A 70,807-nucleotide genomic window follows, 5' to 3' on the forward strand; every position below is an offset into this window, starting at 1 on the left:
GCGATGGGCTGTATACAGAATTGCACACGTGAAACCTATATACTCTCACTAACCAAAATCATCCCAAGAAGTTCAATACATCTTTGTAAACAAAAACGTGAGGAAAAGTCCTTAGTTGTTGCTTCCCTTTTCACTTTTACTAATGGAGTTGACGAGCATGCTCATGTCCGTGGGCCATGTGTTGCTTCTTTTTTTTTTTTTTTTTCATTCATTTTAGAGCGGTGTCAGGGAGAGGGAGAGAGAGAGAGAGAGAGAGAGAAGGGGGAGGAGCAGGAAAAATCAACTCCCATATGTTCCTTGATCAGGACAGCTCAGGGTTTAGAACCGCTGACCTCAGCATTCCAGGTCGATGCTTGATCCACTGTGCCACGTGTTGCCTTTTTTTGTGAAATGCCTTTTGCCGTTTTGCGCCTGTTTCCATCGGTTATTTTCTGTTCTTACCCTCAAGTGGACACGAACGATGTGTTCTGACGCCGAGGCTTGGTCCCTTGTGTATGAATGTCTGAATCTTCTTTTCTCCGGATTGTGGACTCTATTTTTCTTTCTCACCGGGGCCATTTGCTGAACAGTTTTTTGTTTGTTTGATTGTTTTTACTTTTCATGAAGTCAAAATTGTCCAGGGCGTTTCTGGTGGGTAAATTTGGGGTCTTGTTTAAGGAAAGCATTCCCTACCCTAAGCCCAGCGATGTCTTAGATTGTTTTTTGTTTTGTTTTGGTTTGGTTTAATTTCCTTACTATCTTTAGAAAGAGAGGAAGGGAGAGAGTGAACAGCCTCGATCTGTTGTTACACTTTTGTACGCGTTCAACGGTTGGTTCTTGTTATGTGCCCTGACTGGGGATCGAACCTGCAACTTTGAGGTATAGAAGGGATGCTCCCACCAACTGAACTACCCAGCCAGGGCTTGATTGTCTTTTAAAACAGGGTCGGGTTTTGCTTCTCACACAGAAGTCTCCATCCACTTGTCATTGCTTTTTCTCTAAGATGAGATCTGGGTTTTGGGGGGGTGTTTTTTTCAATTTGAATTAAAAAAAAAACGATACTAGCTCTATTTAGTAAAGAGTCCACCTTCCCCGCTGGTAGGCAATCCGTTACCAATTGACTCTGCATTGTCTGGCTTTGTTTCTGGGCTCTGTCTTTTGTTCTGTTGAATTGACTGTCCATTCATGTGCCAATTACCCTGACTCACTTTTAGCCTTTTAGTTAACTCTAAAGTGGGTCCGAGTCAATCAACAATGTTGGTTTATACCAACCCCTTCTGTCTTCCACATATATCTGAAGATTCTCTTTTTAAAGATTTTATTAGTTTTAGAGAGAGGAGAGAGAGAGAGAGAGAGAGAAAGGCAGGGGGAACAGGAAGTATCGGTTCGTAGGAGTTGCTTCTCATATGCACCTTGACCTGGCAAGCTCAGGTTTCAAACTGGTGACCTCAGCATTCCATGACGAGCCTTTTTCCACCACAGGTCAGGCCTATTTGTGGATTGCCAATATTTTGACACAAAAGTTTCTATTGGGATTTAACTAGCATTTCACTAAACACAGAGATCTCTTTGTAGCAGTATAGACATTCTTATAATAATGATAATTCCTATTCAAGAATGGAGCACAATTCTTCATGTCTTGAAGTCGTTATACAAAAGGAACACAAACATTTCTATTCTCTCCAATAAGGCAATCTTTTATTAGCTTTATTTCCGTAGCTACTTTGTATTTCTCTTGTCCCTGCTTAGAAAAACCTTGTAGATTTCAAAGGCTAACTAGCTTTAGTTACAAAAATAGGAAATGAATTTTTACATGATTTTTATAGTTCATCAAAGATGATTTTTGGAGCTTGAGAACATGTATTATTTTTTTTCTGGCTTTATTAAGATATAATTGAAGTACTGAGGTGGGCAACAGTAGGTATACAGTTGTCGGTTCATGAAACACAATTTATTCTTGTATTATTATTTATTATATTAGTGATTTGTATTACAACTGTACACTTACTCTTACCTGCACCTGTATAACATTGTGTAAGTTTGAGGTGCCCCACCTGTTGATTTGATACACTTATATATTGCAACTTAGCTAATACCTCCATTTGGCTACACAGTTACCATTGTCTTTTGTGGTGAGAACTGTTCAAGATCTACTCTCCTAGCAACTTATGAGTAGAGAATACAGTATTGATCCTAACAGTTGTTATTTTTTATTGATTTCAGGGGGAAGACCGTTGGCACAGATACAGCGAATTATCTCAAGATACATGCTCTTTCAGCTTCTGCTCTTTCAGCTTCTTTGTTTCAGAACCATTCTCTCGCTTCCACTGAACCGGCTATGCTTTGAGAATGACATTGAAGTAGGGTTGGTGATCTCTGAGGGCATGACTGTCTTGTCTCTTATCTCAAAAGGTGTCCCTTCATCGTTTTTGCATTAATTATAAGGTTTTGGGTGCGGGTTTTATTAGTTCAGTTTATTCGTTAGATCCCACAGATACGTGAGGTTCTATTCTCTGCCTGGCTTAGTTCACTTCACATAATAATCTCCAGGTCCATCCATGCTTTCTTGAAAGGTAAGATTTCCTTCTTTTTCACAACTGTGTACTATTCCATTGTGTAAATGTACCACAGGGTTTTTTTGTTTGTTTTTTCATCCACTCATCTACTGGTGGGCAGTTGGGCTGTTTTCAGATCTTGGCTATTGTAAATAACATGGCAATAAACATAGGGGTGCATATATTCTCTTGAATCAGTGTTTTGGGTTTCTTTGGATAAATCCCCAAAAGTGAAATTACTGGGTCATTGGGCAGTTCCATTTTCCTTTTTTTTTTGAGGAGACTCCACACTGCTTTTGACAGTGGCTGCCCCATCTGCATTCCCACCATCTATGCACGAGGGTTTGCTTTTCTCAACCTTGATGGCTTTAAGGAAATTCCTTTCCTGCCTGATGTACAAAGACATCCATCTGTAAGAGTGCTGGGTGTGAAGTAGAATGCCTATAGGTGGGCGTGAGGGGCCAGACATCTGTAAAGGTCCCAGGTGACCGCAATCGCAATTGGGCAGTCACAGTTGGCGACCCCTCGGGGTGTGGGCTGGGGAATGCCACCAGGAAGCCCCTCACCTGCCGCATGCCTGCAGCTTCTCACGGCATCTACCACACATTTAAGAAGCTCCCTGTCAGATCCCGGCATAGGCTGAAGAGCATCTTTCTTCCTCTGACGGAGTTTGTGGTACCCATGGCTGTCTGAAGCTCTTCCCCTCTGCCACTCTGCTCCAACTGACTGTTGCCATGGTTCCTGGCCACATGCCCCAAGGGCTCGAGCATTACAGCATGAGTGTAGACCATCCTGTAATCAGCGGCGAGCCTGGGGAAGAAGGAGAAACCAGTAGAGCACCAAGGCCCAGGTGAAGCGGTGTTGCCCTCTCACCAGATCCTGGTCATCAGGGGCCCACTTTAGCCAATTAAAAAAAAAAAAAAAAAACAGAAAGGGTCTTTGAGGGCGTGTAGCTTTTTGCTTCTCCCTCCTGGCTAGCACACCCTCGGGAACTGGCCCCCCCAGGAGACTTGGTGTCAGGGCTGGTGAGTTCCCTTTCCTGCCACGTGGCTTCTTTTGACTTTAAAATCATTTTTTTAACATTGTTATAGAAGTCTTCCAGTTTCCTTTTCTTTCCTTCCTCCCTCCCTTCCTCCCTCCTTTCTTTCCTCCCTTCCTTCCTCCTTTCCTTCTTTCTTTCTTTTCTTCCTTCCATGACTTCTTTTTCTTTATTTCTCTTTCTTCTTTCTTTCCTGTTTTTCTTAACCAAAAAACACTTTCTGGTCAGGCACAACCTCTGACACATCCAGAGGAGCTCACATGAGCTCTGGGGTGCTGGCTCTCGAGTTTTGCCGCTCGTTGACGTTCTGGGGGGATCTAACAACACACTGTATCTTAAGCGGACAAACAAAATAGAAACAGACTCTTAGGTACAGAGAACAGACTGATGGTGGCCAGATGGGGCAGGGGGTTGGGGGCCTGGCTGAAAGGGGAGAAGGGATTGAGAAGTACAGATTGGCAGTCACAGAACAGTCACGGGGATGTAAAGTACAGCACAGGGAATACAGTCAATAATATTGTAATAATTCTGTACGATGCCAGGTAGGTACAAGACTTATCAGGGGCCTCACTTTGTAAGTTAGATGAATGTCCTATCACCACGCTTTGCAACAAAAACTAAGAGAATAGTGAATGTTGACTGTCATTTTTTTAAAAAAAATAAAAATTTGAACAAAAACGCTTTTCTAAGTCCAACTTCCAAAGTTTCTAGTTTAACAGGTGTGGGTAGTTCTGGGCCTTGGGAATGTTAAGCAAATCCTCAAACAGCAATATGTAAACCACCAGATTAGTAACATACTATTTAGTCCGCGTTTATTGGGCATAGAGAAACATGTCACAAGCTGGGAGCTTTCAAATCCCAAACCGATGTGAGACTTGGAGGCCATGGAGTCGCAGGGTGACTGACAGGAAGGAAAAGGTTTCTTTACCCTTTCCGATGACTGATTATTGGCAGTGAAGGCTTCCCGATAGGGGTTTGGTTAAGAGTGATTATCTTCTACCATCTTTAGGAAGATGGCTTCAATTTCTTTTTATGGTTATCAAAGGCATTGTTGAGAAATAACCTGTATTTATGTTCGTGAAATAAGCCAGATTTTGTTTTCCTGATGTGGCTTAAAGGGTTTCATCTGCTCAGGGAGTTTTCCAGTCTGGGCTCCATTTTGCATTTTTTTTTAATTTGATTGATTTAAAAGAGAGAGAGAGAGAGGAAAGCACAGAGAGAGAAAGAGAGAGAGAAAGAGAAGCATTTGTTTGTTGTTCCACTTGGTTGTGCATTCATTGCTTGATTCTCATATGTGCCCTGACCTGGCATTGAACCTATAACCTTCACATGTCCGGACGATTCTCTAAACACGGAACTACCCAACCAGGCCTCTTAACAGGGGTTTTAAGAACTCCTCAGGTGTGGAGAAAGTGGGGCCACAGGTGCTGGGAGTGTCCAGCTGGGGAGGTCAGCAGTGACTCTCACACACCCGACTTAGGACCCTGCAAAGCCACAGGGTCAGCTTTTCCATATGAAACCTTGGGCCAGCATTGGACCGCATCTCTGCTATCAACCTGCGTCTGAGGCGCGATGCAGCTTGGAGATGGTGTTACATTGAGTTGTACACTTGAAACCTGTATGGTTTGGTGAACTATGTCAACCCAATAAATTAAAAAAATAAATAAATTTAGTCGCCTGCCCTGTGGTGGCGCAGTGGATAAAGCGTCGACCTGGAAATGCTGAGGTCGCCTGTTTGAAACCCTGGGCTTGCCTGGTCAAGGCACATATGGGAGTTGATGCTTCCAGCTCCTCCTCCCCTTCTCTCTCTCTCTCTCTCTCTCTCTGTCTCCCCCTCTCCTCTCTAAAATGAATTAAAAAAATTTTTTTAATGAATAAAAAAAGAATAAAATAATAATAATAAATAAATTTAGCCTGACTAGGCAGTGGCACAGTGTATAGAACATCAGACTGGGAAGCAGAGGACCCAGGTTCAAAAGCCCAAGGTCACCGGCTTGAGTGCAGGGTCGCTGGCTTGAGCAAGGGGTCACTCACTCTGCTGGAGTCCCCGGTCAAGGCACATATGAGAAAGCAGTCAATGCACAACTAAGGTGTCACAATGAAGAATTGATGCTTCTCATCTCTCTCCCTTCCTGTCTGTCCCTATCTGTCCCTCTCTCTGTCACAAAAATTAATTAATTAATTAATTTTTAAAAATGAGTGTGAGCCTCATGGAGAAAACTCTCAGACCAAGATGGTGGTGTGAAATAGAAATTGAAGGAGGGCAATAACTCGAGATGGAAGGGAAGGGTGGGTTTCATGAGACTCAACCTTCACCAACTGCCTAAAATGCATGTATGTTTGTTAAAAAATCTGAAAAGGAGCCTGACCAGGTGGTGGCGCAGTGGATAGAGCGTCGGACTGGGATGCGGAAGGACCCAGGTTCGAGACCCCGAGGTCGCCAGCTTGAGCGCGGGCTCATCTGGCTTGAGCAAAGAGCTCACCAGCTTGGACCCAAGGTCGCTGGCTCCAGCAGGGGGTTACTCGGTCTGCTGAAGGCCCACGGTCAAGGCACATGTGAGAAAGCAATCAATGAACAACTAAGAAGTCGCAACGCGCACAACGAGAAACTGATGATTGATGCTTCTCATCTCTCTCCGTTCCTGTCTGTCTGTCCCTGTCTATCTCTGCCTCTGTAAAAAAAAAAAAAAAAAAAAAAATCTGAAAAGGAGAAAACCTTTATCTGTGCTACACAAACATAGCCAGTGTGGAACGGATTTACTTATTCCAGTAATGTCTTGTCTAAGAAACTTGAGAGCTCTTACACAGAGACCCTTAAACAACCAATATGTCCGCAAACATTGCAGTATGAGCTCTTATTCGAAAGCATGACTTTGAGGGACTCTGTCATAACACAACATTGATGCACTAGAAATATTTATCACTGCTGTCAGTCTTCAGGGTCTGACTTGTTACTATTATATAGGACAATTTACAGAATATTGTAACACACCTAGAGTTCTGCTTTATAGGTTCTTTATTTATTTTTTTTTTTTTAATTTAAGTGAGCGGAGGGGAGATAGACTCCTGCATGCTCTCTGACCAGGATCCACCTAGAGACTTCACCTGGGGCCAATGCTCTGCCCATCTGGGGCCCATGCTTACGCAACCAAGCTATTTTTAGCATCTGAGGTGGAAGCTCCACAAAGCCGTCCTCAGCACCTGGGTCCAACAGCCTCTCTATCACTTGTTATTTATTACCTGTCTTGTTGATAACAGCCAATCTAACAGGTGTGAGGTGGTATCTCATGGTGGTTTTGATTTGCATTTCACTAATAGATAATGAAGATGAGCATCTTTTCATATATCTGTTGGCCATTTTAATGGATGTTCACAGTGCCACTGTTATCATGTGCTTCATTGGGGCCACATGTGGACACTCATATCCATTATGCACACACATACAAGTGACCTTTTTTATGGACCATTAAAGATGACACTCAGTTACAAAAGAAACACTATACTAGAGAAATTGTCTGCATTTCTCTGAAGGTTTTATAGGACATTCAATTCTCAAAATCTGAGTGGTGTTTGCTAATGAGATAATTTTTACCCTAAGAATGTTGCCTTTGAACACAAATGAGGTTCTACTTTTATCTCAACTCGGACATTTACCAAAGTCTATTTTAAGGTCATTGTCCCAGAAAGTGTTCAGATCTTTTGCAAATAGACCATCAAAAAACCCAGCTCCTATCAAAGCACAATTCCTGTGTATTTTTTTCCTCACTGTGTCGACTTTGAATGTCTTGGTGTCCTGGTGGACTGATTCTCTGATTTATCTCGGTTTCCTAGATCTCATATTCCTTGGTCCTCACGATCGTGCTGGAGACGCACAAGATGGCGAAATCGGGTTCTTCCGACTTTGACCTGCTGTGGTATCTAGACAAGCTCAACAAAAGGGAGTTTCAGAGTCTGAAGAATCTCCTTGGACAAGAGTGTCTGGCGATGGGACTCCCGCCCATCCCGAGGTCTGACCTAAAGACAGCCAGACCGGACCTGGCACACCTGCTGACCACATCTTATGAGGCCCAGCATGCTTGGAACCTGCTGTCCGGCATCCTCCACCAGATCCAGCGTAAAGACCTCTGTGACAAGATCCACGCCAGACGACACCGTGAGTGGTGGGCAGGGGAGAAATGGGCGCAGGTTTTAGGAAGACCGGTTGTGTTGGTAAGTGGCGTCCGCCCCACCCCATCCACCCAAGAACCCCGTCTTCAGGTCTGGAGGATGTTAGAGGCTCAGTGATGGCTTCTAAGGACATGGGTCTTGTCCGGTCTTGTGGCTTCCTGATTTCTACCCATTTTTTTTCCCCATCATGCAAAGTGACACTTATGAAAGGAGCTTGTTTCCATACTAAAGTCTGTATGTAGCTTGTTGCCACACCCTGTCTCTGCCATGCTGAATAGCTCCTTCATTGTCTTAGGGACTGACTTGCCCTGACACTCCCCACAGCTCTATCCCCAAGAATTCAGGTGTTCTGGATTCTTTGATGTGATGTTATGTCTAAGGCTGTTGTAATACACAAACAACAACTTGACTGGACACACCGCTCATTTTTTTTCCTTTTTATTAAGTCTATAGGGGTGACACTAGTTGATAAAATTATACAGGTTTCAAGTGCACCACTCTACATTTCTGTATACTGCATTGTGTGTTCACCCCGCCCCCAAGTCAAGTAAGTCTCCATCTACCCCCATTCCTCTCCCCTTTCCCCTCTTCACCCTCCCACGACCCTCTCCCTTTGCAATCACCATACTATTGTCCATGTCTGCAAGATTTTTCTTTTTTCTCTTTTTTACTTAATCTCTTCACCTACCCCAGCCCCCCAAACCTCCCCAACACAAGCAGCTGTCAGCCTGCTCTCTATGGATGACTCTGTCTCTGTTTTACTTGTTAGTTCATTTTGTTCAATGAGTGAGATCATGTGGTACCTGTCTTTCTCTGACTGGCTTATTTCACTTAGCGTAATGCTCTCCAGGTCCATCCATGCTGTGTGGCAAAGGGTAGGATTTCCCTCTTGTTTATGGCTGAGTAGTAGTCCGTTGTGTCAATGTACCATAACTTTTTTTTTTCCATCCATTCAGCTACTGATGGGCACTTGGGCTGTTTTCAGATCTTGGCTGTTGTAAATAATACTGTAAATGAAGATAGGGGTGCATATCTTCTTTTAAATCAGTGTTTCAGGCCTGACCAGGTGTTGGTACAGTGGATAGAGCGTTGGACTGGGACTCAGAGGACCCAGGTTTGAAACCCTGGATTGCCGGCTTGAGCGTGGGCTCACCAGCTTGAGTGCAGGGTCACTGCCTTGAGCGTGGGATCATAGACATGACCCCATGGTCACTGGCTTGAGCCCAAGGTTGCTGCCTTGAGTCCAACATCAATGCTTTGAGTCCAAGGTTGCTGACTTGAGCAAGGGGTTACTCAGTCTGCTGTAGCCCCCCGGTCAAGGCACATATGAGAAAGCAATCAGCGAACAACTAAGGTGCCGCATCTATGAACTGATGCTTCTCATCTCTTTCCCTTCCTGTCTGTCCCTGTCTGTCTGTCTCTCTTTCTCCCCTCTCTCTCTCTCACTAAAAAAATAAAGGTAATAAAATTTAGAGATATGTTTTTCTCTGCTCCCTGAGGCCGCTGTAGGACAACTGTCCTCAAAATCATAGATGCCTTACACTGAACAGAGAGGGTTTTAGGCTTAGAGATATAACAAACAAAATCGGCAGGTGTGCCTTGGGGATGCCTAAGACATCGGCAGCTGCTCTCAAGGGCCTGGCAGCCATGATCCTAAGTCTCTCTCACGCTCTAACAAAGGGTTTGACAATCCCAGCCTGGATTTGCTCTCTTCCTGAAGCCCTTTCACGAGCATCCTCTGTGGTCAGAAAAGCCTACTTTCATTCAGAACCTTTATTTTTTCCTCCAAAATCAGCTCCTTAACTGAGCAATTTATTCTTTAGTTCACGTGTCTGTTCTCCCTCTTTATTAGAAGCAGGATAAACCAGGAGAGAGACAGACAGACAGGCAGGCAGACAGGGACAGACAGACAGGAAGGGAGAGAGATGAGAAGCATCAATTCTTCGTTGCGGCTCCTTAGTTTTTCATTGACCATCTTATTTTTCTTTCTTTCTTTAAATTATTTTTATTTTCCAATTACAGTTGACATAAAGAGTACATATTCGTTTCATGTGTACAACAGAGTGGTTAGACATTTACGGAATTTACAATGCGATCCCATCCCTCCCCCCCCCAAATAAGTCCAGTTTCTACCTGACACCATATACAGTTATTACAATGTTATGGACTATATTCCTTGTGACTGGTTTTATAGCCGAAGATTTGTACTTCTTAATTTCTTCTCTTTATCACCCTCCCAAACACACACACACAACCCCCTTCCACTTTGGCAACCATCAGAATGTTCTTGTATCTACGCCTTTCTGTTTTGTTTATTTTGGTTTTCAAATTTCACACATCAGTGAGGTCACATGGGATTTGTCTTTCTCTGACTGGCCTCTTTCACTTAGCGTAACACCCTCGAGGTGTTGTCGGGAACAGTAATTGCCATTCTCTATCGTAGTTGAAGAAGTACTCTGTTGTATGTCTGTACCGCTTTTTCTCTATCCATCCCTGACAGTAAATATCTTACCATTGTGCCCTGGTGATAGACACTGGTACGTAAAGACCCCAGATGGAAAAATAAGTTTTTTGGTTTGTTGTGGGGGGGGGGTGGTATCTTGAACTCTTATCTGTGTTCTGCATTTCTCTGCCCTGTACCCACTCACTTAGGCAACAAGGAAATGCACAGAGTCCTCATAACGGAAAAATTTCTACCCCGATGGGAAAGAGGGCTTTGTAGAAACGTTCATAACACATTCTGTAAAGACGTGCTCCTTGAAGTCCTGGACAAGCTTGATTTTGCATTTAAGCCTGTGAGCGCCGGATCCCCGAAGGTCCTGAATGTGTTCCTGGTGGGACAGAGAGCATCTGGGAAAACAGAGGTCGTCAGCATGGCGGTGTTGGAGTGGCTGAGAGGTAAGATCTGGAAGAACATCTTCTCTTACATCGTTCCGGTCACGGCTCAGGAGATCAACCGGATGGCCGATAGCAGCCTGGCGGAGCTGGTCACCAAGGACTGGCCTGGCGGCCAGGCTCCCGTGGCAGACATCCTGTCTGAGCCCCAGAAGGTCCTCTTCATCCTCGAGGACTTGGACAATGTGGAGGTCGACCTTAACGTAAACAAGTCCGCTTTGTGCGCTGACAGCAGACAGCAGGTGCCCGTGGCCGTGCTGCTGGTCAGCTTGCTGAGGAGGAAGATGGCTCCCGGCTGTGCGGTCCTTATCTCCTCCAGGCTGGAGCCTGGGGCCGCCACGTGGGCCGTCCTGAAGAAGACAGATGTGCTCGTGACCCTGCCATTCTCCAAGGAAATGAGGCACAAATATTTTACCTTGTTCTTTAGGGACAGCCAGAGGGCCAGGGTGGCCTGGAAGCTCGTCCAAGAGAATGACATCCTCACAGATCTGTGCCAAGTGCCCATCCTGTGCTGGGTCATGTGCGTCGCCCTCGGTTGGCAGATGGACAAAGGGGACGACTTGAGAGGCCCGTGCCAAACGCTCACAGGTGTCTACGCCCACTTTCTTGCCGGGGCGCTGACCTCCAAGGCCGCCAGCCAGTGTCCCCGCATCCTCCTGGAACGTCTCTGCTCACTGGCTTCTAAAGGGCTGCTCCATGACACGCTGCACTTCACGAAGGAGGACCTCAGGAGCGTCGGCTTCGCTCCGGCCGACGTCTCCATGTTGCAGACCCTGAAGGTTCTGTCGCGCAGCAGCGACCAGAAAGACTGTTACACGTTCTCCCACTTGAAGATTCAGGAGTTCTGCATGGCGATGGCATACATGATGACCTCGACCGGGCTCCCGCTCCCCTCAGCCAGGGACGGGCGGAAAGAGAAGAGGGAGAGATACCATGATGTCGGTCCCATCGTGGCTTCCATTTTTGGTCTTCTCAACGAGAAGACGAGGAATGTCCTTGAGAGAGCCTTTGGCTGTCACTTCCAGACGGGAGAGATCAGGGAATACTTGCTCCAGAAGATGAAAGGTCTGGGTAACGATCCGAAAGCCATGGGACACCACACACCTTTGTTTCATTGTCTCTTTGAGAATCAGGAGGACGAGTTTGTGGAACAGATCATGGACTCCTTTCTGGAAGCTGCCATTTACATTCAAAGCAACAGGGATCTGATGGCCTCGGCGTACTGTCTGGGGCGCTGCCGCCCTCTACGGAGACTGAAGCTGAGTGTCCAACGCATCTTTGAAAACAAGAAGCCCCCCACGACACTGACTTCTTGGTGAGTCTTAAACGTTGCTGTGATTGCCTGTGTTCCTAAGACCTGCCTGTCGTTCTAGGGCTCGTTGACCATGATGAAACCGAAATTAAAAGATGATACAGGCCAACCTCATCTTTCACCGGACCGGTGATTTTAAAAATCTCTTCGTTTCCGTTTCATTCAGGATTTCTGGGTTAAACATCAGGATAATGGACATTGGGGACCTGGTAATTCTTTGCTGCCCTGTGAACTGTTAGCTGTTTCATAGTATCTTTGACCTCTCCCCACCAGAAACCAGTAAAACTTGCTCCCCCTGCCTGCCCCAGTTGTGACAATTTTTTTTATAATCTTCAGGCTGACCCTGGCCAGTTGGCTCAGTGGTAGAGCATTGGCCTGGTGTGTGGATGTCTCGGGTTCGATTCTCAGTCAGAGCACATAGGAGAAACGACCATCTGTTTCTCCACCCTTCCCCCTCCCCATTCTCTCTCTGTCTTTCTCTTCTTCTCCTGCAGCCATGGCTCAATTGGTTCAAGCAAGTTGGCCTCCGGTGCTGAAGATGGCATCATGGCCTCTGCCTCAGACACTAAGAAGAGCTCGGTTGCTGAGCAATGGAGCAGCAGCCCCAGATGGGCAGAGTATCACCCCCTAGTGAGCTTGCAGGGTGGATCCTGGTAGGGGCACATGTGAGAGTCTGTCTCTCTGCCTCCCCTCCTCTCACACACACACAAAAATAATAATAAATAAATTTAAAATAATAATAAATTTTTAAATAATTAATTAAATAAATAAAATAATCTTTAGGCATTCCCAAATGTCCAAAATCACCTCTCATTGATAACCACTGGTTGAGCCTCAGTTCTTCAGACCTGCTGTGTGAATGAACTGAAGGAATTCTTTTTCTTAAGATTTTACTTATTGATTTTAAAGAGAGAAAGTGAGGAAGGAGCAGGAAGCATCCACTCTTAATAGTTGCTTCTCATGTGTGCCTTAACCAGGCAAACCCAGGGTTTTGAACTGGCGACCTCAACATTCCAAGTAGACACTCTGTCCACTGTGCTACTACAGGTCAGGCCTGAAATAATTCCTAGGAATTGCTTTACCAGTGCTCCTAACAGCACTTATCATCACTATTGGTTTTCTTAAGAGTTAACGTCTCCACGTTCAAAGGAACTGCACGGAAGTCATTGTATCATTCCTGTCTACAGACTCATAGATTTCTTTTGTGGGTCTGAATGTTGTTTTGTACATATGGTCATACTTGATCTCTTCCCGCCGGGCATAGTAGGTCTCAGTTGGTTAACAGTGGCTCCCAAAAGACGTTTTGATAAATACATTGTCTTCCCAATTGCCAGATAATTGCATTCTTCCTCTACACAGTAAAATGAAGAGCCTTGTCTACTGGAGAGATATCTGTAGTTTACTCCACACCAAGGAGAACCTCCGTGAACTAGAAATTTGCCACAGTGACCTGGATGGTACCTCAGAAAGGGTTCTGTGTAAAGCCCTGAGACATCCCAACTGTCAACTTCAGACACTCAAGTAGGTGTTATCCCAATCCCTACCATAGAGATCCTTCTGGGAATGACAGGGCTGTCTTTTTCCTTCCCTGGGGCAGGACACCACTAACCATGGTCATCCCATGGGGTAAAAGTCACTCTGAGAATAGGAACTAAGACAGATGGGCGTACCAAGAGCAGGGGTGTAAGGGAGAGACTGGGGACCACTGAAAGTTCCTGGTAATGTTTTCAGAAAAAACAATTGATGCAGATAATTATTTAGATGAAAAGAAGTTATTTCACTGCATTATGTTTAGCCACACACAGCAGAACTGCTCTCTTCCATCCCTGTCTAAGAGAGACTTAAATATATTATAGAAGGTCTTCCACTCGCCTGAGAGGTCTGGACATAAGAAGTCCATGGGCCTGACCTGTAATGGCGCAGTGGTTCAAGCGACGACCTGGAATGCTGAGGTCACTGGTTTGAAACCCTGGGCTTGCCTGGTCAAGGCACATTTGGGAGTTGATGCTTCCTGCTTCTCCCCCCCCTCTTCTTCCACCCCCCCCTCTCTCTCTCAAAAAAAAAAAGTTTGAGGAGTGAGACAATTATCAGGCATTTTGGAGGTACTTTTTCTACACCACCTTCAGCCATCTTTGATCCACATGACTTTGGGCCACAATGACTGTTGAGCCCAAACCATCATGGCCGCCTTCCAGGCAGGAAACAGAAGGAAAGAGGAGGCCAGGGCAGGGAACATCTCCAAGCTGGAGAAACTTCTTTGGTGGAGCCTCTCCTGAGCTCTTTGCCTGTGTCACTCTACCTATATCTCATTGACTCTTTTGTCTTTTTGCCACATATTGGAGTTTCACCTAATTGCAAAGTCAAAAGCAAGTGGCTTCCAAGATAACTTCAAATAGCTTTGCAGATAATTCGCTTCCATCCCTGGAGATCCCACAGCCACCAGAGGTTCAGTGTGAGTCCCTCACTCTTCTCTCCACATGGCCCTTTAATAGAGGGAATGATTCTTCAACTTTTAAGAAATCATGAAGAACTTTGAGAATGGTCCCTCCACTTCTCCCTCTTCCACAGTCCCCTGGGAAGCCCTAATTTTCATGCTGAATTTAACCACATCTTATCCTCCATCCAGAACTCAACTGACCTGCCTCTTCATCTCTCACCTGGAAATTTGAAAACTCTCACTGTCTGGTCTCACTGTGTGATGACAGTAGGGTTAGTAAGGTGAAGAGTATGAGGAAATAAAGCTAGGGAAAAGATGACGTAGAGTCTGGGAGCTGTGGTAAGGCCATCTGTTGTTAAGTCAACAACAGATGGCTGGGTAGCTCAGTTGGTTAGAGCGTTGTCCCAATATGCCAAGGTTGCTGTGGGTTCAACCCCTGGTCAGGGCACATACAAGAATCAACCAATGAAAGCATGGATAAGTGGAACAACAAGTCAATGGTTCTCTCTCTCTCTCTCTCAAATCAATAAATAAAATTTCTCTAAAAAAAAAAAAAAGAGAGAGAGCAGTATGTGATGAAATGGTCCACACTCTGAGTTGGTTCTAGAATCAAGTAAGGCGGGCAGTAACAATTGCAGAGAAGAGACACACACTCGCTCTATGTAGGACCTTGACTGGAAAATCTTCCACTGTTTTATCTTCGGCAGGTTGACCTACCTCTCAGTTGGCACCACATTCAAAGACGTGCTGAAGGCGATTGTGCATAACCAGAATCTGACGTTCCTGAGCCTGAGTTGTATGCCCATTTCTTTAAAGATGTTTTCCCTTCTGCACGAGGTCTTGGGCAGTCCTGTGTGCAGCATACAGCATCTGAGGTAGGTCATTACCCAGCTGAGCGTCCATTGTGTGTGAGGGGGCAGAGCTGGGTGTTGGTGTGCAGAGGGGATCCTTAGATAATATGATTTGTTACTGCTCCTTGAGGCCGTGTTCCTTGAGGATTTTTAGGGGCCCTGGCTGCATGGGTCAGTTGATTAGAGCCTCATCCTGACATGCCAAGGTTGCAGGTTCTATCAACAGTCAGGGCACACACAAGATGCATAAATGAGTGGGACAACAAATCAATGTTTTTCTCTCTGCCTTCCTCCTGCTCTAAAAGTCAATACAATAAAATAAAAGATTTTTTTTTAGCACATGGCTTATTTCTCTCCCACCGACATTATTCCTATCACTTTGAATGATTTCAATTTCTACAACATGGTTTCTTATCTTATTGGCCTATTTTTTCTCTAGTGACCTAGACCCTCTGCCCGTTCTCAAGCATAGAGCACCCTGGTGAAACCTCAGGGCCTGGCTGATATAAATATTATGCAAGCCACAAAGATAATTTTCAGTCTTTGAGTAGCCCCTTTACAAAAGCAGAAGAGGCAAAAGTCATTTCAATAAAAATTTCTCGAAGCCAATAGATCAAATTATTTAAATACATAATTGATATAAAAGACTATTCATGATTATTTTACCTTCTTCTTGGGGAAGGTATTAAGTCTTTACAATCCAGCATGTGTTTTATATTCACACAAAATCTCCACTCATGCTAAATTCTCATCATAAACACTTTCTTTTGATTTTACAAAATTGACAATTGAAAAACTTGATCCATGTACGTCATTAGGGTGTTTCTTTTTTTTAATTTTAAGGATTTTATTTATTTATTTTAGAGAGGAGAGAGCGAGAGGAGAGAGGAGAGAGAAAGGGGGAGGAGCAAGAAGCATCAACTCCCATATGTGCCTTGACCAGGCAAACCCGGGGTTTCAAACTGACGACCTCAGCGTTCCAGGTCGATGCTTTATCCACTGTGCCACCATGAGTCAGGCCATTAGGGTGTTTCAAAGTCATCCTAAATATGTGCTATGTCCACTCTATGAGTTGTTGTCCAGTTCCATGGTATTATAGCCTCCAGATGAATGCTGACAGGCACTTTTTCTTCTGGTTTCAGATTTGTACCTCACAAAATTCTCAGCATCTCTACTTTGATATCTTATGGGCATTTCAATTACAGATTTTTCTAGTGGTTTGATTCAGACAAATTAGTTGGGTCTACACACAGACTGGATCCGCCTACTTTTTGCTCCCTCTGGTGCTCTGCCTGGTAGACCAAGCCACAATCGTCTCTCCTGTGAACTATTCCAGTACTCCCCTACCTGTTGTCCACCTCCTTACCTTTGCCTGTCACACGGCAAAGGTCAGAAGTGCCACAATTAGTTTCCCATGTGAGTCCGATCCTGCCACATTCTTTCCTTTGATGGCCAACCTTCAATGCCTTCCACTCTCACTCACCCACAAAACCCATCCTCTCACCATGCGTGGCCCTTTTACCTGTCTTCCATCTTCTGTTCACTTAGTCTTTGAATCATCAAGCCTACCCCTGCCTCAGGGCCTTTGCCCTTATTCCTTCCACCAGAGATTTCCCCCCCTATAGATTCAGAGCTTGCCATCTTATCTCATATTTCTACTCAGAGCCCATGTTGGTAATTGAATTGGTACTTCTCTCCCTGACCACTTTGTATAGAAAGTAGAACATCTGCTTCCCTCTCTCTCCCATGTTTTGTAGAATCTACTCCCTGATCTATTTTTTTAATAGAACCGATTGCCTACAAGACACATTCTACAATTGGTTATTCCTTTCTTTCTGTCCACTAGAAATCCACCATATTTCTCCAGGTTGCATCCCAGGAACCCAACATAATGCCTACACAATGATAGACAATGTTAATTCATTGAGTGTGTGATGGCCGGCCAAGTCCTCGTTAAGGAAGTGAGCTCTGTGTGACAAGCTCAAGGAAGGAGGACGCTAACCATGCCCATGTCTGGGAAAGATGACAGCTGGAGGGAAGGACCTAGCTCAGAAACGTGCTCCGAGGATTTGAGGAAGAGCACAGAGATGGGAAGACAGTGTCGTGTGGGCAATGAGTAAAGAGTTAGACCAAGTCAGGAAGGTGGTTGAGAGCCAGATCAGACAGCACATCGCAAGCTGTGTCAGAAAAAAAAAAAAAAAAAGGAACAAAGGTCTTTGTAAATGTGATAGTAAGCTGAGTATGTTGATCAGGTGGGTTGCTTGTTACATGAGTTCGAGTTCTAAAACACAGCGGTGGGTTCCCTGTGAAGACGGGTACGGAGGGGAGAAAGAATGGCCACCTCCGCCTCCAAACTTAACCCAAATTTGAACTGTGAGAACAGGTTGAGAAGCAAAAGGGTCTGCTTATTGCCCGAGTTAAGTAGGGGTCCTCTCCCCTGCTTGGTTGGGGCTGGTTTTTCCTAAAAGAGAAATTGCTTAGAAAACGGGATCGTCTCATGCTAACCATCTGCATTCCTCTTACAGCTTGATGAAGTGTGATTTGAAAGCGAACGCATATGAGCAAATCGCCTCCCTGCTCATTTGCGGCAAGAAACTGAAGAAACTGACCTTATCCAAAAATCCACTGAGTCATGGAGGGATGAAAATTCTGTGCAATGCATTGCTCCATCCGGACTGCACCCTCGAGTCACTGGTGTAAGTCAGCTCAAATAAGTCCACCACACAGAAGTGTAGACCTGAGTATGAATGTCCAAGCATGTGGTCAAACAGCAGGGAGGGGGACAGTGTAATGGCTGAAAGCATGGCATTTGGAGTCAGGCAGATGTGAGTTGTCATTCTCAATGGGCAACTAATTTGTACCACAGTGTCAGCAAAAACCTGTGTAGTTGTGTGTGTTTTTTTTCTCTCCTTCTTTTCCAAGTGAGATACGGGGAGATATAGAGACAGACTCCCACATGACCCCTGACTGGGATCCACCAGGCAACCCCCATCTAGGGCTGATGCTCTGCCCATCTAGGGCCATGATTACAACTGAGCTATTTTTAGTGCTTGAGGTAGAAGTTCCACAGAGCTGTCCTCAGTGCCCAGGGGCCGATGCACTCAAACCAATCAAGCCATGGCTGCTTGAGGGGAAGAGAGAGAAAGAGAGAAAGGGGAGAGGAAGAGTGGAAAAGCAAATGGTCATTTCTCCTGTGTGCCCTGATTGGGAATCAAACCTGGGACATCTACATGCCAGGCCAACACTCTACCAGTGAGCCAACCAGCCAGAAAAATCTCTGTAACTTTTCTCAACTTAGATTTCATTAGAATCATTTTTTTGCCTGGGAACGTCATGTTTCTCCAGTACTATTTCTTGAAAGGTCATTTCTTCTTCATGGGAATGATTTGAATCATTCAGGGTCAAATGATTGAAGGGTCAGAATGGAGTCCTCACACTCCCAATCATATGGCTTTGGAGAGAAAGTTAAATATGATGTCACGTAGGTTCCAAACACATCTGACTTGGAAAGAGCAAGTATGTGTCGGTAGTTTCATAATAAGTAACTATGTTCAGTGTCGTGTAGGACTGATGTCATTGGGAACACGAGAAAGAATGCCAACAAAAGGGAGGTGTTTGGGGACACACTGCCTTGAAATAAGGACTTCTGTTTTCTAGTTTCAACTTCTTTCAAGATGGTGGACAATGGGCCGTATTTCCATTTCTTCTTTGACCAATTGCATGAGAGGATCTCTTTCTCCATTTTCGAAAAGTTGTTAAAAAACAAGAGTATCTGCCTGCCTGGTGGTGGCACAGTGGATAGAGCATCAGACTGGGACACGGAGGACCCAGGTTCAAGACCCCGAGGTCACCAGCTTGAGCGCACACTCAGGTGGCTTGAGCAAGGCTCACCAGCTTGAGCCCAAGGTTGCTGGCTTGAGCAAAGGGTCACTTGCTCTGCTGTAGCCCCTCCCCCATCAAGACACATATGAGAAAGCAATCAATGAACAACTAAGGTGCCACAACGAAGAATTGATGCTTCTCATCTCTCTCCCTTCCTGTCTGTCTGTCCCTATCTGTCCCTCTCTCTGTCTGTCTCTGTCACACACACACAAAAAAAAGAAACAGAGTATCTCATGTGGTGGAGGCATGGCAAAAGATGGAGGAAAATACGGCAAAGTCAGGCATAAAATCATAAAAATATAAAAGAGTGGAGATTGGAAAGGAAAGGCCAGGAAACAAAACAGGTTAAGTCATTCCCTATGTGTAAGGATACAATCTCCTAAATCTATATGCAAAGCCAAACTGCAAATGATTGAAGCATTGTTTTGGGGGGTTTTTCTGTGCAAAATAGATTTTTTTTTTTCATTTTTCTGAAGCTGGAAACAGGGAGAGACAGTCAGACAGACTCCCGCATGCGCCCGACCGGGATCCACCCGGCACGCCCACCAGGGGTGATGCTCTGCCCACCAGGGGGCGATGCTCTGCCCCTCCTGGGCGTCGCCATGTTGTGACCAGAGCCACTCTAGCGCCTGAGGCAGAGGCCACAGAGCCATCCCCAGCGCCCGGGCCATCTTTGCTCCAATGGAGCCTTGGCTGCGGGAGGGGAAGAGAGAGACAGAGAGGAAAGCGCGGCAGAGGGGTGGAGAAGCAAATGGGCGCTTCTCCTGTGTGCCCTGGCCGGGAATCAAACCCGGGTCCTCCGCACGCTAGGCCGACGCTCTACCGCTGAGCCAACCAGCCAGGGCGCAAAATAGATTTTAACACATGACAACCCTACACTGAAACAACTCTTTATAGTCATTATTATTTATGTGTTTTCCTATAGAAATAAATATTCATGTGGGTTGATTGTAATACTAACTGCTTCAGTAGCATTAATTACATGGTTGATTGTAATACTAACCCCTTCAGTAGCATTACATGGTCTTCTATTATACCATTGTCTTTCAAATCTACGATATAGCTGGCCCCAGAGGAACCAAGTAAGTACTTGCCAATATTAATTAATTTTATGTTATGTAAAAAAAGTCAAAACAAGAATAGAGATGATGGGGTCACTACTGACCCTCCCAATGGGTATAATGAAAAAGATGGACATCTTTTTGATATGTTTCCGGTTTGATTTTTCCTTTGTTTGTGTTTTGACAGACTTGAAATGCAGTTCACCTACCTTAAAACCCACCTATTCAACCTGAGCAGGCAAGGGCACAATGGATAGAGTTTCAGCCTGGGACACTGAGGACCCAGGTTTGAAACCCCAACATTGCCAGCTGGAGTGTGGGGCCATGGGCTTGAGCATGGGGCCATGGGCTTGACTGTGGGATCATAGATATGACCCCATGGTCGCTGGCTTGAGCCCAAAGGTCACTGGCTTGAGCAAGGGGTCACTGGCTCAGCTGAAGTTCACCTGTTCAAGGCACATATGAGAAAGCAATCAATGAACAACTAAGGAGCCACAACGAATAATTGATGCTTCTCATCTCTTTCCCTTCCTGTCTGTCTGTCCCTCTCTCTCTTGTAAAAAAAAAAAAAATCTATCCATTTAAAGTATACATTCAGTGGTTTTCCAGTATAGTCATGCTGCCATCACTGCTGTGTAATTCTAGAACATTGCAGGTGGTTGAACGATGCTGTGGACTCAGTCCCTTTCTTCCTCCCCGGTTCCATACAGGTTACTCTTCTGTGGCCTCACGAAAACCTCCTGCAGCTACCTCGCGAGAACTCTCCTGTCCACTGACAGGCTGAAGCATCTGGATCTGAGCGTGAACTACCTGCAGAACCATGGAGTGTCAGTGTTGACTCTGCCCCTGACGATCCCGAGCTGTGCATTACAGGAGCTGGAGTAAGTCTTGCCATGGCTGTCTTCTTGCCTGGAGGGCAGTGTGGCCACCGTGTATAGGTTTGGGGAGGGAGGGGTGGAGTCGTCAGCAGAAATGAGCAGAGACTTCAACAATTATGTCTGGCTTGGTAAGCGGTGTGTGAGGGGGATGTGAACGTGTGCTCTCAGTAACAACGGGCAATATCAGAGCAGGGTAAGATTTTTTGGCAAAACATTTCCACCAAGAAGGAGTAGAATCTACAGAATTCTCAGATTCTCCTTGTCACATAGAGTTCCTGGGCCGGGCCCTGAAATAGAACCAGCTATCTATGGACAAATAATCTTCAACCAAGAAGCAAAAAACACACAATGGAGAAAAGAAAGCCTCTTCAATAAATGGTGCTGAGACATAGCGTTGGAAAGGACCCAGAAGGGATCCCCATAGCTCTAGGGGGAAGGGACCCGGAGACTCAGCCCTGGCCTGTTTTACATACTTGTGGGAAGAGAACATCTTTTGGGGTAGACTATAGAGGGGATATCTTCGTTGAGAAGTAGCCTTATTGGAAAAGGAGCGTGTTGGGAATACAGCTAGAGGAGGTGGCCATGTCTGAGTCACTGGGATGGGCCGATGTTACTATGCTTCTGTGTGGAGCTAACTCTGTGTGGTGGGAGAGCCTTTGATTAAAACTCCTGGATCTCCCTGGCTGGGTAATTCAGTTGGTTAGAGTGATGTCCTGAAATGCCATGGTTGCAAGTTCAATCCCAGGTCAGGGTCCATATAAAAATCAACCAACGGTCCTGGTGGGTGGCACAGTGCATAAAGCATCATCCTGGAGTCCGGAGGACACCGATTAGATCCCAGAGTCATCAGTTTGAGCCTGGGGGCACTGGCTAGACCCCAAAGGCTACTGGTTCAAGCCATGGTTAGGGCACATATGAAAAGCAATCAATGACACAACTAAGTAGAACAATGAATTGATACTTCTCTCTCTCTCTCTCTCTTTGTCCTTTCCCCTGTCTCTCTCTAAACTCAATAAATAAAATTTAGAAAAAAACAAATACACAGCCAGTGTAACAGTGTTACCATGGAAACAGGTTGCTTTGTTCAAGGTACAATAATAGCAGGAAAAACAGACATATAGACCAATAGAACAGAATTGAGAGCCCAGAAATAAAGTCACATATATACATACGAACAAATCATCTTTGTCAAAGGAGCTGAAAACACACAGGGAGGTTTGGGGGTGGGGGGTGGAGAAAAGAAAGCCTCTTCAATAAATGGTGCTGGAAAATTGGAAAGCCACATACAAAACAATGAAACTTGACTACAGTTTGTCCCCTACACAAAAATTAATGCAAAATAGATCAAAGACCTAAATATAAGATCTGAAACAATAATGTACATGGAAGAAAACATAGGTACTAAGCTCATGCACCTTGGCTGCGGAGGACAATTTATGAATTTGACCCCAAAAGCAAGGGAAATGAAGGCAAAGATATATGAATGAGTTGTTATATTTGTAAACAACAACTCTGATAAGGGGTTCAGATCCAAAATATGTAAGGAACTCACAAAGCTCAGCAACAAACAAGCAAATAGTCCAATTAAAAAATGTGGAAAGGACCTGAACAGACACCTCTCCCATGAAGACATACAAACAACAAATAGGTTTATGAAAAGATACTCACCTTTGCTAGCTGTTAGAAAAATGCAAATCACAACTATACAATGAGATACCACCCCACACCTGTTAGAGTGACTTTTATCAACAAGACAGGTAATAACAAGTGTTGGAGCCTGACCAGGAGGTGGCGCAGTGGGTAGAGCGTCAGACTGGGACACAGAGGACTCAGGTTCAAAACCCTGAGGTCGCCAGCTTGAGCGCAGGCTCATCTGGTTTGAGCAAGGCTCACCAGCTTGAGCCCAAGGTCATTGGCTTGAGCAAGAGGTCACTCTCAAGTAGCCCCCTCCCCCATCAAGGCACATATGAGAAAGCAATCGATGAACAACCAAGGTGCCGTAATGAAGAATTGATGCTTTTCATCTCTCTCCCTTTCTGCCTGTCTGACCCTATCTGTCCCTCTCTCGGTCTCTCTCTGTCTGTCACACACACACACAAAAAGGAGAGGCTGTGAAGAAAAAGGAACCCTCATTCATTGCTGGTGGGAATATAAACTGGTACAGCCATTATGGAAGACAGTATGGTGGTTCCTCAAAAAATTAAGAAATAGAACTACGATATGACCCAGCAATTGGTACATAAAGACACATGCACACCCCCATGTTCATCACAACGTTCATTATTCACAGTGGCCAAGACATGGAAACAACCAAAGTGACCCTCGATAGAGGATTGAATAAAGATGTGGTACATATATACAACAACATGGATGGACCTTGAGAACACTATACTGAATGAAATAAGTAAATCAGAAGAAGCTAAGAACTGTATGATTTCACACATAAGTGAGATATAAAACTGAGACTCATGGACATAGATAAGAGTGCAGTGGTTACCAGGGGGAGGATGTTGTGGGGGAAAAGGTTGTAGGGGAAGGGAGCAAAGAGGGACAAATATATGGTGACGGAAAATGATTTGATTTTGGGTGATGGGCACACAACGCAATCAACAGTTCCAATGCTCTAGAGATGTTCACCTGAAACCTATGGACTCTTGTTGATCAATGTTACCCTGTTTAAGTTAATTTCTAAATAAAAATGTCAAGTACACGGCACTGAAGAAAACAACAAAGAAGGTAAAAAATGATGAGGCAGGTGGTAGAATCACATCAAAGGATGATATAAAAAGGTGGACGATGGTGGCAGGTCATGTAGGAGCATCTGAACCATTGTAAGGGTTTTACTGACTTGGAGTGAGAGGAAGAACCATGGGTATAATTTTGTTTGCTATAAAAACAGTTCATTCGGCCCTGGCCGGTTGGCTCAGCGGTAGAGCATCGGCCTGGCGTGCGGGGGACCCGAGTTCAATTCCCGGCCAGGGCACATAGGAGAAGCACCCATCTGCTTCTCCACCTCCCCTCCTTCCTCTCTGTCTCTCTCTTCCCCTCCTGCAGCCAAGGCTCCATTGGAGCAAAGATGGCCTGGGCGCTGGGGATGGCTCCTTGGCCCAGGCGCTAGAGTGGCTCTGGTCGCAAAAGAGCGACGCCTCAGAGGGGCAGAGCATCACCCCCCTGGTGGGCAGAGTGTCGCCCCTGGTGGGCATGCCGGGTGGATCCCGGTCGGGCGCATGCGGGAGTCTGTCTGACTGTCTCTCCCCGTTTCCAGCTTCAGAAAAATACAAAAAACAAACAAACAAACGAAAAAACAGTTCATTCGGTTCTTCTCAATGGTGTTGCGTTTGGTTTGGTTTTCTGGTTTTGGTTTTTGTTTTTGCAAGAGACAGGGAGACAGAGAGAGAGAGAGGAAGGCAGAGAGATGAGAAGCATCAATTTTTCATTGCGGCAGCTTAGTTGTTCATTGATTGCTTTCTTATACGTGCCTTGACCCGGGTACTCCAGCCAAGCCAGTGAGCCCTTGCTCAAGCCAGTAACCTTGGGCTCAAGCTGGTGAGCCCATGCTCAAGCCTGTGACCTCGGCGTTTCCAACCTGGGAACTCAGTGTACCAGGTTGATGCTCCATCTACTGCACCACCACTGGTCAGGCTCAATGATGCTGATTTTTGACATGAGTGTGGGAAGGTAGAAAAATGAGCATAAAAATTTTTGCCTAAAATAACTCTTTGGAGCTCAAGTTTAGTGACACTGAAAACACAGATTAGAAATGTTATCTGATCACTTCTTAAATTATATGATTGCCTAACCACTATGCAGCACACCTGAAATGAATACAAAATAGTGAATTGTGGACTGTAATTTTGAAGAAATTTTCATAGAATTGTACACCCAAAACCTGTATAACTTTATTAACCAATGTCACCCCAATAAATTTAATAAAAAATTTTAAATATAAACAAAATTAAAAAATTTCTAGCCTGACCTGTGGTGGCGCAGTGGATAAAGCGTCGACCTGGAAATGCTGAGGTCACTGGTTCGAAACCCTGGGCTTGCCTGGTCAAGGCACATATGGGAGTTGATGCTTCCAGCTCTTCCCCCCTTCTCCCTCTCTGTCTCTCTCTCTCTCCTCTCTAAAAGAAAAAAAAGAAAAAAGAAAGAAAGATGGTTTTTAAAAAAAATTTCTAAACATTATCTGAATTTTCAGACAAAAATGCTTATGCTGTTCTGGACTCAGTTTCCCTGTTTGTAAAATCAGGATGATAACAGCTGTATGAGTTAGTATACACTAAGAGCTTTGAACATTGCCTGTCTATTCTTTTGTTTTTTTGTTTGTTTGTTTGTTTTAAATGAGAGGAGGGAAGATAGTGAGACAGACTACCCAATGTGGCCTAACCAAGGTCTACCTGGCAACCCCCATCTATGGCCGCTGTTCAGATCAACTGAGCTATTTTTAGCACCTGAGGCCAATGCTCTCAGACCAACCAAACTATCCTCAGCACCTCAGCAACCAGGGTCATCGCTCAAGCCAATTGAGATGCTGGTTGTGGGAGAGGAAGAGGTAGAGAAGGAGGAAAGGGAGGCGGGGAGAAGCAAATGGTCGCTTCTTTTGTGTGCCCTGACCGGGAATCAAACCCAGGACATCCATACACCCGATGCTCTATCCACCGCACAAACTGGCCAGGGCCATTGCTTGACTATTCTATCAGCATCCACATTTCTTGTGTCCCCACGGAGTCCCCCCTGTTCATGGACATCACCAGAGAAGTTCGAAACCATTCGCCCCTTTAGGATATGAGACCATTGAGCCAGGCAGTCATGATTCTAGCTGAGACTTCTCTTTCACAGGCTGTCTGGCTGCTTTTTTACCAGCGGTGTCTGCCAAAGCATTGCCTATGTCTTGGAAAGCAACCCCAACCTGAGGAGCCTGGAGCTCGGTAGCAATGGCATCGGGGATGCGGGAATGGAGCCGCTGTGTAAGGCTCTCAGGCACCGGAACTGCAAGCTGGAGAACATTGGGTAGGCCCCGGGGTGGGGTGTGTGGGGTGGTAAGAGTGGTGGAAGCAGGGAGCTCTCCCTGTTTAGGGTTTAGAAACACTGAAAGGATAACTCTACTACTGCTCACAAACATCCGGGGATATTTCAAAATGAAGATGAAGAGATTTAAAAAAAAAAGAAGCATTTGATTATTTTTATTATTATTAAACAAAACATCAGGAAAGCCAATGACCAGTCAAAGAAAGTTGTGCGATTATGCAAGATCAGCTTGGATTTCATGGGTGAAAAGGCACCCAACAGAAGGCCGAGAGTCCTGGAGTCTCTGCGTGTTCGCTGATCCCCTCATTTCTGTGAGCAGGGAAACAGGAAGTGAACCCTCTCGGACAGGACGGGCTGGTGTTTGGAAGGCTGCTTTGTCGGCACATTCTTGTGTCTAGAACATGGGATGGGGAGGGTTGTTTATCACCCATGTCTCCCAAAGAAGGGCGGGGGGGGGGGGGGAGCGGGAGGCCAAGTCGCACCTCTCCATCCCGTCACAGGCTGGAAGAGTGCAGGTTAACCAGCCTCTGCTGCACGTCCCTTGCCTTGGTTCTCATCAGCAGCAAAACCCTGAAAAAACTCAACCTGCTTGGAAATAAGTTGGGTGCAGAGGGAATCGTGCAACTGCTCGAGGGCCTGGGACACCCAGATTGTGTGCTTCAGACAGTTGGGTAAGTTGGACTCTCTCCTCCTTGGCAACGGGTACAATTCTGTGTTGAGAGAGTCCAGGGCATAAGGGATGACAACAGATCCTGTGGCCAGCTTCAGGTACACTCCCCCAAAGATGAAAAGAACAGCCTTCTTTGTTGGGGTATTAAAGATATATGTAGAATCCTTAGAGCAAGGACCCAGTCAATGCTGAGTGAAAAGTAATGGTTGAGACTGACCAGGCAGTGGCACAGTGGATAGAGCATTGGCCTGGGATGCAGAGGACACAGGTTCAGAACCCTGAGGTCTCCGGCTTGAGCGTGAGCTCATCTGACTTGAGCAAGGGGTCACTGGCTTGAGCATGAGATCATAGACACGACCCCCCATGGTCGCTGGCTTGAGCCCAAAGGTCACTGGCTTGAAGCCCAAGGTCACTGGCTTGAGCAAGGGGTCACTTGCTCTGCTGTAGCCCCTCCAACCTGGTCAAGGCACCATATGAGAAAGCAATCAATGAACAGCTAAGGAGCCGCAACGCAGAATTGATGCTTCTTATCTCTCTCCCCTCCTGCTTGTCTGTCTGTCTGTCTATCTCTCTCTCTCTAAAAAAAAACAACAACCAGTAACAGTTGGTATGAATTGTCATTCTTAACACACAAAATATCATCCTGTTGTACTTACAGCCTCCAGAACTTACTCATACTATAACTAGAACTTTGTACGCCTTGTCCCATTCCCCCACCCTCCTGCCTGCCCACCAACATTCTCCCCGGTTCCATGAATTCAGGGTTTTTTTAGATTTCACAGATAAATGAGATTATACAGTATTGGTCTTCCTAGGATTGACTTATCTCACTTAGCATAAGATCTTGCCCTCAAGATCTGCCCTGTCTGTTGCAAATGACAGGATTTCCTTCTCTTTTACGGCTGAATAAAATTCCATTGTGTGCCACGTTTTCTTTATCCATTTATTTGTTAATAGACACTTAGGTTGTTTCCATGTCTTGGCTACTGTAAATAGTGCTACAATGTACATGAAGGTGCAGATATCTCTTTAAGATATTACTTTCATTTCCTTCAAGTATATACCCAGAAGTAGATTTGCTTGGTGATAAGGCAGTTTTAGCTTTAATTTCTTTGATGAATGTTTATACTCCTTTCCACAGTGGCTGCACCAATCTGTATTCCCACCAATAGTGCACAAGGGTTCCTTTTTTCTCTGCATCCTCACCAACGCTTGTTGTTTGTTGATTTATTGATGACAACCATTCTGACAGGTATGGGGTGACATCTTGCTGTGGTTTTGATTTGCAGTTCTCTAATGATCAGTGATGTTGAGTATCTTTTCATGCACTCGTTGGATATTTACATATCTTCTTTGGAAAAATGTCTATTCAGATTCTTTGCTCATGTTTTTAACTGGGTTGGTTTTTTCTGTGACAGAGACAGAGAGCTGGACAGACAGACAGGAAAAAAGAGAGATGAGAAGCATCAATTTTTTGTTGTGGCTCGTTATTCTCCTTAGTTGTTCATTGATTGCTTTCTCATATGTGCCTTGACTGGACAGGGGAGGCTACAGCAGAGCAAGTGACCCCTTGCTCAAGCCAGTGACCTTGGGTGCAAGCCAGCAACCTTGGGCTCAAGCCAGCAACCTTGGGCTTCAAGCCAGTGACCTTGGGCTCCAGCCAGCGACCATGGGGTCATGTCTATGATCCCACGCTCAAGTCAGCTACCCCCATGCTCAAGCAGGCAGCCTTAGGGTTTCGAACCTGGGTCCTCCACATCCCAGTCCAACAATCTACCCACTGCGCCACCACCTGGTCAGGCTTAACTGGATTATTTTCTGCTACTGAGTTATGTGTTCTTTATACATTTTGGATATTAATCCTTGTAGATATGTAGTTTACAAATATTTTCTCTCATTCCATAGGTTACCTTTTTCTTTTTCTTTTTTTTCTTTTTCTTTTTCTTTTTTTTTTGTATTTTTCTGAAGTTGGAAACGAGGAGGCAGTCCAACAGACTCCTGCATGCACCCCACCTCGATCCACCCAGCATGCCCACCAGGGGGCGATACTCTGCCCTTCTGGGGCATTGCTCTATTGTGACCAGAGCCATTCTAGCACCTGAGGCAGAGGCCATGGAGCCATCCTCAGTGCCCAGGCCAACTTTGCTCCAATGGAGCCTTGGCTGCGGGAGGGGAAGAGAGAGACAGAGAGGAAGGAGAGAGGGAGGGGTGGAGAAGCAGATGGGTGCTTCTGTGTGCCTTGGCCAGGAATTGAACCCGGGACTTCTGTATGCCAGGCCGACACTCTACCACTGAGCCAACTGGCCAGGGCACCTTTTTCTTTTTATTGATGCTTTCTTTTGCTATGCAGGAGATTTTAATTTTAATTTATTTTTATTTTTATTTTTTGTGACAGAGACAGCAAGAGTCAGATAGAGAGATAGACAGACAGGAAGGGAGAGAGATGAGAAACATCAGTTCTTCATTGAGGTTCCTTAGTTGTCCATTGATTGCTTTCTCATATGTGCCTTGACCAGGGGGCTACAGCAGACTGAGTGACCCCTTGCTCGAGCCAGCAACCTTGGGCACAAGCTGGTGAGCCTTGCTCAAACCTGATGAGCCCACGCTCAAGCTGGCGACCTCAGGTCTCGATCACGGGTCCTCCGGGTCCCAGTCTGAAACTCTATCCACTGCGCCACCACCTGGTCAGACAGAAAATTTTGAGTTTAATGAATTCTCCCTTATTCTTTTGTTCTGCTTTTGTTGCTTGAATTTTCGGTGTTGTATTCACAAAAATCATTGGTTACTTTTAACTTAAAGTGTTCTTCCAATGGAATTCTTGCCTTGTGGTCCAAGGCTTACTGGAAATCACTCTATCTAGTGTATTCTTAAGAGTTTTTAGGCCCTGGCCGGGTGGTTCAGTGGGTAAACTGTCAACCCACTGTACCGAGGCTGCGGGTTTGACTCCTGGGTCAGAGCATGGATGAGAAGCAACCAATGAGGTTGCAAATAAATGGAAAAACTAAATGCAACAGCAAGCTGATGCTTCTCTCTCTCCCCCCTCTTAGTCTCCTTCCCTTCTTTCTCTCTCTCTCAAATTGATGGAAAGAAATTTTTAAAAGAATAAGAGTTTTTGGTGTAGGACAGATTTTTATTTTTCTCAGAGTCCATATGAAAGACTTCTGAGAAGGAAGAGGCTAGAAGGAGTGTAGTTGGTGATGGAGAGAGACTTGCCTCGGGGTGGTGAACACACCATGCCACATACAGAGGACGTATGGTAGAATTGTGCACTCTATAATTTTATTTGTTTAACCTATATGAGCCTATATGATTTTACTAACCAATGGCACCCCAATAAATTCAACTAAAAATGTGATGAATTAAGAAAAAGACTTTCAAGAATGCCCAAAGAACAATGTGTGGAGAATGAGTACTGGTGGCCACCAAGCTGAACTAGAATGAGTAGAATTCAAAGAATCCTCCCTCTGTGGTTTCTCAGGCTTCAAATAAATGACATGGATGCAGAAATCGTGAAGTTGTTGATGACCGTGAAACAGAAAAACCCCAAACTGGACTTCACTGATCAATCCTGGGCTAAAAAGGAAGGCAGAGAGCTCAGCAGCAAGCTTGGCGACCTAAGCCTCTCTCGGTCGGTCCTGCTGGGGCCCGACCTGACTTGGCATTTACTCTCCTTCCACAAGTCGAGAAGTGCAGATGCCTGTAGCCCTCAAACCACAGTTTCTGAGTAGCCTCCTCCATCCCCTCCTACCCAGGACACGTTCAGCATAGGTTACGATGAGCGTGACTGGGATGCAGGAAACTTGGAGTCACAGTTTCTCATTGATATTTGTCCCATAGTTTGATCAAGTCAACCGCTTTCTCTAGAAAACTCCTACACTGTCCACAGAGTAATAAAAGCACTGTGTGAAGTAATAAAAGGCCAAAATGCATTGGGAAAAAATGTTTCTGTTTATCACTGGTCTACCTAGAGTGACAAATTTAACTAAAGATCTGTGATGCTTTCATTCATTTCTTTATTTTTTTGTTTTTTTGTTTTTCTTTTAGCAAGAGAGAGAGGAGGACAGACAGGGACAGACAAACAGGAAGAAAGAGGGATGAGAAGCATCAACACATAGTAGTGGCACCTTAGTTGTTCATCGATTGCTTTCTCATATGTGCCTTGACAAGGGAACTATAGCAGAGCGAGTGAACCCTTGCTCAAGCCAGAGACCTTGGATTCAAGTTGGTGAGCCTTGCTCAAACCAGATGAGCCCACGCTCAAGATTGCGACCTCAGGGTTTCAAACCTGGGTCCTCAGTATCCCAGGCTGATGTTCTATCCACTGCACCACTACCTGGTCAAGCATGACACTTTCACTCTTTTTTTTTTGTGGCAGAGACAGAGAGAGAGACAGATAGGGACAGACAGACAGGAAGGGAGAGAGATGAGAAGCATCAATTCTTTGTTGCAGCACCTTAGTTGTTCATTGATTGCTTTCACATATGCGCCTTGATGGGGAAGAGGCCATAGCAGACTAAGTGACCCCTTGCTCAAGCCAGTGACCTTGGGTTCAAGCCAGCAACCTTGGGCTCAAGCCAGCAACCATAGGGTCATGTCTATGATCCCACGCTCAAGCTAACGACCCCACACTCAAGCTGGTGAGCCCTCACTCAAGCTGGCGACCTCTCCTCAGCATCCCATTCTGACTCTCTATCCACTGCGCCACCGCCTGGTCAGGCTTGCATTTATTTTTGTGTATGGTGTAAGATGGTGTCACATTTCACCTTTGGCATCTGTCCATATCTAGGTGAGTTTAAGATTTTTACAACATTTTTCACTTGCTGACAGCTTCCACTCCATGTCACACAGTGGTTTTGCTCATTATTTTATTTGAAACATCTTTTTCGTTGTTTTGTTACATCTCAATTGTGAGTCACAGTTGGGAAGTTTTTTCCATGGAGAAGTTCAAGACGGTTTCATTGATATTACTGTTTGCCCCATGTATAAGGCACACCTTAATCAGGGGACCCAAAATTTGAGGAAAAAAAACAAAACCATATGCCATCAAGTTATCAAACTCAAGTTTTATTTATCATAAAATTCCTACAACTTCTCATCTGCACAAAAAAAAAGGGAAATGCAAGTTAAAAAAATCCACAGCCACTCTATCAGATGCACCCAGTTTTTAGACCCCCCCCAAATTTTTTGAAAAAAAATGTATGTCTTATAGATGGAGAAATATGGTATCTTCTCATCTATGTCCCGTGGCGTGGTTTTAATATTTAGACAATAGAATAATTCTTAGTTATTGTGTATTGAGAAATAGGTCCAAATGGCTATTTTTAAAATGTTATGTTGACTTGAATTAATTGCATGTCTTGGATCTGATTGTTGTGGAAACAGATATTGTGTCTCCCTGGGGACCCCTGGGGACACAGGAAGAGTAGCAGGTCTTCCTGTCGGCGATCAGCGCCCTCTTGTGTCATGGGGTTGTAAATACACTGCCAGAAATAAGGGATGTTAAGTCTCCCGGCTGAAACTTGACCGGATATTTGAAAGGATTTCATAACTATTTGATTCAAAATGTGGCGATATTGATTGGGAATTGCCGATTTTCAGAGCCTGGTGGGGAATTCTTGTCTTTTGGGCCCTCTCCCTAGGCTAAAATCAAACCATGTACACAGAGGGGCAGGAAGCAAAGGAGGGATTCTGTAGTCAGACAGGTAGGTGTACCTGTCAGGTCCCCATGTTACAGCCTATATTGAGAGCAGTTGCTTTCCTAATACAATTTTTTTGGAAAGCCAGAATTGCAGCTGCAGAAGCAGTCAAATCCCCCCCCCCCCATCTTTATGCAGCTTTCAGGGATGGGGTGGAGGTGGGAATGAAACTTTTAACTTCTGTCTCAGTAAGTGTCCAATGAACTATAAATGCTTTCTCTCCCATTCACTGAATAAAAAGCTTAGGGGATCTTGGAAATGACCTTCAAAAAAGTTAGCCATGGCTGTGTATTCATTTGATCCCCAAAAGGGAGTCCCATAGAAGGAGGATGCCTTTCATAGACTATCTCTTGGATGTATAAGAAAGATTTTTTTTTTCCAAATAGCCCCAGATATATGGAAAAGATTTATATAGGCAGATGGGGATCCTCAAACCCCTCAGCGAGATCTTCTGAGCATGGCTTTTAAGATACCTAGAGACAGAAAAAGCCCAATAGAGATCAGGGGAACTACCAGCTTTTAGGATACACCCTTAAAGGCTCCAACGCCCCAAAGGGGTCTCCTAGGATGCCATCTGGGTCCTGCTTCAATAGTGGAAAGGAAGGTCATTGAGCTAAAGCCTGCCAGGCTTACATGCCTCTACTGTGAGGAAACAGGGACACTGGAAGGTAGGCTTCCCCCTCACTCCTCTAAGGGAGGGTTCAGTCTCTTCCAGCCCTGCTCCAGCCACCTATGACCTAACCTTGCCCAGAAAGCTGGGGTTTGCCACTGAAGGCTGAAGGTGCCCAGGGCCGTCAGCCCCATCTACGACACTGTGGACGAGCCTAGGGTCTTTCTTCCAAGAAGCAGGTAAACTGATCTCATTTGCACAAGGGCCACTTAACTATGTTTTGCCTGAATAGTCAGGTTTTTTATTCTTCCCTCAAAGATCTCTGTTGTGGGTGTTGATAGTCCTATTTTCTGCTGCTTTGCTTAATATATAGTGTTTCCTTTATCCCTCCTATCTCAATGCCCCACTCGTATTTCAGGCTGGGACCTACTCCTAATTTAGAGCTCTCTTTCCCCCTTTTGCCAACTTCTATTATGAATCTACCTTTGCCACCCAGCTTAGTGTATCCCAAGGTTCTCTTTACCATGCCATAGTTGCAGAGCTCCAGGGAAAAGCTACCTGGTCTCATCTCTCCAGGCAGAGGAGAACAGAAGCTCCATATCCACACATGCTGCTAATGGCTTCTCCAATCTACCTGAATCATTACCAGCTAGAAGCAGCGGTCACTGGGACTTGGACATGAGCTGCAAAGTATAGAATGGTGACAATTCTAGTGCCATGCAGACTTTTCCTGGATGTGGACTTTTCCTGGACTCCTGCTCCCTGTGACAGATCCTAAAATACTGAACTGTGGTTGGGTTGCATTTTTCAGGGATTTGGCATGGTGATGGGGCCAACTTGGACTTGGTGAACATGTTAAGGACACTATTCTTTTATGGATTCTTGCTGTATTGGCCAAGAGTTCGCTTAAAGGCTTCTAATCACTGTAAAAAAAAAAAATAGAAGGCTGGATAAAGAAGATGGGGCACATATACACCATGGTATACTAGTCAGCTAGAAGAAATGATGACATCAGATCACTTACAGCAGATTGGTGGAATCTTGATAACATTATGTGGAGTGAAATAAGCGAATCAGAAAAAAAACAAGAACTGCAGGATTCCATACATTGGTGGGACATAAAAGTGAGACTAAGAGAAATGGACAGGAGTGTGGTGGTTACGGGGGGTGGGGGGAGGGATGGAGGAAGGGGGAGGAGGGGGAGAGGTACAAAGAAAACTGGATAGAGGGTGACGGAGGACAATCTCTCTTTGGGTGATGGGTATGCAACAGAACTAAATGACAAAATAACCTGGAAATATTTTCTTTGAATATATGTACCCTGATTTATTGATGTCACCCCATTTAAATAAAAGTTTATTTATTAAAAAAAAAGAAAGAAAGAAAGATATTTTTCGTAGCCCTATCCAGTTGGCTCAGTGGTAGGAGCATCAGCTAGGTGTGTGGACGTTGCGGATTTAATTCCCAGACAGGGCACACAAGAGAAGAGCCAATCTGCTTCTCCACCCTTCCCCCTCTTCTCTCTCTCTCTCTCTCTCTCTCTCTCTCCTGCCCCCTTCCCGCAGCCAAGGCTCCTCTGGAGCAAAGTTGGTCCCGGTGCTGAGGACAGCTCCATGGCCTCTGCCTCAGGCGCTAGAATGGTTCCAGTTTCAAGAGAGCAACAGCTCCAGATGAGCAGATCATCGCCCCCTGGTGGACATACCAGGTGGATCCCAGTCAGGTACATGCCGGAGTCTGTCTGCCTCCCTGCTTCTCACTTCAGTAAACACACACACACACAAAGATACTTTTTATAAATAGAAGAAAGGGTTTTTCAATAACAAAAGTGGTCCAGTTTTAGAACAGGTCTCCCATCTTTCTAGATAGTGAACACCACAAAGAAGCATAATTTTTTAAAAGATTTCATTTATAGATTTTACAGAGAGAAGGGTGTGGAGGGAATGAGTAGTATAGTTGCTTCACTTGAGTTGTTCATTGCTTGTTGTATGTGCCTTGACCAGGCAAGCCAGGGCCCCGAACCAGCAACCTCAGCACGCTGGATCAACCATCCATCCACTGCACCAGGCTACACTTGATATATAACATTACATTTGTTTCAGGTGCACAGCATAGTGGTTGGGCATCTTTACAACTGGTGAAGTGATTCCCCTCGATAAGTCTAATACCCACCTGGCTGTATGCATGTAGTTCTTACAATATTATTGACTTTATCCCCTGCTCTGTACTGTGCATCTGAAAGGTCCTCCTTGATCAAGCTGCTCCTGAAGCCCTCTCTGCCTTCTGCCAGTATCCCGGTAATGTTCAATGCATACTTGGAACAAATGTGTGCTTTTCTACTGCTGAGCAAAATAGAATACATACATCTCTATTTCAACTGTTTCCATAGGTCTGGTTTCTACATCACCGAGGTAATCAATGAGTCCTTTGGGTCCCATCCAAATTTTTATTTTGTCTCCAACCTCCATTCCACACCAAGTTCATCTTTCAGAAAATTACAAAGAGCCTGACCTGTGGTGGTGCAGCAGATAAAGCATCCACCTGGAACACTGGGGCCGCCAGTTTGAAACCCTGGGCTTGCCTGATTAAGGTACATATGGGAGTTAATGCTTCCTGCTCCTCCCCCTTCTTTCTCTCTCTCTCCTCTCTCTCACACACACACTTCTGTCTAAAATGAATAAGTAAAATCTTTTTTTAAAAATTACAAGGAAAACACTTAGCCATTAATTTGAAAATTCAGAACATATTTATTGGACAGGAATATACACAGGTCCCAAAGAAAACAACCACAACAATACTTAATTGTGGGAAAAGAAACGTTCCTGAAATGTAATGAATTTGCGTTTGGGATTCCTGAGCTGTCCCGGGTTTCTCTGCTATACTTTGTACCAACTGCATGGCGAGCAGAGAAGCTCACAGCCGTGGCTCTGAGCATGCAGAAAGTTTTTACACGTGTCTTTTGCTCAGAAGTCCATCCGCCTCACATCACACAGGACAGATGGTCAGGAAGGCCCCATTGTCCTTCATCGGATTCGCAGGGGCAAAAAACGGGCACAGTGGCTCCGCCGCAGGGATTCCAGGGAATGTAAAGATATGGGACCCATTACCCACGTGATAAAAGGACACGGTCCCCATGTCCATGTCCAGGAAGATGCCCAGGCGGTGTAGGTGGGGACTGACCAGGAGATCTGTCGGGGGCACGGTGCTGGCCCCGAAGGCGTCCTGGCCCCTGCAGCCCAGACTCCAGAAGCCGAATTCTGCGGACAGGACTATTGCGCCTTGCCGCGGGACAGACTGTTTGCAGACGCCCACGGTCCACTCAGGGCTGGTCCCCACCTCCACCTCCCAGTAGTGGCGGCCAGAGGTGAACCAAGGGGAGCCCAGGACACAGGCGGCCCAGCTGAACCTCTCTGCATGGGCTCTGCGATTCTGCCCGAAATGCCCACAACGCACGCGTCTCCGGTCCTCCGAGATGAGGAGGTAGTTGTTGGCTGTGTCAACGTCCAAGGTCACGTCCACTGTGGAGAGAGGAAATAACCAAATCAGCCGGTGTGTGCACCAGGCCCACCCTTCACGTCCACAGCAGATGCCCACGTGTCCCCCTAACTTTCACATCTTCTCATCTAGAGGTCAGAATTTTCTGGGGAAACTTCCCTGGTCTCTGATTAGATACAAGTTTATGTATAAGATGAATAATTATGTATAATTGGAAAGACTTCTTATTCATACTAGGTATTTTCTGCACATAAAGTTACTCAATTATTTGATTCAGAACATTTCTTCTCTTGGCCCTGGCCAGTTCGCTCAGTGGTAGAGCATCCACCTGGTGTGTGGAAGTCCCGGGTTCAATTCCCAGTCAGGGCACACAGGAGAAGCAACCTCTGCTTCTCCACCCCTCCCCCCTCTCACTTCTTTCTCCCTCTCTGTCTCTCTTTTCTCTTCCCCTCCCACAGCCAAGGCTCCATTGGAGCAGTTTGCCCAGGCGCTGAAGATGGCTCCATGGCCTCCACCTCAGGCGCTAGAATGGCTCCAGTTGCAACAAAACAATGCCCCAGATGGGCAGAGCGTCGCTCCCTAGTGGGCATGCTGGGTGGATCCCGGTTGGGGCGCATGAGGCAGTCTGTCTCTATTTCCCCTCCTCTCACTTAAAAAAAAAAAGAATTTTTATCTTCCTTAGTATGGAATACATCTGAAAAAAGGGGACCATGGTAGCTGTTCATTCTCAAAATCATCATACAAATTATCATAGATTCTGTCAAAGTATAGTCCTCAAATGCATATTTCAATGATGGAAATATTTTAGTTATTGAACAGTAATATTTGGCATTAATGCTGGTTTTCTCTCTCTTTTTTTTTTACTTTCCTCATTTACTGTTGTTGAATAGGCGATTGCATTTTATTGCAGGTGTAAAAAACAAACAAACAAAAATAAAACTAAGGAAGCTATGCTAGGCCTGACCGAGTGGTGGCGTAGTGGATAGAGCATCAGACTGGGACACTGAGGACCCAGGTTGGAAACCCCAAAGTCACTGGCTTGAGTCCAAAAGTTGTTGGCTTGAGCAAAGGGTCACTGTTGGGATGGACCCCTCCAGTCAAGGCACGTATGAGAAAGCAATCAATAAACAACTAAGGTGCCACAACTATGAGTTGATGTTTCTCAACTCGCTCCCTTCCTGTCTGTCTGTCCCTGTCTGTTGCGCCCCCTCGCTTAAAAAAAAGAAGCTATGCTAGGAGTTCTGACATGAGGACATATGGTTCCTTAGCAGGAACCTGGACCCAGCACTCGATGGGGCAGCGACTGAGAAGCAGAGAACCCACAGACAATGACCCCGCACGGCAGCACCACCTCCCTGTTACCCTAACTGGGGCGGAGAGCTGCTCATCCCAACCTGACCCTGTGGACGGGCCAGAGCACCCTCAGACCCAAGACCAAGTGCCCTCTCTTTTTGTTGTTGTTAGCTGTTTTTTCTTTGTTGGAATGCTGTGTGAAAAAAAAAAAAGGGGGTGAAGGAATTAAGAAATCCTAACTGGTAGCTACACACCAGTCACAGGGTTAGAAAGTCCAGTCAATAATGTTCTAGCCCTGGCTGGTTGGCTCAGCGGTAGAGCGTCAGCCTGGCATGCGGGGGACCCAGGTTCGATTCCAGGCCAAGGCACATAGGAGAAGTGCCCATTTGCTTCTCCACCCCCCTCTCCTTCCTCTGTCTCTCTCTTCCCCTCCCGCAGCCAAGGCTCCATTGGAGCAAAGATGGCCTGGGCGCTGGGGATGGCTCCTTGGCCTCTGCCCCAGGCGCTAGAGACAGAGGAAGCAGATGGGTGCTTCTCCTGTGTGTCCTGGCTGGGAATTAAACCTGGGACTTCCATATGCCAGGCCGACGCTCTACTGCTGAGCCAACTGCCCCAGGGAGAATATTTTCTTAAAAACCCACAGATGGCTCTAATCAAGACTTACAGGTAACAGGAACTAGGAAAGAGGAAACATTTGAAGTGCCAGCACCCAGACAACACCCACCTTTATTGGGAGGCACGTCACACGAATGACTGACCTTGGAACTTGCGCAGCCTTGGGTTCATCTGCAGGATGCTTCTCAGCTGGGGCTCCAGTGCCTTGACCTTTGACACCAGCCTACCCAGCTGGCCATTGGGCCTGATGTCTTTCTTCTGAGACAGCTCGGAGCAGGTGAGGCACAGAGCCCCATCCTTGCCTGGCTGTTTCTGCAGGGAATGGACACATTGGAGGCAGCAGATGAAGCCACACTTGAGGTTCACGGGCTTTTCAAGGTAATTCAGGCAGACCGGACATCTGCATGCTGCTTGAAAGTGTTCAGCCATGCCCGCTGTCTGGGGGGGGGGGGGGGGGGGGGGCGGGGAGGAATGTGCACCCGATTAGAATTTTCATGAGTGCCCTGGCCGGGTGGCTCAGGAGACAAAGCATCATCCCTGGCACACCAAGGTTGCGGGTTCCAGCCCTGGCCCATACAAGAAGCAATCAATGAGTGCACAGCTAAATGAAACAACTAAGTGGAGCAGTGAGTTGATGCTTATCTCTTTCCCCTCATCCCCGTCTCCTTCTCTCTGTCTCTCTCTATCTCCCTTCCTCCTTCTCTCTCTTTCAATCAATGGAAACACTTTTTTTTAATTTTTAAATAAAAATAAAAATTTTTCAAGAGGAAAAGAACTCATCAATCCCGGGACACCATCCTCTCTAAATAACCTATGGCCTTGAACTTCTGAGGTATAAAATGGAAAATGAAATGAAGACACGATTCATCCCTGGGCTGTGAGTTAGGTGGTGAGGAAGCCTCTACTCTACCTGAGTGCCCTTAAATGACAGACACCAGCCCCATGTGGGTTTTGAGTCGCTGAAGTGGGGCTTATTCCCATCAGAAGGCTGTTTATCTTAAGATGTACCCTCGATCTTAAAGACATCACGAGAAAGAGAGTGGAAGCTCTCTCCAGCAGAACCTCCAGAAATTGTTCTCATGTTGAAATAACTGCCTTTTCCAGTTTTGGGGAGTCAGTCAGGAGCAAGAAGGACCCCATCCCCAGAAGACTCAAGATGTTAGAGGGTGTCCCTGGGCTTCCAGGCTGACCCAACCCACGAAAGACCATAAGTCTAGCAGCTGCCAAGGAATTCTATGCCAAAAAAAATAAAAATAGAGAAAGGAAGAAAGAGAAAGAAAGAAAGAAAGAAAGAAAGAAAGAAAGAAAGAAAGAAAGAAAGAAAGAAACAGGAAGGAGGGAGGGAAGGAAGGAAGGAAGGAAGGAAGGAAGGAAGGAAGGAAGGAAGGAAGGAAGGAAGGAAGGAAGGAAGGAAGGAAGGGATATGTAAATTCCAAACTGCCCTCTTGATGTTCCGCTAATCTGTCAGACCTCACCCTTACTGGACTATCGCCCCTGAGACAGAGGAATTCCAAAAAACTGAGAAGCCGCCCCAAGGAGGGGCTCCAGATATACCAGGACTTTTGCCTCAGTATCCCCTCAGGCTCTCCCAAACACTATATAACTCGCCCCTAGTCTGTAACCAGCGCTCTTCTCCCGGGAGAAGTGCCCAGCAGGGTTCCTTTCCTTTCAATAAAGCCTGTTACTCTGGTCTTTCGGACTCCCATGGATTCCAACAGAAAGAAGGAGAGATAAAAAAAAGAAGAAAAGAAAGAAGGAAGGAAGGAAGGACTGCCTTTTTGCCTGCTACAATGAATTAGATGTTTGATTTACTTTGTATGACTACTAGAAAATGAGTTCACAATGAGATATGTGGGTCACCTTATATATAGCCAGTGGGCAGTGCTGGTTGAGACTCAAAAATCCTAAACCCTCCCACTCCCCCACCCCGGGGCTGCACCACCTGGATGTGGCAAAAAAAAACCACAAACAACCCAGCAGAACCGGAGAGGTGGACAAGGTCAGTGGTGGACACTCCAATCACCACCTCACAGAGGCTGCCAGGCTCGGGTCTGACTCAGGGTGACAGGCAACATATTGTTTCTTTTTTTTTTTTTTTTTTTTTTTTGTATTTTTCTGAAGCTAGAAACGGGGAGAGACAGTCGGACAGACTCCCGCATGCACCCTACCGGGATCCACCCAGCACGCCCACCAGGGGGCGACACTCTGCCCACCAGGGGGCGACGCTCTGCCCCTCCAGGGCATCGCTCTGCCGCGACCAGAGCCACTCTAGCGCCTGAGGCAGAGGCCAAGGAGCCATCCCCAGCGCCCGGGCCATCTTTTTGCTCCAATGGAGCCTCGGCTGCGGGAGGGGAAGAGAGAGACAGAGAGGGGGAGGGGGAGGGGTGGAGAAGCAGATGGGCACTTTTCCTGTGTGCCCTGGCCGGGAATCAAACCCGGGACTTCTGCATGCCAGGCCAACACTCTAACACTGAGCCAACCGGCCAGGGCACCATATTGTTTCTGCATCCTGGTATTGAGCACCTCAGTTCCACCTCCTACTCCCATCAAACAAAGACCCCGGTGTCCCTAGATGACACTGAGTTGACCTCAGACAGCCTTTGCTTAATCAGAACCCCACTCACTCCATTCCCAAGACCTTTCATAAAAATTTGAAAGTAGAAACAGAATCCCCTCAGACTGACTCACCTCTTGAGCGCTAGGTCTTCTCCTGGCCTCCAGCTGCTGCTCCTGACGGCTCAGCTCTAGAGTGTGGTCGACCAGCAAGCCGGTTTTATTAGGCAGGTCCCTCCCCCCACTTTATCCATTTCTGTTCTATTCCAGTTAATCCAGTCAGAGTTTGATGGGATTAATGTGCTTTGCCCTTTCAATAAGAGACAAAATTTACATACCACCCTACACTGATATTAGCTCTTCCTCCTGGTCACCACAGAGAGGTAACCAGGAACAAATGAGATAGTTGTGTATGTGTAAAGTACTGTACCCCAGATTCTGCAAAGTACTGTGCCTCAATTCAGCGGGTTTACATAGAGACATCAAGTCCAGATGAATTTTGAAAGGTTTTATTAAAGAAGGAGATTTATTAAATATGCCGGCTGCAAATGGCTGACATGGGGCATTTGCAGACCCAAATTGTGCACACCAAGTATATTTCAGAGGCTGGTTATATATATACCCTTTGACTACATATAGGTTGAGGGGGGGGGGCATGACACAATCATTAACAAGATTATTACATTTGTCTAGGGGATTTACAAAAAACGTTAAAACTTTCAAGGTGCCTGACCAGGCAGTGGCGCAGTGGATAGAACGTCAGACTGGGACACAGAGGACCTGGGTTCGAGACTCCAAGGTCGCCAGCTTGAGTGCGGGCTCATCTGGTTTGAACAAAGCTCACCAGCTTGGACCCAAGATCAGTGGCTCGAGCAAGGGGTTACTCAGTCTGCTGAAGGCCCGCAGTCAAGGCACATATGAGAAAGCAATCAATGAACTACTAAGGTGTCGCAATGGAAAACTAATGATTGATGCTTCTCTCTCCATTCCTGTCTGTCTGTCCCTATCTATCCCTCTCTCTGACTCTCTCTCTGTCTCTGAAAAAAAAAAAAAACACTTTCAAGGTAATACAATCAAAGACATTCATAAACCTTTTAGTATCTCTCCTCCTTTGCCTAGACTAGAGGTACACGTTAATCTCAGGATTCCAGGAAGGAAGAGCTAATATCGGTGTAGGGTGGTATGTAAATTTTGTCTCTTATTGAAAGGGAAAGAAGTTCTTCAGATAACCTTAATCCTTTCAGAGAACTTAAAACCAAATGACCCTAGTTGTCCTTGTAAGTCAGGAGACTTCTATATTCTTTTTCCTCCATTTTCCAGTGAAAAGACAGGACAGAAAGCCTAACTTTTCCTTTTAAAATGGCATTGCCAATACTAAGTTTTACAGTTCTCTGGCACCTTACCACGTATGGAAGTTATTTATAAATGAATATTGTTGGGCAGATAGAGTATATTATGCTCACTTTGTTAAATATGACGCTGCCCACGAAGAGGCCATCGCCCAGGTGATATTAATGTGTGTTGAGAATCCTTGTAGCCTGGGGCTTGGTTTTGGGATTAAGCCTTTCCCACCCATTTTGATGTGGGGTAGTACAATCCAATCATGCCTCAGAGAAGTGACTTTGTATTAGAGACTTCCCTACTTTGTATATTGGATTAGAGGTTGTGAAGCTACAGTATAAAGTGGGGGCGGAACGGGAGTTTGCGCTCTTGGTTCCTGAGGTTAGCATGAGAGAGCAGAGAGAGTAGAGCCAGCAGCAGAAGGAGGCCACGTGGAGGAGGCCAGGGAAAGCAGCCAAGATGGCGGAGTGCTGAGTGAGATGCCAGTTTGTACAGAGTTTGTATCTGGGATAAGGAAGGAGATGGGGAACTGAGGAGAATAAGGCTGGTGAGCTAGAAACCTTTGATTCTAGGAAACTCGGATAAGTCAGTGGCTTTGTGAGCACTGAATGTGAGTGGGTTTTGGAGCCCAGTATATGTTTTTACTTGCCCGCCAGGTGCAAGCTAGAATTAAAGACTATGGCCCATCAATTCTTGGCTCCGCTGTTTCTTTACCGACTATCCGAATCCAATGTGAACCTGCATGGGCCAGGCTGCTGTGATAGTGGCCCTGGCCCTGCCTGCTGGCTTTACAAATATGAACAAAATAGTGCCTGTAACCATTCTAGATTAAATTCCTGATGATGTGTGTTGATGAGTTGGAATTCCAAAATTTAAAAAAAAAAAAAAAAAAAGATTATTGCCTGACCAGGCAGTGGTGGCACAGTGGATCGAGCATCGAACTGGGACATGGCAGACCCAGGTACGAAACCCCAAGGTCGAAGGCTTGAGCGCAGGGTCGCTGGCTTGATTGTGGGATTGTGGACATGACTCCATGGTCACAGGCTTGAGCACAAAGGTCACTGGCTTGAGCCCGGGATGGCTGGCTTAAGCAAGGAGTCACTCGCTCGGCTGTAGCCCCCCGGCATCAAGGCACATATGAGAAAGCAATCAATAAACAACTAAGATGCCAGCAATAAAGAATTGATTCTTCTCATCTCTCTCCCTTCCATTCTGTCTGTCTCTCTCTCTCTCTCTCTCTCTCTCACTAGAAGAAGAAGAAGAAGAAGAAGAAGAAGGAGGAGGAGGAGGAGGAGGAGGAGGAGGAGGAGGAGAAGGAGAAGATGAAGAAGAGGAAGGAGGAGGAGGAGGAGAAACTCTTACTTTTGTTTTCTTTCTTGCAGGAAACTCGGCTGTACCCACACACACACTTTTTTTTTTTTTTTTAAGAAAGAGACAGGAAACAGGAAACTTCAAGCTGCTCCTGTATGTGCCCTGACCAGGGAATCGAACCAGCAACCTCCATGATCTGGAAGAAGCTATTACACCAGGGCTTAGTTTTTATTGATATTTTTAGAGAGACAGAGAGAGGGGGAGGGGGAAAAGAAGCATTTGCTGTTCCACTTACTCATTTTTGGTCAAATAAGTTTGTAAATATGAGGTATATGTTTGCTCGCTTATAGTTTGCATTGAGTGTGGGAGACAGGCTGTAAGCTGGCAAAGTCCTTATAGCCTACAGCTTAGTTTTAAGACTAAGCCTTTCCCACCCTTTTAATATTAAGATTTTTTCAACATCCTTCTAATACTAAGATCTTCTCAAAACTAAGATTTTCCCCACATCCTTGACTGTTGCATGATGAGGGTGGTATACTCTTAGAAGGAAACCCATTTATTTCTCAGATAAGTGGCTTTGTATCAGAGACTTCCTTATTTGTATACTGGCTTGTTGGGCAGATAAAATATATTATGCTCACTTTGTTAAAGATGGCGCTGCCCACGTGGAAGCCGTCGCCCAGGTGATATTAATGTGTGTTGGGGCGGGCTGTGGGCAGGCAGGATCCTTGTAGCCTCGGGCTTGGTTTTAGGACTAAGCCTTTCCCACAATTTTGATGTGGGGTGGTGCTGACCAGGCGGTGGTGCAGCGGATGTGGGATAACGCAATCCCATCATGCCTCAGATAAGTGACTTTGTATTAGAGACTTCCCTATTTTGTACATTGGATTAAAAGTTTTGATTTCTGCACTATAAAGTGGGGCAGACTGGGAGCTTTCTCTCTCGGTTCCTGAGATTAGCATTAGAGAGGAAAGCAGAGAAAGGCCACGTGGAGGAGACCAGGAGAAGCAGCTAAGATGGTGGAGTGCTGAGTGAGAGGCCAGTTTGTGCAGAGTTTGTGCAGGGAGAAGGAAGGAGATGGGGAACAGAGGTGAATAAGTCTGGTGAGCTAGAAACCTTAGATTCTAGGAAACTCGGATAAGTCAGTAGCTTTGTGAGCACTGAATGAGTGGGTTTTGGAGCCCAGTGTGTGTTTTACTTGCCTGCCGGGTGCAAGCTAGGATTAAAGATGATGGCCCAGGCCCTGGCTGGTTGGCTCAGTAGTAGAGCATCGGCCTGGCATGCAGAAGTCCCGGGTTCGATTCCCGGCCAGGGCACACAGGAGAAGCGCCCATCTGCTTCTCCACCCCTCCCCCTTTCCTTCTTCTCTGTCTCTTTCTCCCCCTCCCTCAGCTGAGGCTCCATTGGAGCAAAGATGGCCCTGGTGCTGGGGATGGCTCCTTGGCCTCTGCCCCAGGCGCTAGAGTGGCTCTGGTAGCAACAGAGCGACGCCCCAGAGGGGCGAAGCATCGCCCCCTGGTGGGCAGAGCGTCACCCCCTAGTGGGCGTGCCAGGTGGATCCCGGTTGGGCGCATGCGGGAGTCTGTCTGACTGTCTCTCCCCGTTTCCAGCTTCAGAAAAATACAACAACAACAAAAAAATGATGGCCCACCAGTTTTTGGATCCGTTGTTTCTTTACCAACTGTCCGAATCCAATGTGAACCTGCATGGGCCAGGCGGCTGTGATGGTGGCCTTGGCTACTGGCTTTACATGGCTTAAAGGCTTTAATTTCTACTATAAACTAAAGCAGATCGAGGGCTCTCTCTGGCAGTTCCTGCCATCAGCATTGGAGAGGAGATGGTGGCGTGCAGAAAGAGAAGCCAGTTTGTGCAGAATTTGTGCAAAAAGGAGGATATGGGGAACAGAGGTGAATAAATCTGGTGGGGCCTTTAATTCTAGAAATACTCAGATGAATCAGTGACTTTGGGAGCCCTGAGTGGAAAGGGAAGTGTTTTCCCACTGTGTGTATTTTCTTGCCCACTGGGTGCAAACTAGGATTAAAGATGATGGGCCACCAGTTCTTGGCTCCGTTGTTTCATTACCATCTGCTTGAATCAAATGCAAACCTGCACAGGCCAGGCAGCTGTGATGGTGGCCATGGCTTCTGGCCATACACTCATGCATTTTTTTTTAATTTTTATTTTTTTGGTTGCTTCCCATGTAAGCCCTGACTGGGAATGGAAGCCATAACCTTGTTTATGGACAAGGCTCTTAACCAACTGAGCTAACTCACCAAGGCTGGTAGACCAGACCCAATTACTTCCAGATGGGCCCCCTATGTCGCTTACCATGAACCCACTCAAGCTCCAGCCCAGGCCATAGGCCCGGGGGACACCACCGACATACATCTCTCCCCTGGGTGGGGGCCCAAACCTGCCCCCCATGATGCCCCCGCCCCCCCAGCCCCCAACACTAACCTCTTCCTCCTATAATCCAGGGCTGGAGGGGCGTGGCCTGGACCACCTCCCCTCTGCCCGGGGGACATCAGTGTTGTGAGTGCATGTGAAGCGGACTCCAGCGCCCTCCCCCCTGGGGCCACTCACACTACACCTCTTCCCGCCTCCCCAGGAGATACTGGATGTGGGGAATGGGCAGGATGCGGGCCAGAAGATCCATCCTTCCAACGGCATGAGACAGGGAGGGACAGCTGTGACAGGCCCCTCATCCCCCACTCCTGGCCGGCCCTCAATCAGTGTTTGAGCCTCCTTTGCCCCTTGCGCCCTTGGTGAATCCTTGGTGATGATTTTGGCAACTCTGGGAATAAATGGTAATTCTCATGGGCATGGCTCCCGAGTTCCCGTGGGGGGCTCAGGCGGCTCCTCGCCTCCGGACCCAGGTTGTGGGGACAGCACCCTGTCTCAGAAACCTGATTTCCCAACCCCACGCTGAGCCGGGTGGGGTGGCGGCCGCACAGGACCAGGTGCTGCCCTCTGGGCAGTTGGGTTGGGCAACCACACCCAGCCAGACCTTGTTCTTGCCCAGGAGACACTGGGCACAGGTGAGGGGACAGGCGGTGGGGGAGCACCGGGTTCCAGGCCAGAGGGAGCAGCTAGGCCGGCCACGAAAGGCACGTGCTGCCCGGTCCCCCAGGGCTGAGGGGTTGGCATATGACCCCAGAGAAATGGCACGAGTAGTGGGCACGTGCGGGCAAAGAGGGGGGTCCCACGGGCCCCCTCCTGCAGACCGGGCTGATGGGAAGGTGGTTCGGGCTGACCGCACAGAGTGGGCCTCCAGGGCGGCCGGCCCAGGGTCGCGGTCAGGACTCAGGTGCGACAGTGTCTCCGGAACCGGCCGGGAGGGCGGGATGTTGCGCTGTAAGGAGCGCGCTCCCCGCGGAGCTCCGGCTGTAGCCTTCCTGGCGGCCCGTTGGCGGGAGCGGGGAGCCATCGACTTGTTCCCGGTGCCTCCCGCCTCGGAGCCGCCTTCCACTTTAAGGAGACCCAGGAAGGCGGTCAAATACAACGTACTGTGGTTTCCTCCAGCGGGAGGGCTCCAGGTGAGGCTTTCCTCGGGCTCCCTGTGTGAGTGGGGGAAGAGGACAGAACAGGACGCGGAGGCCGTGCGCACGGGAGGCCTGGTGCCCGCGCTCCATCCAGGCGCGTCCGCTCCGAAGTGGGGCACGTAGGAGCCCCGAGTCCCCACCGCCCGCTGCGCCTCCTGCACTGGATGTGCCAGCCACCCTTCTCCCTGGGGCTGCCGGTCAAGGTCCCCCGCCATGAGGCCTGAGCTTCAGGTCGCAGGGACGCATCCTGTCTGGATGTCGCAGGAAGGGTCATTGCTTCCTCGTCGGTTCGCCGCCGCCACGTGTGCCCCATGGTTTTCTTCCAACTGCGTCTCCACGCGCCGGCGCGGGTCAGATACTGGGCTCGGGGCCGGGCCGCTCGCGCCCATCCTGGGTACTGGGAGGGTCGGGAGGGTCGGGTTCTGACCAGAGCTGGGGTAAACAGGCGCCCGCAAAGGGCTTTCCTGTAGGGGCAACTGGGCCGCGGGGCTCCGGGTTGAGGGTCCAGGGACCGAGGCACCGAAGGGCGTCCTGCCTGCGGCCGGCGAGGGCACCAGAGACCGAGGCCTGGCGGTCCCGGGGGCTGGAGCTGGGGAGCCTCAGCCACCGCGCGGGACAGGCCGTCACAGGGCACGCACACGCCCCGCGTCCCCCGTCTCCTCCCGCTCACATGTGCTCTAGAACGTTCGCTCCCCGAACTGGTTCTCTGCAGGACAGGGGTGCCCGCCGCCCAGCCACCTGATAGCCCGCGGTGCCTGACCCTGGACACCCCCTCACTCCCCGCGCGTTTCCAACAGCCCCCACCGGGGACTGTTCTTACTGCTGTCCTTGGTCCCCTCGTGAGTACGTTGCCCTGCTTTTTCAGTGGTAGGCAACCTTTTTATACCTACCGCCTACTTTTGTATCTCTGTTAGTAGTAAAATTTTCTAACCGCCCACCGGTTCCACAGTAATGGTGATTTATAAAGTAGAGAAGTAACTTTACTTTATAAAATTTATAAAGCAGAGTTACAGCAAGTAATAAGAGTTAAAGCATATAATATTAATTACTTACCAAGTACTTGATGTCAAATTTACGCTAAGTTTGGCAGAATAAATCTTTATAAAACAACTTACTATAGTTAAATCTATCTTTTTATTTTTACTTTGGTTGCTCTGCTTCCGCCCACCATGGAAGCTGGAACGTCTATTAGTGGGCGGTAGGGACCAGGTTGACTACCACTGCGAGTCATCCACAGTATTTTATATCAACTTGAACATTTGTCATTTCAAAGAGCACTGTGTAACATGGGCCCCTTAAAACACACATCTTTTTTTTTTTTTTTTTTTGTATTTTTCTGAAGCTGGAAACGGGGAGAGACAGTCAGACAGACTCCCGCATGCGCCCGACCGGGATCCAGCCGGCACTCCCATCAGGGGCGACGCTCTGCCCACCAGGGGGCGATGCTCTGCCCCTCCGGGGCGTCGCTCTTTTGCGACCAGAGCCACTCTAGCGCCTGGGGCAGAGGCCAAGAAGCCATCCCCAGCGCCCGGGCCATCTTTGCTCCAATGGAGCCTTGGCTGCGGGAGGGGAAGAGAGAGACAGAGAGGAAGGAGAGGGGGAGGGGTGGAGAAGCAAATGGGCGCTTCTCCTGTGTGCCCTGGCCGGGAATCGAACCTGGGTCCCCCGCACGCCAGGCCGACGCTCTACCGCTGAGCCAACCGGCCAGGGCCTAAAACACACATCTTAATGAGCTTTCAGTTTCAAGCACAGAAACCCGTGCGACGGCGTCTCCCGCCCACACCTCGGGAACGACCTTGTCTTCTTGCCACCGTCGCTCAGAATCGCGGTTTAGTGTGTCCCACTCCCAGAATCCCCCTCCGGTTCCCCCACGGAGGATGGTGTGACTGTGAAGACGGCCACCAGGCTGCGTTCATGGGCTGAACCCCGCAGCGGAACCCACGGCTTTCACGGGCGAGCGACCAGTGGGCTTAACCGTCGCAGAGTCATTTCTGGGTTGACATTTGGAGAATTGTTCCCGGTGGACCAATTCACGCCTCCGTTGCACGGCTAAACCTAGTTGAACACCATACACCCAAAGCATTGTAGAGGAAATCATGGTTGTTTGCGCGTGACACGCTCAAATTAACGAAAATGTCATCAACTGCACTGCGGTTGCGGCGGAACGCGTTGGACCTCCTCGCAGGCCTGTCTCCCAGCAGGTGGCTCAGCGCGCACTGCAGGGCGCACGCGCAGTGGATGCGGTCACTGTGCAGAACGCATACAGCACTCCTGACACTAACAACAGAAAGCACCCCAATACAGATCGGGGCGCAAGGCTCGAGGAGGCACTACTGCAAAGACACACACACTGTCAGGAGCCTTAGGAGAAGATGCCCGATGTCGTTAGTCACCCCAGGGACATGCAAACCCAAACCGCAGGGAGATAGCACGTCCCACCTGCTAGGATGAACGTGATCAGAATAATGGACACAACCCAGTTTCGGCCAGGATGTGGAGAGACCAGGACCCTGGTGCGTGCCTGCTGGGCACGTGACACGGTGCCGGAGCTGGGGGGAGGGAAACACTGGTGATATCTCTGACGGGTAAACATAGAACCACCACAGGGCGGCAGTTTCCCCCGCGGGGTGGGGGTGGGGGTAGACTGAGGAATGAAGGTGAGGACTCGACCGATATTTGTACATCGGTGTTAGTGGTGGCGTTATTCACAACGGCCTACAGGGGGATGGGACTCAAGTGTCCATCAACAGGTGACGGATAAACAAAATGTAGGATATACGTAGGAAGAGACTTCAGCCCTGAAAAGGAACAGAATTTTGATATCTGCTATGACACGGGATGACCTTGAACACGTTGTGCTTAGTTAGATAAGGCAGACACAAGGAGAAATTCTCTGTGGTCCCACTGAGACAAAATACCCAGAACAGTTACGTTCATAGGGACAGAAAGTACAATTGAGGATCTCTGGGGCTGGGAGGAGAGGGGAGGGGCAGTTACCCACCACCACCAGACTTTTTGTCGGGGATTAGTTTTGGATATAGATTGTGGTGATGGTCACACCACACTGAATGTGTTTAATGCCACGGTTCCCTCAAACCCAAGCCCCTACTAGTTTGCACACTCACAATGGCTAAAATCATAAATGAGATGTTCTGTATTCTTTATAACAATAAAAGTTTATAAAGTGGGTAATTGGTAAATGAATACTAAATACAGTATTCATGGAGGGTATAGAAGCTGATTCCATGCATTTACCCATTCGGTGGCTTCCACAACTCAGGAGCAGAACCTAGGTTCTAGGAGCAGTTCTAGGACCTCTAAGGAACAGCGGGAAGGGGCTTACGGTGGGAAAACAGAAAACCAAGATATGAGAGGACTCTATCAACCATGGATGAGAACTTATAAAAAATAGTAATAGACCAGATAAACATAAAATTCAGCACATAGAAGGTGACAAAGGTGACCACCAGCATCAGGATGGTGTGGGTGCTCTGGTCTCTGGCAAGCACCTGTGGTTGCCCCTGGGGCTGTGAATATGCCTCCGTCTCTGATGGTGTCCATGCAAGAGAAGCACCATGCAGACACTGGGCCAGACCGTAAGGACAATGAACACAGTGTCCGAGATGGCCACGATGGCCGTGCCTGCACCAGAACTGCATGCTGCACAGAACCACCTCCCTTTGCTGTCAGCATCGTTTTTGCCTATCCTGTGAATTACTGTCACAGGAACGTGGGCATGGATGAAGAAACTGGATGCCCAGCAGCAGCCACAGGAAGGACTGATGACCTTGGGGACTCCTCCTGGGAGCATTGGCCACTGCGCTCCCATGGGGACGAGTGTGAAGCACTGACGAGTGCTCAGGAGATGGGTGGAGCAAGGGACGGTGCTGTGAGCCGCTCTCTGTACATAATAGACACCTTTACACATGAGAATGGACATGGGGGTCCCCACAACCATGCCTGCCAACATGTGGGGGACTCCAGAGGGAAGACCCACAAGACAGGCCACAGCCACATAGGGAAGGATTCTGTGTGTCAGCTGTGGCTTGTGGCCAAGCGGGAGGGGAGACACATTATGGCAGAAGAGGATGACATTGGCCAGAGCCCTGACTCCCATCTGCAACGGGATGGTGCTTTTCAGAGCCACTTTCCCTGTGGCTCCTAGGAGACTGTTCTGAGAATCCAGGAGCAAAGTGGAGGCTGTGCCCGTGAGGAGACCAGCTGTCTTTTTTTGTGTGTGTGTGTGACAGAGACAGAAAGAGGGACAGACAGGCAAGAAGGGAGAGAAATAAGAAGCATCAATTCTTCATTGCAGCACCTTAGTTGTTCATTAATTGCTTTCTCATATGTGCCTTGACCAGGGGGCTACAGCAGACCGAGTGACCCCTTGCTCAAGCCAGTGACCTTGGGATCAAGCCAGCCACCCTGCGCTCAAGCTAGTGAGCCTGCACTCAAGCCAGGTGAGCCCACTCTCAAGCCAGTGACCTCGGGGTTTTGAACCTGGGTCCTGGGTCCCAGTCTGATGCTTTATCCACTGCGCCACCACCTGGTCAGACTAAACTTTATAATTTTATTAACTAATGTCACCCCAATTAAGTCAATAAAAATTTTTTCAAGATATGTATCCTTACATTCATTACAACATTATTTACAATAGGTTTACAGTTGTGAGTACACAAGAGTCTATTCTTGTATCATTACTGCATTTTCCATACTAACAACTATAATCCTACTTTTGTCCCACCCTATATGTATTTGTATATATATTTATGTATATATACACACACATACACACAATGAAATAGACGTAAAAAAAGGTAAATCACTATCTTTGATGACAACATGGATGGCTCTTTAGAATATCATGCTACATTAAATAAGTCAGATGGAAAGGACAAAAAACATTTTCACTCATATGTGGACTATAAAACAAAAAAGTAACAAAGGAGCTAACAGAACAAATAAAAGCAAATTTGTAGATACAGACAACAAAATGGTGGTCATCGAAGGGAAAGGGAGTGGGGGGAGGTAAAATTTGGTAAAGGGGATAAAATATGTGGTAACAGAAGGAAACTAGACTTTGGGTGGTGAGCACACTGTAGTGTATACAGATATCAGATTATAAAGTGGTACACCTGAAAGTCATATAATGTTATTAACCAACATTACCTCAATAAATTTAATTTCTTTTTGATGTTTCCATTGATTTGAGAGAGAGAAAGAGAGAGAAAGAGAGGGAGAAGGGAGACAGAGAAAGGGAAGTGTCAAATCACCATTCCACTAGTTGTCCCATTTAGTTGTATACTCATTGATTGCTTCACATATGTGCCCTGACTGGGGATCAAACCTGCAACTTTGGCATGCCAGGATGATGCTTTATCCACTGATTTTTAAATTTTTTAATTTTTAAAAATCTAATTAGGCCCTGGACAATGGCTCAGTGGATAGAGCATTGACCCAGAATGTGGATGTCCTGGGTTCAATTTCTGGTCAGGGCACATAGGAGAAGTGATCATCTACTTCTCCCACCTCCCCCTTTTCTCCTTTCCTTTTCACAGCCAGTGGCTCGATTGGTTCAAGCGTGGCCTCAGGCACTAAGGATAGCTCCATTAAAGCACATCAGCTTCAGCCTCAAGTGCTAAAAATAGCTCAGTACTCAAGCATCAGCCCTAGATGGGGGTTGCCAGGTGAATTCTGGTTGGGGCACATGCAGGAGTCTACCTCACTATCTCCCCTCCTCTCACCTGAAAAAAAAATCTAACTTAACAGTGAAACTAAAAACAGTGTTTGGGTGGATATTAGATGTAGTGATAAGAATAAAATCAAAAATTTATAGACACATTCTAGCATCACTTCTAAGTCTTAACTGTCAGAGGATCAAGGTTCCCAAACCCCTACATTCCAAGACATCCATTAAGACAAAAATAAAAAGGCATGCTTTCCAAAGTGCTTATCCGTTTAATGCGTTTGTTCTTCTAAATCATACAAGGTAGGATGGGAATGTTAGGGACGGGGGATCAAGGTTTTAAGGCACAGACAGCATGCACCTACTGCCTTACTGCAGAGGAGAAGCTATGAATTCACAGCACCCCCTCTTCCATGAGAGACAGTTTACAGGACTGGATGTGCTGGAAGGAGAAACACCCATTGTAACCAAGGAGGAGACTTTGTGAGAAGGTGACTTCAGGGTGTGCCCCCATCAGATGAGGGAACCTTTCATACTGAGCTCGTCCCTTTTCCAAGGTTGGTGGACAATGGTCAGGTGGGGTTTTTTTTCTTCCACAGATTTCAGCAGAAGCTGGGTTTCCTCATCAAATGCAGATTTTTCCAGCCTGAGAAGACAGACATATTTGGCCCCCTCTACGTCTTCATGCCCTTCTTCCCTAGGTTAAGACTGGGAAAACTGCATCAAAGGTGCAGAGAAAGCACAAATCTCTTCCGTAGAATAGGGGATACGAACACTAGAGATGTGAACCATTTTGTTCACCTGGGAGCCCAACATCTGGAAGGCATTCAAATACTCACTCTACAGGTGTCCATCATATATACTCTTAAGTGAAAATATAATGTTCAGAATAATACTAACTGCTACTCTTGATTTAGGGATGGACTTCCGGGTCAAGACTCTGTTCACATCTTTATAGAACCCCTCCCACCTCTAAGCTGAGATTGTATCATTTTGGGCAATGTAAGTATAAGATGGTTATTTCTAGTAAAAAAAAAAAAGTAGTTCTTGCCTGGTGAAATTTTGCCTCTTGGAAACATTCAACAATGTCTAAAGACATATTCCTAACTTCCGGGAATGAATATAATCACCAGTATTTTTTTAAATCAATTGATTTTTCTTGCGATTTGATTGACACGTAATATGTTATATGTTGAAGGTACACAATGCGTTGGTCAGATACATCTATATATTGCAACATCCTGCCCTCCATCATGTCATATAATTATGATTTCTTTTTCGTGGTGAGAATAGTTAAGTCTGTTCTCTTGGCAACTTTGATGTTTCCATTTCTGATTGTCGTGACTGAAGGGAGGTGCTAGGGGTGTGGGACACGCAGGTAGAGCCCAGGGATGCTGCTAACATCCCACAACGCACAGCAGAGCCCCCCCCCCCCATGAAGAACTCTGCAGCCCAAATGTCCATCATACCAGAGCTCAGCCAACCTGCCCTGTAGACGAACATCACTCTGAGGTCACTCACCACCCAGAGAAACATCCACTCACCCGAGCAGCTGCAGGACACAGTCTGGGTGGCACAAGGCATCACACAGCATGATCATCCCATCATGGTCAAAGCTATTCCAGTCCAGGTTCAGGCCCCTCAGTGATTTGCAGACAATGAGAGCCGAGGCCAGGTCCTCACAACAGGCAGAGGTGAGCTGACATATTTCCAGCCTGCAAGAGGGACACACACACACCAGAGAAACCGCCCCAGCTTTGGTTGAACTGGAAGGCACACCATGGTGAGATGCTAATTCCATGCCTCTGAGCAGGAGACTTTACATTCTAAACCGGCAGCTCTCCAGTGGGACCACTGTGCCCCCCCTGGGGAACATGTGGCAATGGCTGGAGATATTCAACACACCAGGGGATGCGAACTGGCATATCATGGGTAAAAAGAAGCCAGGATGCAGCTAAACATCTGACAATGCACAGGAGAGTCCTCCCTCTCCATCACAGCAGAGAACTATTCAGTCCCCAAATTTCAACAGCGCCAAGATGGAGAAACCCTCGTTTCCCAGGACAACATTTTACTTTCGATGTTTTTCAAGACCCCACTTGTTTTTAAACCTGCTTTCCTTCAGTCCAATGAATCCTCCAGCTGATCCTGTTTTTGAAATATGGGAGACTTCCCCTAAGACACTCAGTAAACACTCACCCAAGATTTTGTAGTTTGCAGTTAGGATGCTTTAGAGCTTCACATAACCGTTGGACACCGGCATCTTGTATTTTATTGTTTCCCAGTTTCAGGGTCTTCAGGTTTTCATTTTTAATAATAACCGCAGAGAGGTCCTCGCAGCAAGCAGGAGTGAGGTAACAACCTACCAACCTGGGGGATAAACACACACACACACACACACACACACACACAAATAGATACTATTATGAGGTTCAATCTTGAATGCCTCGGCTAATTTTCACGTGCTGATATGAAGGATGAAAAGCCCAAGTTCTTTTGAGATAGTAACAATGATGATGATGATGATGATGATAATGATGCTGATGATGGTGATGATGATGATGATGATGATAATGATGCTGATGATGGTGATGATGATGATGATGGAGATGGTGATGATGATGATAATGACGCTGATGATGCTGAAGAAGGTGATGGTGATGATAGTGTACATTGGAGATGGTGGTGATGATGAGGATGGTGCTATGGATGATAATGGTCATGGTGGTCATGGTGACAGTGCTGATGGTGTTGATGGTGATGATGTGATGGTGAAGACCCTATAACTTCTCAGTTCCTTCTTCTCAAGCTAACACCCTGGGCTCCCCACCTTTTTCCTGCCTCATGATCTCTCTGCCCAGGGCCCCTCTGCTCTTCTTTTCCTTGCTGTTTTGGGATGCTCTTGACTCAAATACCAGTAAGGCTACCCATCACACCCTCCATATCAATCCACACAATTGCCAGCTTTTGCTGAGGAATTCCCTGAGTATTTTATATAATATCATGTCCCAGTCTCTGTGCTGTATTTAAGCTCACGAGTCCCCACAGTACTTATAAGTGCCAAGATTGAGAAAACACAATATATTCACTTACGTGCAGCCTCACACTCACATATGTGTTCATGCACTTTTGTGTATGCAGATATACATGTGTACGTGAAACTCCACGACACCAACTTCCGTGGAAACCAGGATGATGGAGCATCTCATTCAGCACTTCCCTCATCTACCCAGAAGAGCTTCTAGTACCTACAGGTGGCATGCATGACTCTCGTGATGTGTCTCCTACTATCGTTTATCATTCTTGTCCCAGGAAAGTCACTGATGATAGTTCTGTATGTCCATCATTCCCTCATTTCTTTCAGGCAGGGCATGTAATTTACCCCCATGTTGCACATGGGGAGAGGTGAGGCACCCTCACAAGTTCACCCAACTAGTCTTGGGCACTGAGGGCTCCATTTCCAGTCTCCCTGAGACCAGAGACTCAACCATCGAGTAGCATGTCCCAAATGGACTGGCGAATCCTTTAATTAAGACATACCCACATCAGCGCACCACTGGGCATTTCTAGAAGTGCCAGGCGGGGTCCACGCTTAGCCTTTTTTTTTTTTTTTTTCAGCAGACCCCATGATTTTCCCCCGTCCTGTTTCCTCCTCAGGATACCAGTATAAAAGAGAAGAAGAAGAAAGGAGAAGAGGAAGAAGAAGAAGAGGAGGAGGAGAAGGAGGAGGAGGAGGAAGGAAGAGGAAGAGGAAGAGGAAGAAGCTGACATTGGAATTAAGTCATAAGCAGACCTACCACAACTGCTGTAAGCTGCAGCTTGGCTGCTTCAGCGCTATACACAGAGACGCCACCCCACCATCTTCCAGGAAGTTGGACCCCAGATCAAGAACGGACAGAGATTTGTTGCACAAAAGGGCTTGGGAAATGTAGTCACAGGCGACAGAAGTCAGGCAACCATACTGCAACCTGCAGAAAGAGGCACACACACAACCAATGCATCCGCCTGCTGACACTCTACGTGGCCATCTTTTCTGAAGCCACGTGCAGAATCTCTATCATTCCTTGTACTCCATAGTCACATGAGACAAATAGGGGTAAAATGCAAAGCAGCTGTAAAAATACAAAGGCAAGAAGGTGGAAGACGGAGTCCGCAACTGGGGAACAGAATCTCAGATTCCAACTCTAAGTCAGGGCTCCACTCCAGCTGGGTGACCTCGGACAAAGCCACCCCTTCTCAAGTGACACAGCTTGCTGACTCGGTTAGTGCGATGTACTGGATGACATCCTATTTCACATGATTTTTTTTTTTAATATTTGAAACTAAACTGTGTTGCCTGATCAGGCAGTGGTGCAGGGGATAGCGCGCTGGACTGGGATGCAGAGAACCCAGGTTCAAAACCCCGAGGTCACCAGCTTGAGTGCGGGCTCACCAGCTTGAGTGCAGGGTCGCTGGCTTGAGCATGGGATCATAGACATGATCCAATAGTCGCTGGCTTGAGCAAGGGGTCAATTGCTCTGCTGTAACCCCCTGGTTAAGGCACATATGAGAAAGCAATAAATGAACAACTAAAGTGCCACAATGAAGAACTAATGCTTCTCATCTCTCTCCCTTCTTCTCTGTCCCTATCTGTTCCTCTCACTGTCCCTCTCTGTCTCTCTCTCTGTCACTAAAAAATAAAAATAGGCCCTGGCCGGTTGGCTCAGCGGTAGAGTGTCGGCCTAGCGTGCGGAGGACCCGGGTTCGATTCCCAGCCAGGGCACATAGGAGAAGCGCCCATTTGCTTCTCCACCCCTCCGCCGCGCCTTCCTCTCCGTCTCTCTCTTCCCCTCCCGCAGCCAAGGCTCCATTGGAGCAAAGATGGCCCGGGCGCTGGGGATGGCTCTGTGGCCTCTGCCCCAGGCGCTAGAGTGGCTCTGGTCGCAACATGGCGACACCCAGGAGGGTCGCAACATGGCGATGCCCAGGATGGGCAGAGCATCGCCCCCTGGTGGACAGAGCGTCGCCCCTGGTGGGCGTGCCGGGTGGATCCCGGTCGGGCGCATGCGGGAGTCTGTCTGACTGTCTCTCCCTGTTTCCAGCTTCAGAAAAATGCAAAAAATAAAAAAATAAAAAAATAAAAATAAACTGTATCTTTATGGGTTCTTGCATATGCACTGTTGGGAATTTGGAACATAACAAGAAGCCTAAGGTAGAAGTCGCTCAGAACTCAATATGACATCCTGGATGTATCTGGTTTAGTTGGCATCATGTTAAACATTTAAAAAAAAAATTAGCAGTCAACATGTCACAACCTAGAGATGTCACATGGAACTCCACACTTTCTAGCTACCTCAGACAAGCCACAGCCCATGGTCTCATGGCAAAGACAAGTATAAGGGGACAGAGAGTGCCCCTTGGGTGGGGCAGGCCCTGTGCATGTCACTGTCACACCCTGCCAGCCCCTCACTCACGCCTGTTATCTGACCCTTTCTCTTTCAGGAGCACCTGAGATCGTGACCTCTGGCAAACACCACTCCCTTGTGGGTGTTCTTCCTTTCTAGCTCTTCTGATTTTTGAGATTAGACAATAGGCATCTAATTCATACTTTGTTCCAATAAAATAAGCATTTTGAAAATTGGTTAATATTTTATTGGTTGCATAATATAACTTCCCAATGACTCATTACTCCAGACTCACAGCCTCTCTGAACACCTCCATGGGGGTTCTTTCACTTTCTCCCATTTTAAATTAATCTGGATTACCCTGGCTGGATAGCTGGGTTGGTTAGAGCATCATCCTGAAGTGCAGAGGTTTCCAGTTCGATCCCCAGTCGGCACGGACAGGAACAAATTGATGTTCCTGTCTGTATCTCTCGTTCCCTTTCTCTCTTTAAAATTTTAAAAATAATCTAGATTACCATCTGAATAAAAAATGTTTTTAATTTATTGGCTTTTTAGAGAGAAAGGAAGAAAGAAAGAGTGAGTGAGAGAGAGAGAAACATCAATTTGCTGTTGCACTTATTCATGCATTCATTGGTTGACTCTTGGATGTGCCCTGACCGGAAATCAAACCCAAACGCTGGTGGATCGGGATGATACTCTAACCAAATGCCACTGTGTGTGTGTGTGTGCATTGCATGCATCTATACACACATGCACACCTGAGCATGCACACATGCACAAATAAAAGCGTTGCTTCTAAATGACTCATCTGCTCCCATGGACGTGGGTGTTCCTGCACCTGTCGCCCTTTAAGACACCACAGAATTTTGCAGGATTTAACACTACATTTCTTGTGTGGCCTCAGAGGCTAATCAAGCACAAATGCTGCTGCTACCCCAGCCACACGCCCCAGCAGAGGACGCTGTCCGCCTTCTATACCAGATGCAAGACAGAAACTGAGACAAGGGAGGGTGCCTGGTGATAACACAGAACATATGAAGCCCCGGGCCTCAGAGGAATCACGTGAATCCTTTTTTTCCTTTTTTTGTGTGACAGAGACAGAGAGAGACAGAGAGAGGGATGGGAAGGGAGAAAGATGAGAAGCATCAATTCTTTGTTGCGACACCTTAGTTGTTCACTAATTTCTTTCTCATATGTGTCTTGACTGGGGTCTACAGCAGACCGAATGACCCCTTGCTCGAGCCAGCGACCTTGGGTCCAAGCTGGTGAGCCTTGCCCAAACCAGATGAGCCCACGCTCAAGCCAGAGACCTCGGGGTTTCGAACCTGGGTCCTCCACATCCCAGTCCAACGCTCCATCCACTGCGACACCGCCGGGTCAGACCTGACTCCATTTTTCTTAATGATTTCCACTCTCACTTCCCCAGCACCGAGCACACCTACAGACACAGTGTCCCTCGTCATGACAACGAGGATTCATCCAGCTGCAAATTCAAGGCCAGGCACCTAGGAACCAGCTGGCATCTCCTGAATCCAGCCTCGTGGTACCTATAGGGGGCAAGCGTGTGCATGCACCCCATTTTTACACATGGAGCTGCGGAGGCTGGAAAGCCAGCTCAGGCCTGTCTATAGGCTCCTCTCCGCAGCCCCCTGCTCCGTGAGCATTCGGTCGCCTTGACAACTGAGCATCCGGCGATCATGTGTCCAGGCAGACCAACTTACAACAGTATCTCCAGGGAGCAGCCTGGGTGTTGCAGAGCCTCGCACAGCAGCATGGCGCCTCTGTTCTTCACGGGGTTCTCCACCAGGGAGAGCAGCTTCAGCTTCTGGTTGCAGATCAGGATGGAGGCGACATCTTCGCAGGCTTCCTCCGTGATGTCACACTTCCCCAACCTGTAGGTGAGATGCAGGGTGTGAGCAGAGGGGTCACAGGGCGTATTGACCAACAGAAACAGACTCACAGATACGGAGAATAGACAGATGGTGGGGCACGTGGGAAGGGAGTCATGGGGCCGGGTGGAAAGGGAGAGGGGATTGAGAAATAGAGATCAGTATTTACAGAACAGTCATGGGAGTATAAAGTGCAGCACAGAAAGTATAGTCAATAATATTGTAATAGGCCTTGGCTGTTTGACTCAGTGGTAGAGCGTCGGCTGGCTGGTGTGTGGAGGTCCCAGATTTGATTCCCAGTCAGGGCACACAAGAGAAGTGACCATCTGCTTCTCCACCCCACCCCCCGCTCTCGATTCTCTCTCTCTCTCTCTCTCTCTCTCTCTCTCTTCTCCTCCCCTCCTGCAGCCATCGCTCAATTGGAGTGAGTTGGCCTGGGCACTGAGGACAGCTCCATGGTCTCTACCTCAGGTGCTAAAAAACTGGCTCTGGTTGCAACAAAGCGACACCCCAGATGGGCAGAGTATCGCCCCCTAGTGGGCTTGCCAGGTGGATCCCAGTACAGGTGCATGTGGGAATCTGTTCCTCCTCCTCCCCTCCTCTCACTAATATATATATATTAATAATTATGTATGATGTCATGTGGGGGCTACAATTATTGAGAAGATCACTTCATAAGGTATATAAAAGTCTAATCACTATGCTGTGTACCTGAAACTAATCTTTATTATATGCGGCTTAAGTGTCTGTCTGTTGCCAATAGCTTATTGGTTGCTTGCGTAACTGTACTAGCCAATGGGGTGAAGTTGCCACGGCTGAACGCAAATTGAGCGGGTCAGGGGGAAGGTGAACATTTGTTTGCATTGGCAATCATCTGTTTTACATAAAAACTACATCTTAACGTAATTTCTTTTAAGAATGCCTCCTAGAAAATACAGCACTGGAGAGAAAAGGAGCTAAAGCTGCACAAAAACAGCTTTCTTGACAAAAAGAAACCACTGAGCAAAGAAAGACAAGGCTTGCTTCAGTCGCAGAGCAAATGCGTCTTTCTCGGCAAAATGAGACTGATGAGCATAGAGAAACAAGGCTTGCCTCAGATGCAAAACAAAAAAGCCTGTCTCAACAAAATGAGTCCCTTGAACAAAGGCAGGAGAGAAATGCAAAAAAAAAAAAAAGACAGAGTAATGCTGACCGAAACGCAAAAAGGATTAAAACAGTTTCAAATGGAGAAACTTTAATTTTTGAGCACTCCTCTGGTGACATGAATATGAGCCTGCATTTGGACATGGTCAACTTTATGTTGCCTGTTCAAGAGTTTGTGAAGCCCTGGCCGGTTGGCTCAGCGGTAGAGCGTTGGCCTGGCGTGCGGAGGACCCGGGTTCGATTCCCGGCCAGGGCACACAGGAGAAGCGCCCATTTGCTTCTCCACCCCTCCGCCGCGCTTTCCTCTCTGTCTCTCTCTTCCCCTCCCGCAGCCGAGGCTCCATTGGAGCAAAGATGGCCCGGGCGCTGGGCATGGCTCTGTGGCCTCTGCCTCAGGCGCTAGAGTGGCTCTGGTCGCAACATGGCGACGCCCAGGATGGGCAGAGCATCGCCCCCTGGTGGGCAGAGCACCGCCCCTGGTGGGCGTGCCGGGTGGATCCCGGTCGGGCGCATGCGGGAGTCTGTCTGACTGTCTCTCCCTGTTTCCAGCTTCAGAAAAATGAAAAAAAAAAAAAAAAAAAAGAAAGAGTTTGTGAAAGGGCCCTGGCCGGTTGGCTCAGCGGTAGAGCGTCGGCCTGGCGTGCGGGGGACCCGGGTTCGATTCCCGGCCAGGGCACACAGGAGAAGCGCCCATTTGCTTCTCCACCCCCCCCTCCTTCCTCTCTGTCTCTCTCTTCCCCTCCCGCAGCCAAGGCTCCATTGGAGCAAAGATGGCCCGGGCACTGGGAATGGCTCCTTGGCCTCTGCCCCAGGCGCTAGAGTGGCTCTGGTCACGGCAGAGCGACACCCCAGAGGGGCAGAGCATCGCCCCCTGGTGGGCAGAGCGTCGCCCCTGGTGGGCGTGCCGGGTGGATCCCAGTCGGGCACATGCGGGAGTCTGTCTGACTGTCTCTCCCCGTTTCCAGCTTCAGAAAAATACAAAAAAAAAGAGTTCGTGAAAGAACGGATGTAAAATTAAAAATAATTGATGGTCCTCTGCAAGGCGAGCTTAAAAATGATGGAAAGACTCTTATTTAATGTGGTGCTAGAAGTTCTGGTCAGAGCAATCAGACAAGACAAAGAAATAAAAGGCATCCATATCGGAAAAGAAGAAGTAAAGGTATCACTTTTTGCTGATGATATGATCCTATACATCAAAAACCCGAAGGACTCCACAAAAAGATTACTAGAAACAATAAACCAATACAGTAAGGTCGCAGGATACAAAATTAACATACAAAAGTCCATAGCCTTTCTATATGCCAACAATGTAATATTAGAAAACGAACTCAAAAAAATAATCCCCTTCACGATTGCAACAAAAAAAATAAAATACCTAGGAATAAACATAACAAAGAATGTAAAGGACCTATATAACGAAAACTACAAGGCATTGTTAAGAGAAATAGAAAAAGACACAATGAGATGGAAAAATATTCCTTGTTCTTGGATAGGAAGAATAAATATAATTAAAATGGCCATATCCCAAAGCAATATATAAATTTAATGCAATTCCCATCAAAATTCCTATGACATTTTTTAAAGAAATGGAACAAAAAATCATCAGATTTATGTGGAACTATAAAAAACCCCGAATAGCCAAAGCAATCCTAAGGAAAAAGAATGAAGCTGGGGGCATTACAATACCTGACTTTAAACTATATTATAGGGCCACGATAATCAAAACAGCATGGTATTGGCAGAAAAATAGACACTCAGACCAATGGAACAGAATAGAAAGCCCAGAAATAAAACCACATATATATGGTCAAATAATCTTTGATAAAGGGGCCAACAACACACAATGGAGAAAAGAAAGCCTCTTCAACAAATGGTGTTGGGAAAACTGGAAAGCCACATGCAAAAGAATGAAACTCGACTACAGCCTGTCCCCGTGTACTAAAATTAATTCAAAATGGATCAAAGACCTAAATATAAGACCCGAAACAATAAAGTACATAGAAGAAGACATAGGTACTAAACTCATGGACCTGGGTTTTAAAGAACATTTTATGAACTTGACTCCAATGGCAAGAGAAGTGAAGGCAAAGATAAATGAATGGGACTACATCAGAATAAAAAGTTTTTGCTCAGCAAGAGAAACTGATATCAAAATAAACAGACAGCCAACTAAATGGGAAATGTTATTTTCAAACAACAGCTCAGATAAGGGCCTAATATCCAAAATTTACAAAGAACTCATAAAACTCAACAACAAACAAACAATCCAATAAAAAAATGGGAAGAGGACATGAACAGACACTTCTCCCATGAAGAAATACAAATGGCCAACAGATATATGAAAAGATGCTCAGCTTCATTAGTTATTAGAGAAATGCAAATCAAAACTACAATGAGATACCACCTCACCCCCGTTAGATTAGCTATTATCAACAAGACGGGTAATAGCAAATGTTGGAGAGGCTGCGGAGAAAAGGGAACCCTCATCCACTGCTGGTGGGACTGTAAAGTAGCACAACCATTATGGAGGAAAGTATGGTGGTTCCTCAAAAAACTGAAAATAGAACTACCTTATGACCCAGCAATCCCTCTACTGGGTATATACCCCAAAAACTCAGAAACATTGATACATAAAGACACATGTAGCCCCATGTTCATTGCAGCACTGTTCACAGTGGCCAAGACATGGAAACAACCAAAAAGCCCTTCAATAGATGACTGGATAAAGAAAATGTGGCACATATACACTATGGAATACTACTCAGCCATAAGAAATGATGACATCAGATCATTTACAGCAAAATGGTAGGATCTTGATAACATTATACGGAGTGAAATAAGTAAATCAGAAAAAACAAGAACTACATGATTCCATACATTGGTGGAACATAAAAACAAGACTAAGAGACATGGACAAGAGTGTGGTGGTTACCAGGGGTTGGGGGAGGGAGGATGCAGGAGGGAGGGAGGGAGAGAGTTAGGGGGAGGGGGAGGGGCACAGAGAAAACTAGATAGAGGGTGACGGAGGACAATCTGACTCTGGGCGAGGGGTATGCAACATAACTTAATGACAAGATAACCTAGACATGTTTTCTTTGAATATATGTACCCTGATTTATTAATGTCATCTCATTAACATTAATAAAAATTTATTTATATAAAAAAAATGATGGAAAGATCTACACAAGAAATGGTGTGTACAAAGAGATCTTTGACATGTGAATTAACATTTTATTATTTAAATCACCTTTATTTATTAAGCTAGCGGTGGCTCTTAAGAAATGTACCGCCAGTGGTTTCCTTCATTGCACTCTACTTTAAGCAATTAAGCAAGTAGAAGGGGAAACCCCGTGGGGCACTAAGCAAAGGGGCATCCTCGCCGCCTGCCCTGGGTAATTCAGTTTGAATTAGCAGACACCTTTGCACAAATCATTTTAATTACAATTTATAATATCTAGAACAGTGGTCACTTCGTATGACCGCCGGGCTTTCTAGTATACTATAATCTTGTACATCAAGTGGAATTGAAAAGTTACCTATGAGGGAGCTCCCATAAGACTATCCACTGATTTCTCAACAGAAACATTTCAGGCCAGAAAGGGTTGGCAAGAAATATTCACAGTGATGAAAAGCAAGGACGTACATCCAAGATGACTCTACCCACCAAAACTATCACTTAGAATCAAAGGCCATATAAAAGCTTCCCAGACAAGAGGAAGTGAAAGGAGCTCCTCACTGCCAAAGCAGTAGTACATGAAATGTTAAAGGGTCTTCTTGAAGAGAAGAAGATAAAAAACATGAACAATAAAATGGCAATAAATACATACCTATCAAAATTGAATCTAAAAAACAAAATAAATAAGCAGAACAGAAACAGAATCATAGATACAGAGGACATTTTGATAGCTGCCAGATGGGAGGATGATTGGGAGACCAGATGAAAAAAGTAAAGGGGTTAAGAGGTACAGATAGGTAGTTACAGAACAGTCACATAGATGCAAAGTATAGCACAGGGAAAATAGTCAATAATATTTATTCTAATAACTATGTATAGTGTCAGATGGGTATGAGATTTATCAGGATGATCCCTTAGTAAGTTATATCATGTTTAACCACTGGAGTATATATCTGAAACCAATATGATATTGTATGTCAACTGTCACGGAAAAATAAAAATTATTTTTAAAAATTTTAATTGGTCTTGGACCACACCCCGACTTCTAATCTCACACCTGCCAACTCAATGTCCACATTTCAGATTTTTTTTTTCTGTATTTTTCTGAAGCCGGAAACGGGGAGAGACAGTCAGACAGACTCCCGCACGCGCCCGACCGGGATCCACCCGGCACGCCCACCAGGGGGCGACGCTCTGCCCACCAGGGGGCAATGCTCTGCCCCTCCAGGGCGTCGCTCTGTTGCAACCAGAGCCACTCTAGCGCCTGGGGCAGAGGCCGAGGAGCCATCCCCAGCGCCCGGGCCATCTTTGCTCCAGTGGAGCCTCGGCTGCGGGAGGGGAAGAGAGAGACAGAGAGGAAGGAGAGGGGGAGGGGTGGAGAAGCAGATGGGCACTTCTCCTGTGTGCCCTGGCCGGGAATTGAACCCAGGACTTCTGCACGCCAGGCCGACGCTCTACCACTGAGCCAACCGGCCAGGGCCTTTTTTTTTTTTTTAATGAGAAAGAGAGAGAGGGAGAAAGGGATATACAGGAAGGGAGAGGGATGAAAAGCATCAATTCTTCATTGCGGCATCTTAGTTATCCATTGATTGCTCTCTCATATGTGCCTTGACTGGGGGCTCCAGATGAGCCAGTGACCCCTTGCTCAAGCCAGCAACCTTTGGGCTCAAGCCAGTGACCTTGGGCTCAAGCCAGTGATCATGGGGTCATGTCGACAATCCCACATTCAAGCTGGTGGCCCGTGCTAAAGCTGGCAACTTCCAGGATTCAAACCTGGGTCCTCAGCATTCCAGGTGGACACTCTATCCACTGTACCACTGCCCAGATTTTTTTTAAAAAAGCAAATATAATTACATAACTCTCCTTGTTAACCTTTGGTTACTTTCCACTGAAGTTAGGAACAAGTCAGAGCCAATGGTTCTCAACAGGGGTGATCACTGACTTCCAGAGGACATTTCTCTGTGTCTGGAGACATTTGTGGTTGTCACATCTAGGGAGAAGGACACCACTGCCATCCAGTGGGGGGAGGCCAGGATGCTGTTCAACATTCCACATTGTTACGGGCAGTCCTCCACAACAAAGGGTTATCCAGACCTCAATCTGATTATCTGGTTATTTGTCAATAGTCCTGAGGTTGAAAAGCTCTGGGTCTGAGTTCTAATGCACCTTCAAAAGGCATCCCATGAGCCAGAGCCAGTTTCTCACTGTTGGCACTTCCGGATTTTGGGCTGGATGATTCTTTGTTGTGCATTGGAGGAAGTTGAACAGCATCTGTGGCCTCCACCCACTAGATGGCAGCAGCATTTCCTCCATGCGTTTGTGATGTTCAAAAGTATCCCCAGACACCGGCATCTTCACAGTGACAACACGACCCTTTGTTGAGAAATACTAGGCTAGAGAATATCGGATTTTGAGGACCTCTCAGATTCATTACCAAACTGAAGTCAAGAGAAGAGTTGGTCTGCCCCAAAGAGGCCAAGTCTCCAGCTAAGATATCTCGACAACTCACTCCTGCTTTCCTATATCTGATACCCAATAATACTTAGGTGAATGAACAGTAGATAAAACTCTTTGTAAATGGCATAACATGAAATGGGGCAAAAATACTCAGGAATTCTGCAAGTTCCCCTTGAGTAGAGAAAGCTAGAGTAGAAAAATAATAAAAGAATTGTTGTGGCCCTAGCTGGTTGGCTCAGCAGTAGAGTGTCGACCCAACATGTGGAAGTCCCAGGTTCGATTCCTGGCCAGGGCACAGAGGAGAAGCACCCACCCATCTGCTTCTCCACCCTTCCTCCTCTCCTTTCCCTCTGTCTCTCTCTTCCCCTCCCGCAGCCAAGGCTACATTGGAGCAAAGTTGGACCCACACACTGAGAATGGCTCCATGGCCTCTGCCTCAGGCGCTAGAATGGCTCCGGTTGCAGCAGAGAAATGCCCCAGATGGGCAGAGCATCACCCCCTGGTGGGCATGCTGAGTGGATCCCAGTCAGGCACATGTGGGAGTCTGACTGCCTCCCCACTTCTAACTTCGGAAAAATACAAAAAAAAATTGTTGTAAAACAAAACTAAAAAACAAAATTATTTTTAAAGAAAAAAAAAGTGTGGTATGGAAACACCTCAAACAGTAAATAGGAGCTACAGTAAACTTAAATGGTCCAACAACTCTTATGCACAGAACCTGCCTCCTCCGGGTTTTGTTTACTGCTACTTCCATTCCTTCCTTGTTCCTTCTACTGAAAAAAAAAAAAAATGGGTTGAGCCTGTCTAGAAATCACCCAACCAGGGGAGCATCATCCCAGATCAGTTTTAAGAGAAAGAAAGGCCTTGGCCTGGGTAGCTCAGTTAGTTAAGAGCATCATCCTGTTACACCACAGTTGTGGGTTTGACCCCCATCAGGGCACATACAAGACTCAATCAATGAATGCATAAATAGATAGAAAAACAAATCAATGTCTCTATCTCTCTCTCCTTTCATCTCTTCTTCCTCTCTCTCTCTCAAACCAATTTTAAAAAGTTTTTAAATTAAAAAAAGAGTAGAAATCATTTTAGGCAAACCAGTCACTTCCCCTCTGGACTCAATGTCATCATCAGCTGCATTAGACAATCATACTTGTGGTCATTGCATCCTTCCTTATTTTACGTTTCTACAAATATCTTCAGGGGAAAATATTTGGGGTTCTGTTTTTGGTATGGTTGGCTGAGGGCAGACACAAGAAGAGTCAGATGGGCCCTGGCCAGTTGGCTCAGTGGTAGAACATTGGCCCAGCGTGTGGAAGTCCCGGGTTCGTGTGGAAGTCTCCTGTGTGTCCCAGGGCACACAGGAGAAGCACCCATCAACTTCTCCACACCTCCCCCTCTCCTTTCTCTCTATCTCTCTCTTTGCCTCCCATAGCCAAGGCTTCATTGTAACAAAGTTGGCCCAGGCACTGAGGATGGCTCCATGGCCTCCGCTTCAGGTGCTAGAATGGTTTCGGCCACACGGATCAACACCCCAGATGGGCAGAGCATAACCCCCTGGTGGGCATGTGGGTGGATCTCGGTCAGGCACATGCCAGAGACTGTCTTTCTGCCTCCCCACTTCTCACTTCAGAAAAATATGGAAAAAAAAAAAAAGAGCAGTCAGGTAAGGTGTCTGTGAGAAGTCAGCTGGTCACACAGACAGGAAGGATGAGATGACCTTTCTGAGAGGACACCTTGCCCAACAGACTCCATCTCTCCTCATAGTATTTTTTTTATAGGGACAGAAAGAGAGTCAGAGAGAGGGATAGACAGGGACAGACAGACAGGAACAGAGAATGAGAAGCATCAATCATCAGTTTTTTGTTGTGAGACCTTAGTTGTTCATTGATTGCTTTCTCATATGTGCCTTGACAGTGGACCTTCAGCAGACTGAGTAACCCCTTGCTCGAGCCAACGATCTTGGGTCCAAGTTGGTGAGCTTTTGCTCAAACCAGATGAGCCCACACTCAAGCTGGCGACCTCAGGGTCTCGAACCTGGGTCCTCTGCATCCCAGTCCAACACTCTATCCACTGCGCCACCGCCTGGTCAGGCTCCCCTCATCAGCATTTTTGCAGATACTGTGACAGAAGTGATGAATATGCAAGTCAGAGGCTGATGCAGGAAAGAATGGAAATGGGTGCATTCAAACTGCCAAGTCCTCATGGGGAGGGGGGAATATATGTTCTTCCTCACCGACACCCCAGGCACTTACATGAGCTGTTGTATGTTGCACATGGGATGCTTCAGAGTCTCACACAGCTGCCTGACTTCCTCCTGGGAGAGATTGGTGCCATGCAGATTTAGGAAGGTCAGATGAGCACTGTGAAGAATGGCTTTAAAGAAGTCGATTCCATTTCCAAGATCAGAAGCAAAACTGTACCTGCAAAGAACGAGAAATTGGAACCCACCCATCCAACAAAGGGTCACATCACTGTTTTGAGAAATCTGGTTACTCTCGCCTATAAATTTTTATTTTATTTTTTTGACAGAGACAGAGGGAGGCAGAGAGAGGAACAGATAGAGATAGACAGGAAGGGAGAGAGATGAGAAGCATCAGTTCTTCATTGTGGCACCTTAGATGTTTATTGATTGCTTTCTTATTTGTGCCCTGATTGGGGGGGGGTAGGTACAGCAGAGCAAGTGACCCCTTGCTTGACCAGTGACCTTGGGCTCAAGCTGGTGAGCCTTGCTCAAACCAAATGAGCCCGCACTCAAGCCGGTGACCTCGGGGTTTTCGAACCTGGGTCCTCCGCCTCCCAGTCTGATGCTCTATTCACGGCACCACCACCTGGTCGGGCACATACTAACTATACTCAATTGTTGTAAAGCCAGAGTGGAAAGAATGAAGCTCTCCTGTTAAAAAAAAAAAAAAAAAAAAAAGAGGCCGACGTCCAACTTACACCAACTTTTGAAGTTTGCAGGTGGGCTGTGCCAGCGCCTTCCAAAGGATCGCATGGGAGGCCTCATCGAAGCTGCAGTTGTACAAATCCAGAGTCTGGAAGTCCCGGCTGGTGGTGAACACGGAGCAGATGTCCCGCCAGTAGGCGAGTTTCTGATTGTAACTGTAGGAGAACGGACAGGGGCTGAATTCAACTCAAGACCTTCTCAGAACAGGAAACACGCCATTCCCAGAGCCCCTCCAAGTGGAGGGACACCCAGGCCTGACCAGGGAGGGGGGAAGACAGGTAAGCGGAGTCCATGTGGCACAGTGGTTGAGAGAGGGGACCCTGAGGCCACAGCAATGGGATCAAAACCCCTGTGAACCACGTTGTTAGTGGTGGGACCCTGGGCAGGCTAGTCAATCACATTCTACCTCCATTTCCTCCTCTTTCCGGTCATTGTGCTTGGTTATTGCAAACAAAGCTTGGTGCTGGGTGACCCATTGGTGAATGGGTATTGTGTCCAAAAACATGACTGCACAGGTGTACAATAAATAAATCCTGGGGATGTAATGTACAGGGTGACAACTAGAGTTTATATAGATATAAATATATATTTATATCTATTTATATTTTTATATATATGTATATTTGTGTGTGTGTGTGTGTGTGTGTGAAGCATGGAGGCAGAGAGTCAGACTCTGGCATGTGCCCGAACAGGATCCACCCAACATGCCCACTAGGGTGCAATGCTCTGCCCATCTGGGTCGTTGCTCTGTTGCAACCAGGGCCATTCTCAGCACCCAGGGCGAACTCTTTCTAATCGAGCCATAGCTGTGGGAGGGTAAGAGAGAGATAGAGAGGAAGGAGAGGGGGAGGAGTGGAGAAGCAAATGGGCGCATCTCCTGTGTGCCATGGCTGGGAATCGAACCTGGGACTTCCACACG

The 70,807-nt window shown here is 46.8% G+C and overlaps 4 protein-coding genes across 4 annotated transcripts in view; 1 reads left to right on the forward strand and 3 right to left on the reverse strand.

Annotated features, from left to right (window-relative positions):
• Positions 1–7,449: 7,449 nt before the first annotated feature.
• NLRP11 (NLR family pyrin domain containing 11) lies at positions 7,450–30,482 on the forward strand. The gene is made up of 9 exons (XM_066266633.1): positions 7,450–7,726; positions 10,393–11,950; positions 13,307–13,468; positions 15,092–15,259; positions 17,761–17,931; positions 20,889–21,059; positions 25,896–26,066; positions 26,585–26,755; positions 30,233–30,482. Exons 1-9 carry the CDS (start codon positions 7,450–7,452, stop codon positions 30,480–30,482), a joined length of 3,099 nt encoding a protein of 1,032 aa, XP_066122730.1.
• A 5,560-nt stretch (positions 30,483–36,042) lies between these two features.
• LOC136330118 (ret finger protein-like 4A) lies at positions 36,043–38,889 on the reverse strand. Its single transcript, XM_066266634.1, has 2 exons — positions 38,604–38,889; positions 36,043–36,575 (listed from the first exon to the last, which is right to left on the reverse strand). The coding sequence occupies exons 1-2, from the start codon at positions 38,887–38,889 to the stop codon at positions 36,043–36,045; spliced, it is 819 nt and encodes a 272-aa protein (XP_066122731.1).
• Positions 38,890–50,496: 11,607 nt separating this feature from the next.
• Positions 50,497–51,920, reverse strand: LOC136330119 (vomeronasal type-1 receptor 1-like). The gene is given in 4 exon segments (XM_066266636.1): positions 50,497–50,613; positions 50,615–50,697; positions 50,700–51,381; positions 51,909–51,920. Coding segments are annotated over 4 exon segments (894 nt in total).
• A 1,486-nt stretch (positions 51,921–53,406) lies between these two features.
• Positions 53,407–70,807, reverse strand: part of NLRP9 (NLR family pyrin domain containing 9) — a 25,348-nt gene continuing 7,947 nt past the window's right edge. Inside the window, exons 3-9 of the mRNA XM_066265223.1 lie at positions 69,882–70,043; positions 69,194–69,355; positions 59,999–60,169; positions 56,691–56,861; positions 55,093–55,263; positions 54,438–54,608; positions 53,407–53,539 (exon numbers count right to left, since the gene is read on the reverse strand). Of these exons, the coding sequence (XP_066121320.1) occupies positions 53,407–53,539; positions 54,438–54,608; positions 55,093–55,263; positions 56,691–56,861; positions 59,999–60,169; positions 69,194–69,355; positions 69,882–70,043 (1,141 nt within the window). The remainder of the gene's footprint in view (positions 53,540–54,437; positions 54,609–55,092; positions 55,264–56,690; positions 56,862–59,998; positions 60,170–69,193; positions 69,356–69,881; positions 70,044–70,807) is intronic.

Source organism: Saccopteryx bilineata, chromosome 3, assembly GCF_036850765.1.
Source record: "Saccopteryx bilineata isolate mSacBil1 chromosome 3, mSacBil1_pri_phased_curated, whole genome shotgun sequence".
NCBI lineage: Eukaryota > Metazoa > Chordata > Mammalia > Chiroptera > Emballonuridae > Saccopteryx > Saccopteryx bilineata.

Bases quoted from the DNA above. Each gene is read 5' to 3' on its own strand.
- NLRP11 (XM_066266633.1), top strand. From the start codon at position 7,450: ATGGCGAAATCGGGTTCTTCCGACTTTGACCTGCTGTGGTATCTAGAC. The intron at 7,727-10,392 runs GTGAGTGGTGGG...CCACTCACTTAG, and splicing joins GATCCACGCCAGACGACACC to GCAACAAGGAAATGCACAGA. The intron at 11,951-13,306 runs GTGAGTCTTAAA...TCCTCTACACAG, and splicing joins CCCACGACACTGACTTCTTG to TAAAATGAAGAGCCTTGTCT.
- LOC136330118 (XM_066266634.1), bottom strand. From the start codon at position 38,889: ATGGCTGAACACTTTCAAGCAGCATGCAGATGTCCGGTCTGCCTGAAT. The intron at 36,576-38,603 runs GTCAGTCATTCG...CTCTCTCCACAG, and splicing joins AAGGCTGCGCAAGTTCCAAG to TGGACGTGACCTTGGACGTT.